We start from the raw sequence: 72,089 nt of genomic DNA, 5'->3' as shown, positions 1-72,089 counted from the left end.
TACAGGGAGATATCTAAGTCGTAATGCATGAAGGTCAGAGTAGTCGAACCCTGAAACAGGGGAGACTTTAACTAATAAACTGTACTAATTGACCAGACCAAAAATTCTAGAAAAATATTTGTAGATGTATATATGAGTCTAGTTTTAGGGAAAATTTATGGAATCAGTTTTCGAGTTTTGGAACTCGAGATATGATTTTTAAAGTGACTGTGATGCAGTTAACCAGCTTGTCTAGAAATTTTAAAATGAACTGTGTAAATAAATGAATTAAGTCTGTTAACACCTCGTGTTCGACTCCAGCAACGGGCTCGGGTACGGGGCGTTACACAGTGTAAGACCATGTCTGGGCCATGGCATTGGCATCCTACCCTATGTTTGAGGCTTATAGAATATCCTTTAGTATTCCGAACGGTTCAACGGAGAGATTTACAGTTAAAGCTTAATGAGAGAAGTTGTGACCATGTTGTGAGTGGTACAGGTACCTACTTGAAACATATGAGATGTAAGCTCAATACATGCTATATGAATTGTATTAGATAGTGATAAGTAAGTTGTGCTTATGTCCATTTATGTATTATGAATGAACTATGAAATGTTATGAGCACGTTGAAAAGGTACAGGTATGTACTCGAAGCTTAAATACTATTACGATCATGAAAGGAATGCATCTTTGGTAAGGATACAAATAAGTAAGCTATGCCTATCAAAATGAAATATTGATGACCTTGTGATTATGGCTCTATGCTTATGATGTAGCAATATGTATTTTTTTACCGTGATGTTTAAAAAGGTTTGTAAAGGTGTTATAAGCTTAGTTACCATTATTTTACACTAAAATAATTTTGGACAGCAGCAGCAGTCTAATTTTGAAAATACACCAAAAATAGTCGAAAGTGAGTTAGAGACTAAATAAAATATGGAATTGAAGCTTATCGAGTTTAGCTTCTTATAAGGGGAATAGTGTAAGCAAAAGAATTTCATAATATGAGATATTTTAATTTGTGTGAGACAGAGTCAAGACGATTTTGAAATCCCTTGTTCCATTTTGAGAAAATCATTAAAAATTATAAAAAAATATTTATGGGTTATAATTTATATTATTAGAATCATTAATGAGGCTAATTTTAGGAAAATTAGACGGTAACATCATCTGAGTCCTGTACTATGAGATAATGGATTTTAGTAAAGAGGGGTCAGAACTATCAGACAGTAAAATAGGGGTGAATTTAAAGAATAAAATGTACTTATTGGCTAGACCAAAAATTCTAAAAATTTTGTGGTAAGAAGATATGTGAGTCTAGTTTTATTGAAAATTAGTGGATTTTAATTACAGTTCTGTATCTCAAGATATAAATAATTTAATTACTGTAACTCGAGAAAACAGCTTGACCTGAACATAAGTAAAAGTGCAAATATGGTTGTATTACCTTGAGAAGCAAGTTGATAAATTGCTTGTTATTTTCATACGGTCTTACTAAGCTATAAAACTTACTCCCTTCCTTTCCTTTACTTTAGTGTTGTCAGGTTAGCTCAGGATTGGAGATCGTCGAAGGCAGCATCACACTATCAAGCCATCACCTTTGTAATATTGATATATGTTAAACGTTTTAAGTGAGTGGCATGTATAGGGACTTATCTCTATGTTATGTGTTATTATGATTATCCAAATGTATTGGATTATATTGAGTTATTTTTATATGGCCAAGAGGTGTGTCTCATTTTGATTATGATTTGTGAACCTATCTATCTATGCTATGTTCTAATGCTTGTGATGAGGTGGTGTGATTATGCTTGTTGGCCATATATGGTTGGCGTTAATGTTATGAATGTGTCTTAACATGAGATGCTAAATCATAAAAATGATGTCATGATATGTGTCCTTAGTGTGTATAAAGATGTGAAGGATTAAGGGTAACATAAAGGCTTGGAAAATAGCCTAAGTGTTGACCACACAAGTAGAGACACGGCCGTGTGTCTCAGCCGTATGAGCGATACGGCCTTACCACACGAGTGTGTGACCTGGCCGTGTCACTTTAAACGTTTGCTGATGTCATAATAGAGAGTTACACGGGCTAAAAACACGGGCATGTCCAAGCCACACGAGCGTGTGAAACCCATACGGACGTGTGACTCTCCAAAGTGTGAAAATTTTCTAAGTGTTGAAAAAGTTTCATATGTTTACGGTTTGGTCCTGAACCACCCCGAATGTATGTTCCGGGCCTCGTAGGCTCATATAAGTGACGGTAAGCATATGTATGAAAGTTTTTAAATAGAACAAAATTTTATGGTCGGTTTTTACATGATTGATTTTATTTAAGTCTGGTAATGTCTCGTACCCTGTGTTGGCGTAGGACACGGGTAAAGAGTGTTACAAATCATAATTACACATATTATAAAAATGAAGCCCCTATACATGCCACTCACTTGAAAATGCTTAATATATATATATATATATATATATCAATATTCAAAGGTGATGGCTTGATAATGTGGTGCTACCTCTGACGATCTCCAATGCCGAGCTAACCTGACAACATCAAAAGCATAGAACCATAATTACAAGGTCATCACAATTTCATTCTCATAGGCATAACTTACTTATTTGTATCCTTACCAAATATGCATTGTTTCATGATCGTATTAGCATTTGAGTTTCGAATACAAACCTGTACCCTTTCAACATGCTCATATACTTACCTTCTCGCTTTCATCACAAGCTTTGAACTACTCATTGAATCCCTTGGAATACCAGAGGATAATCGGGAAATCTTACACATATCAATGCCGATGCCATATCCCAAATATGGTCTTACACTGGCTCTCATAATGATGTCGATGTCATATCCCAGATATGGTCTTACACTGGCTCTCATAATAATGCCGATGCCATGTCCCGGACATGGTCTTACACTAGCTCAGATAATGATGCTGATGCCTTGTCCTAGACATGGTCTTACACTGCCTCTTATAATGATGTCGATGCCATGTCCTATACATGGTCTTACACTGGCTCACTAATGATGTCGATGTCATGTCCCATATATGGTCTTACACTGGCTCACATAATGATGCCAATGCCATATCCTAGATATAGCCTTACACTGGCTCTCGTAATAATGCTGATGCCATGTCCTAGATATGGTCTTACACTGGCTCTCGTAATAATGTCGATGCCATGCCCAGATATGGTCTTACACTGGCTCACATAATAATAGCAGTGTCTCGATGTTCGTATCCTAGGTATTTCCAAAGGTTCAACTGGGATTTCTCAAGGGTCACATAGTAGCCAAACTCGTTCGAAGAATTGATCGTACAATTCATAAGATTCATCACCATAAGAACTTTCATATTTCATTTCGTCAGTCTATAGTTTACTCTTCTCAACATGATATCATATTTCATCAAATTTCCAATATTGAATAAATACACAAAGTGTAATCGACATGTTAAGCTTTCGATTATTTCATAGGGGTATAACATTTTCTCATGCACCCTAGCACTATCACATAATTCAACAATAATACCAAGAAAATTTTCAAGTATAACAATAATAACATTAATAATATGCTTATTTAGTCACATGGACTTACCTCGAATGTAAATTTCGACCAATTATTTCATTTTAGTTCATAATCTTGTGCTTTTCGACTTAAGCCCGAATCTCGATTTTCTTGATATATAATGATAAAATCCACTGCTTTAATCATCATATTAACCAATACATTTCATAATTTATACTTTGGCAAAATGACCATTTTGCCCCTAGACTTTCACAAAATTTTTTATTTTACCCCTAGGCTTATAAATCAATTTTTATCGAATTTTCTCATTAACCAAGCTTAGCCAAATTATTTTTATACCTATAGCATCTCAAAATTTCAATTATTTCACACATTTGCAACCTATTTTATAAACTTCACAAAATGGTCCTATTAGGTGCTTTCATGAAAACCCCTTTCACAAAAGTTGTTTATTTAACAACCAAGATTCATTTTCTTCCATAAAAATTCAGCAAAAAACATGAACACTCTCATGGTAAAACCCTAGACTTTCAATCATTTTGCAAAATAGTCCCCTCATTAGCTAGATTAAGCTATAAGGGTTCCAAAAACACAAAAATCAACAAAAATGACAACCAAAATGACTTCCTAGTAAGGGTTGTAAGTTGCTGAAAATTTCAAGCTTCCATGGAGGTTTCTCCTTCAATATTTTGGCAGAGAAAGGAAATGGAGAAGGGAATTGGCCACTTGTTTTATTTTATTAGTATTTGCTTTTGTCATCAAATACCAAACCATACCAACTTTGACCCCTTTTTGACTCTTCATTTATTACATTTCATGTACAGCCATACACATATGTAATGGCCTAATTACTCATTAAGGACCTCAACTTTTAAGTTTTATAGCTATTTAACACTTTTAGCTAATGGAACACAACTTTCACATTTTACGCAATTTGGTCCTTTTTCACAAATTGAGCTATTAAACAATAGAATTAGCTCATAAAATTTTCACACATACATGTTCACATGCGATAAACACTAAAAATAATATTAAAATAATTTTACAACCTCGAATTTGTGGTCCCAAAACTACTGTTCTGACTAGGCCCAAAATCAAGATGTTACAACTCTCCCCTCTTTAGGGATTTTTATCCCCGAAAATCTTATCAGAAAAGTGGTTTTGGTATTCACATAAACTTTTCTTTTCCATAATCATTGATAAAGAACTTTCACTCGACTGTGTCTTTAATACTTATCTCTTTACTTTCTCATATCAATCTCATAAGTGATTCATTGCTATACTACACCTCGACTGAATTTCAACCTCTATCTGAGAGTTCATATACACAAAAGTCTAATCTATGTCATCATGTCACATATACACACATACTTGAATCTTTTCGAATTCGAATAGTAAAACTAGTCAGTTCATCTTGACCTTATACTCTCTAATTTCACACAGTCCGATTAATAGAGACTAGTATTCCAAGAAATCCGACAATCATAAAGACACGAAGTCTCACTAATCTGATGAGCGAGAATTCAGTACATACCAGCATGATTTACAGATCTCGTCAAACATTTAACAATACGCTGCATCACATTTTTCCTCTTTCCAAAACGGGAGTAATTCTGATATGGCCTCGAGAATAATCCTTTTTCATTTCTATTCTAATATCACTACTAGAGAAGATAGCTCAGGTAAAACCTGATGCTCGCTCTAACCTTGTTAACAACTCAAATCTTTTTATGGTATCGAATGCTCTAAGCTATCACATCAACTTATTGTCTTAAAACACATCACAATTCATACAACAATGCATCACTGAAAATTAAGAAGTCTTTGCCCAAACGCAGACTAGACCAGTTCAAATGCTTTGGTTAACAACATTCTTATCTATCCAAGCTTTGCTAACCTGGAATAAGCTATTCAACTTTCTCATGACAAAAATTTTACCAATTGACATTTGCAATTTCATCACTAATACCTTTGAAGATGTCAAATCCTTACACGAAAATTTGAGACATCCAAATACTAAAATCACCATATTACCAAGATCAAATCAGAAGCATAGTCACACTTGACATAATTATCGCAAGCTGGAGAACTCACTTTGAACATGAGTCATAATTGAAAAATAATGGAACAAAGATAACAAGAAAACCAAGTAAAGAAATCCAAGATAGAGAAATCCAGAATAAAGAAACCCAAGATAAAATACTATATCGGAAGACCGAAAACAAAACTCATAAGAAAATATGATAGACCTCGATAACCCCTCAGAGGGAAAATGTCCAGAAGAAAGCATCATTTAATCTCACTGGAATCAAATACAACAATTACAAGAAACAAAATCATAGCATCATATGCATGTTCTCATCAATTCCCAACAGACAGAATATAATAGAATACCAGAGAGAAGTAGAGCAAAGTAGATTATAAACCAGTCAAACGGGAAATGCCTTCGTCTGACATTAAGATCAGATAACCATCCCATACAACAAGAATTTCATCGAAAGATAGATAGCCACTATAACACTTCCGAGAACAGTGATCTCTTAGAATATATTAAGAGAGGCAGTCATCATCTGCTTATTGTAATTACCATACTCAGACATCTCATATTACAAATATTATTCCTCTAACTATTTCTGTCATCACAAATCCCATATTATTCTTTTCACTAAAGAAGATCAGTTCTGAGAAAATCTCAATCATTACATTTTCTCAACCTCGTACCTGAGTAATTTGATTTACCAAAGTAAATTTCTTCTCTAACTGTGCTAGTTCAATACTTAAATAATCTTTATGTCAACCTAATACTTTTCTAGCTCTGGCTTACTACTCATTCTCAATCTCTAATCATGTTTATAGTTATTCCTCCAGTGAAATCTTTGGTTTCACACTTGTGAGTTTATTCAGTACATTTCTCACAAAAATTCCATTACAAAATACCACTCTGGTAAGGGGGACGGGTGATGTCATCAGGTCCCTAACTCGTCTCTCATACACATATACATATGACACAACTTTCATCATCAAAGTGACATCGTCACAATTATATCATTCATTTCAGGCAAACTATCGTTCACATTTATATTTCACAGATTTTTCGATTATCTTATTCAATCAAGTTCACTTATGCATACATTCTATGAATTTCGAATGTCTTTTCTCTTCACATTCACTTAATCAAACATATCAAACACATAACATCAAGTGAGGGCCAACAAATATGAATAAATGTATCACAATCGAAACTTTCATGTCGCACATCATCATATACATATCATTACAATCATATAAATCAATCTAATTGATTTAACACATTTACTTAAACTACGAGTTTGCCAATTCATCATAACTGCACTTTATTTGAATACCTTAGTGTCTTTATCTATGTAATCGGGTGTAGCTCGGTTTGAGAGTACCTTGTCTACACAAGATAGTTCTCACTCGCGTCGGGAGACATCACACTATCACAAATTTGTGGCATGCATAGCTAGACTCTTACACATGCTAGGTTAGTCCGAGAATCGACTAAACAATAACTCTGATACCACTAATTGTAACACCCCTTAATCGAGTCCGAGGTCGAGACAGGGTACGACACATTACCAAACTTAAATGTACATGACTATGTAAAATCAGGCCATAAAAGAATTTCGTTCAAATTAAAAACATTCATTCATATTCATAAAGTCCCTTATATGGGCTTACAAGGCCCAAAATATACATCGGGGGTGGTTTTGGGGCTAAACTGAGAACCTACAAACTTTTTACAACACTTAGAAAATTTTCTAGTTTTAAAGAGTCACATGCCTATGTGGGTTAGGCCGTGTGGTAACACATGCCCGTGTGGCTTGGGATACGCCGATGTCCTCAGCCCATGTAACTCTCTGTTTATGACGTCAACAACGATATAGGGTCACATGGCCAAGTCACACGCCCGTGTGCTAGACCGTGTCCTCTACACGGGTGAGACGCACGACCGTGTCTCTGCCCATGTGGCCCAAAAAATGGCTCTTTACCAAGCCATTTGGCAACCTCGTTAGCACTTACTTAAACATAACTTCAATGACACTTTCTGAGGCAATTTCATATCAATTTATTCATGCAAAAGGCACCATACTTTGCCTAATTTAAACCTAACAACTTCATGACATAATTATCATTAACACATTCTTACACTTCATACTTATGCTAAGGTCTATCCATAGGCCAATTTAGTCACTTTAAAACCATCAAGTAATTTAGGGCACATTAACAATTCATACATGCGAAACACACATGACCACAATGAAACCTTTTAGCACATGCATGCATATATGGATAGGTTTACAACATAATAACCAATATGAGCCACATCACATGGCCAAATCAAATAACTCAATATAGACCAATAACTTCGACTAATCATAATTACACATATTATAAAAACCAAGCCCCTATACATGCCACTCACTTGAAAATGCTTAATATATATATATCAATATTCAAAGGTGATGGCTTGATAGTGTGGCGCTGCCTCCGACGATCTCCAATCCCAAGCTAACCTGACAACACTAAAGAAAAATAAAGGAAGGGAGTAAGCTTTATAGCTTAGTAAGACCGTATGACAATAATAAGCAATTTATCAACTTGCTTTTCAAGGTAATACAACCATATTTGCACTTTCACTTATGATCAAGTCAAACTGTTTTCTCAAGTCACAGTTATTAAATTATTTATATCTTGAGCTACGGAACTCAAAATTAAGTTCCACTAATTTTTCTTGAAAATAGACTCACATATCTCCTTACCATAAAATTTTCAGACTTTTTGGATTATCAAATAAGTATAGTTTATTCTTTAAATTCGTCTCTGTTCTGCTGTCTAACAGTTTCGCCCCTTCTTCACTAAAAATTAATTATCTCCTCATACAAAATTTGAATAATGTTCCTGTTTGTTTCTTTTAAAAATATACTCATTAAAGATTCTAAGCATATAAACTATAACCCATAATTATTTTTGTACAATTTTTAATTATTTTTCAAAATCAGAACAGGGGATTTCAAAATTGTTCTAACTCTATCTCATACAAATTCAAATATCTCATAGTATGAATTTTTTTTGCTTACATTGTTACCTTTATAGAAAACTAGACCCAATAAGCTTTAATTCCATACTTTATTCAATCTCTAACTCACTTTTCACTATTTTCGGTGTATTTTCAAGGTCTGACTGCTGCTGTCCAAAACTGTTTAGTGTAAAATAATGGTAGCTAAGCTTATAACACCTTTACAATCCATTTGAGCCATCATGGTAAAAATAATATTTGTACATTATAAGCATAGAACCATAATTACAAGGTCATCATAATTTCATTCTCATAGGTATAACTTACTTATTTATATCCTTACCAAAGATCCATTGTTTCATGATCGTATTAGCATTTGAGCATCGAATACATACCTGTACCCTTTCAACATGCTCATATACTTACCTTCTCGCTTTCATCACAAGCTTTGAACTACCCGTTGAACCACTTGGAATACCAGAAGATAATCGGGAAATCTTACACATAACGATGCTGATGCCATATCCCAGTTACGGTCTTACATTGGCTCTAATAATGATGTCGATGCCATATCCCAGATATGTTCTTACACTAGCTCTCATAATAATGCCGATGCCATGTCCCAGACATGGTCTTACACTGGCTCACATAATGATGTCGATGCCATGTCCCAAACATGGTCTTACACTGGCTCACATAATGATGTCGATGCCATGTCCCAAACATGGTCTTACACTAGCTCACATAATGATGCCGATGCCATATCCCAAATATGGTCCTACACTAGCTCTCGTAATAATGTCGATCCCATTTCCCAGACATGGTCTTACACTGGCTCACATAATAATAGTAGTGTCTCGATGTCCGTATCCTAGGTATTTCCAAAGGTTCAACCAAGATTTCTCAAGGGTCACATAGTAGCCAAACTCTTTCGAAGAATTGATCGTACAATACACAAGATTCATCACAATAAGAACTTTCATTTCATTTCATCATTCTATAGTTTACTCTTCTCAACATGATATCATATTTCATCAAATTTCCAATATTCAATAAATATACAAATTGTAATCGACATGTTAAGCTTTCGATTATTTCATAGGGGTATAACATTTTCTCATGCACCCTAGCACTATCACATAATTCAATGCAATAATACTAAGAAAATTTTCAAGTATAATAATAATAACATTAATAACATGCTTATTTAGTCGCCCGGACTTACCTTGAATCCAAATTTCAACCAATTATTTCATTTTAGTCCATAACCTCGTGTTTTTTTATTTAAGCCTGAATCTCGATTTTCTTGATCTATAATGATAAAATCCACTACTTTAATCATCATATTAACCAATACATTTCATAATATGACCATTTTGCCCCTAGACTTTCACAAAATTTTCAATTTTACCCCTCGGCTCGTAAATCAATTTTTATTGAATTTTCTCATTAACCAAACTTAGCCAATTTCTTTTTATGCCTATAACATCTCAAAATTTCAATTATTTCACACATTTGCAACCTATTTTATAAACTTTACAAAATGGTCCTATTAGGTGTTTTCATGAAAACCCCTTTCACAAAAGTTGTTTATTTAACAACCAAGATTCATTTTCTTCCACAAAAATTCAGCAAACAACATGAACACTCTCATGGAAAAACCCTAGACTTTCAACCATTTTGCAAAATAGTCCCCTCATTAGCTAGATTAAGCTATGAGGGTTCCAAAAACACAAAAATTAACAAAACTGACCATCAAAATGACTTACTAGTAAGGGTTGTAAGTTGCTGAAAATATATCTTCAATATTTTGGCAGAGAAAGGAAATGGAGAAGAGAATTGGCCACTTGTTTTATTTTATTAGTATATGCTTTCATCATCAAATACCAAACTATACCAGCTTTGACCCCTTTTTGACTCTTCATTTATTACATTTCATGTATAGCCATACACATATGTAATGGCCTAATAACTCATTAAGGACCTCAACTTTTAAATTCTATAACTATTTAACACTTTTACCTAATGGAACACAACTTTCGCATTTTACGTGATTTGGTCCTTTTTCACAAATTGAGCTATTAAACAATAAAATTAGCTCATAAAATTTTCACGCATACATGTTCTCATGTTATAAACACTAAACATAATATTAAAATAATTTTACAACCTTGGATTTATGGTCCCAAAACCACTGTTCTAACTAGGCCCAAAATCGGGATGTTACACTCACAAACTCACGCTCATATTCGGTCACTGTCATCTTACCCTGCTTTAACTCGAGGAACTCCTTTCTCTTTTGGTCCATAAACCTTTGACTGATGTACTTCTTGCGAAACTCCTCTTGGAAGAACTCCCAAGTCACTTTCTCTCTTGACACAATCGACACGAGGGTATTCCACCACTGATAGGCTGAATCTCTTTGAAGTGATACAACGCACTTCATGCACATAGTCCTAGAACCGACTAAATCGTAGCTCTGATACCAATAAATGTAACACCCTTAACCCATATCCATGTGACTAGGACACATCCATGTCCTCAACCCATGTAACTATCTATTTATGACTTCAACATTAATTAAAGGTCACACGGCTAAGTGACATGCCCGTGTGCTAGGCCGTGTGGCGAATTAAATTTTCGCATTTAAGGTGCAGACTTCACATGGCTTGGGCACATGCCCATGCCCTGAGGCCATGTCTTCCACACGGTTGAGACATAAGGTCGTGTCTCTACCCATATGTTTACTACCATGCATACTGACTTACAAAACTAGGGTGCAAGGGACACACGGTCAAACAACACGCCCATGGGGCTGACCGTCTATCACACATGGCCTAGACACATACCCATGTGTCTACCCGTGTGGACAGTTTTGAGTCTATTTTCCAAGCCCTTTGTCACCCTCATAACACATGTACACTCACATATGCCGATGGTGAATTATGGCATAAATGGTTTACTTAAACATCCATAGTTTAACTCGTGCATGACAATTACATGCCAAAGTATACATGTTTGGGTCTCCATAACTTACTAAATAGATTCCATATTTTATCATTCATTGTCAACAACCAACTCATCACACACCTCAAAGGCTTCAACACGTCTCATGCATGCATCAATATCTAGGAGTACAACCCAATAATCAATATGAGCCATGCTTCATGGCCATATACAAAATGAATTAGTATACCAATATGGGCCATCACTTTGGCCAACCAATATAACACGTATAACAAAATAATAAGTCCCCTATACATGCCATACTTAAATGTATTCAACCAAATATACCCCAAAGGATTTGTTGATAGTATGACTTAAGCTCTGACGTCCACGATCCTCGAGCTAGCTTGGCGATGCTAAGAAAAAGGGAAAAAGAGAAAGGGGGTAAGCATAAAGCTTAGTAAGTTGCATGTAACTAATAAACAATATAGATCATACAATTTCTTGAGTTAAACACGCTACTAATTACCACCACATTATCAATTGACACATAATGGACATAATAAGAATCGACAATAAATGTCATTGAACTTCACAACTTAACTTACTCTTTCTTACTCATGCTAAATTTTCCATCATGAATCAAATTCCATACTCATGAGGCTTACGTACATACCTGTACTACTCATAGCTTATTCATACTTCTCCATCTCTTAACTTTGATCTTGAATGACTCGTTGAACCACTTGGAATACGGAAGGATATTCGGGATTATCATACACCAAATAGGGTGTCAAAGCCATGTCCTAGACATGGTCTTATATGGGACCACACATCAATGCCATATCCTAGATATGGTCTTATACAAAGTCTTGAATCAGTGTCGATGCCATGCCCCAGACATGGTCTTATACGGGACCTTATACATGTCCCAGACATGGTCTTATATGAAATCACTTAACGATGCCGAAGCCATATCTTTGATATGATCTTACACGGGATCGCGTATCGATGGCGATGCCATGTCCCAGACATGGTCTTTCACAGGATTTCGTTAATCATGGTGTCGTGACATCCAAGTCCTAAGTATTCCTTAAGGTCACCCGGGATTTTCGAGATACAAAGTTATCATCAAATTGTTATTAAATCATTTGAATTCAAATTCCATAAGAGCATATACACATATTTCACATAACATCAAGCATTAAATACACGATAATGAAATTGTTGAATTACTTACACACAACTTACCTCGGTCCCAAAATATTGCTAACTTTACGTTTTAGTCCAAAACCTTGTCTTTCCCTCGGTTTAGGTCTGGATTCCGTTTTTCTTGATCTATAATAGCAAATTCCACTTATTTAATTATCACATTGCCAAATTTAGTCCATAAATCATAATTTGGAAAAAATTATAGTTTTACCCTAGACTTTCACAAAATTACAACTTAGTCCCTAGGCTCATATATTGAAATGTACTCATTTCCTTTACTACCAAAGCCTAGCTGAATATTTCTTATACTCATAGCATCCCATATTACCCATCGAAATAGATTTTTATCACTCAATTTACACTTCTTTCAGTTTAGTCCTTTTTAGGTGTTTTCATGCAAAATCATTTGACAAAAGATGTTCATCATACATCAAACTCATATATTCCCTCATAAAACATCAAAGACATGCATGTCACACATGGGTAACATTTTGAACACAAACCCAGCTCAAAATATGGGTAGAAATAGATAGATTAAGCTTCAAGGATTTCAAAATTGCAAAGAACATTAAAAACGGGGCTATGATTAACTTACTATCAAGCTTGGAAAATTTGCAAACCCTAGCTATGGATCCTCTCAATTTTTAGCACCCCTTGAAGAAGATGGAAAACATTTTCACTTGATTTTTCCCTTTTTAATTCATTTCATTACCAAATGACTAAAATGCCCTTAAAGCCTTTCTTTCAAATATTTTCAATGCATGTCCATTTTTGTCCAAACATTTAGAAATTGGTCAAATTGCTAATTAGGACCTTTTAATTAACCATCCAATGCAATTTCACGCTTAAAGCTTTTGGAACGCAAGTTTTGCATCTTTTTCATTTTGGTCCCTAAAGTTCAATTCGACATTTTATGCATAGAATTTCTTCATGAAATTTTTACACGAGCATGCATACCTATCATGGACCTCAAAAAAATCATAAAATAATTATTTATATCTCAAATTTGTGGTCTCAAAACCAATGTTTCGACTAGGCCCTAATTTGGGATGTTACACCTCATACCTTGTTCCGGCGTCGAATACTGGTAAGCGGTGTTACAAATACATTTTCTTTGGATCGTTTTAGCCTTTCAAGCCTACCATATGAATTTAACCCTTGAAACCTTAGTTTGAGCCTTTAAGCCTATTTTATTTCTATTCTCCTACATCATGAGCCATATTACCTTCTTTTTATGTTTTATCCTATTTTTGCACCTATCTTAACTATACTTATCTTGGTGATCAAAATTTGAGGAAAAATTTAGAAATATGTATATTTTCTCGATATTTTCCCATATGTTTAAAGAAGAGAGAGAAAGAAAAATCTTTGTTCAAATGTCAAAGCAGAAAGCATAAAATAAATACTCAAAATATTGAGAAGTATTGTTGGGCATAAAGCTCGAAATTAAGTTTGGGGGTGGTAAAACCAGTTAGTAATTAGGATATACATCAAAAAGATTCATGGCAAAGTTAGCGTTGAGATTACTGAACCTAAAAATTCACTTCTCTTTATCCCTACCTTGAGCTTAGCCCCATTATAACGTTAAAAAAGACCTATTAATTTTGATACTTATGCTGTTTACATTAGTGGAGAGAAATTGCTAAGTTCAACATATGAGGACCACTAATTAAACCTTGTGACTGTTTGTCTAATTGATAATAAAATTTTGATTGAATGGCGAATGTTATGTATGATCTTGAAAAGCATGCACTCTATGACTTATGTTAGGATTTTTCTGCATTTAGTATAAAATTCTGAAATAATGTTTGCTTATGAGTGACTTATAAACAAAAAAAGTTTGTGAGCATGACTTTATTGATCTGTGTTTATGTGCAACAGTTGATTCTACTTAATGATTCTACTTAAATTTGTTGTAAGATTGCCATATCTAAATTTTTGCTTTGCATTGCTCAAGACGAGAAATAGATTAAGTTTGAAGCTATGTAAACTCTAAATTATATAGATTTTTTCTAGTAATGTAACAACCCATTTTTGGTGAGATCGGAACAGTGGTTTCTGGACCACAAATCTAAGCTAAAATTAAAATTTTATTTTATTTTATTTTATAGTTGCCATCATGATAGGAAGGTGACATGAAAATTTTGGTACAAAAATATTACCGATTGTGTGTTCAATTAGGGAAAGGACTAAATTGCATAAAATATAAAAGTTGAGTTCTAGTAGCTATATGTATCAAATAGCTATGGAATTCAAATCTTAAGGTCCTTATATGGCAATTAAACCATTGAAGAGTAGTTAGTAGATATTTTAATGACTCATCCATGGAAAAATTAGAAAAGGGTGGGGACTAAATTGGAAATAAATAAAATTATTAGATGATAATTAATTAAAAAGAAAAAAAATCATCTAATTTCATATCATCTTCCCCAATTTTTCTATGGAAACCCTAGGAGAGAGGAAGAAAACCTTTCAAGCTCAATAAGGTATGAAATCAAGTCCCGTTTTTAGTAATCTCTATATTTTTAGAATTGGGATAGCCTAATCTTTCTATTTAGGAGATTTATTTGAAAAGTTATCAAGGTATGTGTAACACCCCTTACCCGTATTTGATGCCAGAATAGGGAACAATGCGTTACCGGACGTAGATGTAATCAAACACACAAAATCGGACCATAAAATTTTGTTTCAATTAAGGTCATTCAAACATATACATAACATCCTTTATACTGGCCTACAAGGCCCAAGACATGTATCGAAAGGGATTTAGGACTAAACTAGAAACTTTCAAAACTTTTATAACACTTAGAAAATTTTTATGTGTTGGAGAGCCACACGCCCGTGTGGGTAGGTCGTGTGGTCACACACGCCCGTGTGGCTTTGGACACGCCCGCATCCTCAACCCGTGTAACTCTCTGACTATGATGTCATCAACCAAATAAGGTCACACGGCTAAGGCACACACCCGTGTCCTTAGGCCGTGTGGCGAATTAAATTCCAAAATCAGGTGCAGACTTCACACGGCTTGGGCACACGCCCATGTGCTAAGGCTTTGTCTCTCATATGGCCGAGACATACAGTCGTGTCTCTACCCGTGTATTTACTACTGGCCATTCTGTTTGGCATTAATTAGTGTGCAGGGGACACACGGCCAGACTACACGCCCATGCGAAAAGCCGTATGTCACATATGGCCTAGACACACACCTGTGTGCCTACCAGTGTGGAAAACTTTGAGGCTATTTTCCAAGCCAATTGTCACCCTTAATTGTACAAACACATATATGACTTTAATGGTACTTAAGCACTCATAAACCTAGCTCATGCATGACAACTTCTTGTCACATTATACTTGTTTAAGACACCCTATTATGACAATCCATATCTTACCATCTCATACACAATAAGCAATATTTCTTAGTCTTGCATGCATGCTTTTTTCATACCAACTTATACACCCACACAACATTTAATTAATAACAACCATAGGCCATATCATAATAGAAATAGGCACATACATACATAAATGAATAGGGTTACAACCCAATAATCACTATGAACCATATCTCATGGCCATATACAAAATGAATCAACTATCATCATAAGCCAACACATTTGGCTAGACCAATATGACACATAACAAAAAGACCAAGTCCCTATACATGCCATACTCAAAATGTTGAGACTAACCATACCCAAAAGATCCGCTTGATAGTGTGGATGAGCCTTCGACGTCCCTTGATCCTCGAGCTAGCTTGGCGATACTATAAGGAAATTGAAGAGAAAAGGGGTAACCATAAAGCTTAGTAAGCTTGCATGTAATTAACAAACAATAAAAATGTGCACTTTCATAACATACATAACATAACTTAAATCATCTTGTTTTTAACAATCATGGTAGCCATATCCTATCTCATTCAAGTCACATAAGTTTCAATAGAACATCAAGATCGTAATGCCTTCATTCTCATCTTACCGAAGCCTTATCATTTCAAAATCTCAATAACTACAAGCTTGGCATACATACCTGTACCCTTTCAACATGATTATACATCGTTATTTCTTTGACACATCCTCGAGTTACCCGTTGAACCATTGGAATACTAAGGATACTCTGGATTACCATACACAATCAGATGCCAATGTCATGTCCCAGACATGGTCTTACATGGGATCTCACATCAATGCCATATCCTATATATGGTCTTATACGAATTCTCATTTCGACGCCATGTCCCAGACGTGGTCTTACACAAAATCTCTCATCAACTCCATATCCTGGACATGGTCTTACATGATAACTCATACTGATACCGATGTCATATCCCAGATATGGTCTTATACGGGATCTCGTCAACCCAAATATCATACTTCTTGTACCCTATGTATTCCTAAGGTTTATCACCTCGAATCTTTATCGAACAACATCAATAATATTCATGAAGACAATTATACAATTCATATAAAATTAAATGCTAAATGCATAATAAAAAGTTGTATCAATCACACACAAACTTACCTCAGTACAAAATATGGACAACTAATTCGATTTAGTCCAAGATCTTGTTATTTCCCCGGTCTAGGCCCGAACTTTGTTTTTCTTGATCTATAATAGCAAATTCCACTTATTTAATTATCACATTATTCAAAATAGCCCATAAATCATATTTTGGAAAAATTACAATTTTACCCCTAAACTTTCATAAAATTACAATTTAGCCCCTAGGCTCATAAAATGATTTTCATCAAATTTCCTCACTACCCAAGCCTAGAAAAACCTTTATTAAACTTATAACAGCTCACAATTTTAGTTATTCTACACATTTACCACCTATTTTATAACTTTTACAAAAAAGGTCCTCTTTAGGTGTTTTCATGAAAATCACTTAACAAAAGTTGTTTATTTAACAGCCAAGATTCATTTCATTCCATAAAAATTTAGTAAAAAAAATTAATGCTCTCATGGAAAAACCCTAAACTTTCAACCATAGTGTAAAATAGTCCCCTTATTAGCTAGATTAAGCTAGAAGGGTTCCAAAAGCACAAAAAATAACAATCAAAATGACTTGCATGTATGGGTTTATTGTGCTGAAAATTTTCAAGCTCCCATGAGGATTTTTCACTTAAATTTTTAGTGGAAAAGATGGAGAAGAAAGATGACCCTTTGATTTTATTTTTTTATTCATTTAGCTAATGTCATCAAATACCAACCCTACCCAATTTTTTTAACTTTTTGATTTTTTTTTTCATTTATTACTCTTCATGTACAGCCATACACATATATAATGGCCTAATTACTCATTAAGGACCTCAAATTTTAAGTTTTATAACTATTTAACACCTTTAGCTAATAGAATACAACTTTCACATTTTACGCAATTAAGTCCTTTTTCTCAAATTGAGCTATTAAACGATAAAATTAGCTCACAAAAATTTTACACATAAATATTCACATGCAATAAACACTAAAATTAATATTAAAATAATTTTAGAACCTCTGATATGCAGTCCCAAAACCACTGTTCCGACTAGGCCAAAAATCAGGATGTTACAATATGAAATTTGGGTCATGGATGAATATGCTGAAAATTAGAAATTTATGGTAGAAAATGAAAATTTATTCATAGATAAACAATTTTTACAAAGCAATTTTTGATGAAAACTTGATTTAGGGACTAAAATGAAAAAGTGGTAAACCCATGGAAAATTCTAAAATTTATAAAAAATAAGTGCTGTAAATTTTAAGTTGAAATTTTGGTCAGGCTTCAAATAGGAAGTAAATTGCATGAATTTCATTTTCCGGGCCTAGGGGCGAAATTAGAATTTTGAAAAGTATAGGGGCAAAATGGTAATTTTGCCTAGGATGTAATAAAATGTAAATGTAAATGAAATGTGATAGATTAATAGTTAAATTTATCCATATAGATCCTGAAAGACCAACTACGAAACTAGATCGAAGAAAGCAAAAGGTTACAGATTAGTTGACATTCAAATACAAACCATTTTCAAGGTAAGTTTGTGTAACTTAAATATGTATGTTAATATGCTTGAATTGAATTGTATGATTGTGTTGATATGTGTGAGATGATACACACAATGAAATAGTCATAAGTCGTGAAAAACTAGACAAATTGTCATGTTCTGGTTGAATGTTGAATTTCGATGGGTTAAGAATAATAGTGCATATGTTGCGGATAGAATTTAGCTCGAACGGGTAGTTCTAATGTAAGCCCTCTTGAGCTTAGTTTATAAATTGGATTTAGCCAAGACAGGTAATCCATATTAAGCTCTCCAGAGCATATGCTACGGACAGGTAATCCTACTATAAAATGTACAGCTCAAGAGTGTGTCTTTCTAGTATGTACCATAATGGGTACTTTTGCACATGTGTACATTACTCGAACATCTATCGAGATTTTAATAGTTCAACAGAAAAGACCCTTGAAGTGTGGAAAGGTGAAATTAATGGAAACTTGCAATGTGATGAGCTCATCCATGTCTACTTGTTATTCATATGTGATTATGTGACTAACCCGTTGAATAAGTGTATGTGTTTAGGTAACTTACTTAAATCGATGGAATGTAAATTTATGTATGCTTGAATTAGTAAATATGATCGATAAGTTTATTTTCCGTTATACGAACTTACTAAGCATAAAATGCTTACTCCGTTTAAGGTTAGAAGCCAGTCGGAGCAATCATCACACTATCCACTATTTTATTTTGGTACAAATAGAAATCTCGTTTTGGTACAATGACATGTATAAGCTTATTTGGCCAATGATAGCTTGTAATTGTTGCTTTGTAATCTAGCCATTGGAGTGGCTAGTGGTGGCCTAAGTTTGGCTATTTTGAAGTAATATTTTGGTAATCACATAAGTGTTTATTGTGTGTTAGTTTTTTGGAATTATGTTAGCATATAAGTTTATGTTAAGAGTAAGTTTATATCCTTTGATGCATGAGATAATACCACATGATTGATGGTAAATTCTATATGAATATGATGTTGGATTGGTGGATATATACTTTTAAGTTTTGGTGCAGGAAAATGGTAAGTTTTGGGTGACAAATGAAGCTAGGAAATGGCTTTATTTTGTTCACCTGGGCAGACACACGGGCATGTGTCTTGGCTGTGTGTGACATACGGCTTGCCCCATGGGCATGTGGTCCGGTCGTATGTCCCCTGCATGTTAAAAATGAGAAACAGAATGCTCAAAATTGGGCATACGGGCAGAGACACAAGAGTGTGTCTCAGCCGTGTGGTTGACACGGGCGTGTTACTTGGCCGTGGGAAAACTACACCTAAAATTTGAAAATAAAATTCGCCACACGGCCTAGCACACGGACATGTGACTTGGCCGTGTGATTTGAATTTCTTCATGCCTTAAAAGTCAGAGAGTTACATGTGTTAGGGACACGGCTGTGTGTAGTACACAGCCTGACCACACAAGCGTGTCCCCGCAACCTTGGAAAATTTTTGAAATGCCGTGAAAAATTTTATGAGTTTCTAATTAAGTCCCGACTTGATTCTTTGCTCGTATTGGGCCTCGAGGGTCCAATTAAGGGACGTTTTGAATGATCTCGGTAATTGAATAATAATTTATATAAATAAATTGTAAAGTGTTCTGAATGTTTCAGTAATGCTTCGAAACCCTGTTCTGACAATGGATGCAGGTTATAGGTGTTACAAGTAATTTATGACAACTTTTTACTTCAGAAAAATGTTAATCTCGAGTATCTGATAGTTAATTGGGTAAATCTTGTTCATATTACGATAATGGGCATGATTTAATAAAGTATGCAATTTTATACTTTGATGTATTACTTTTGAGCATAATTTAATTAATTCATGCTACAAATTAATTTCCTCTATTTAAATACTTTGAAGCTTATTTTAGTTTTGCTTTGGCATGAGACTTATTCTACCTAGTTGGACGACAAAGGCATGTAATTTGGGTCATGAAAAGGTCACTTTGATCCAGTTAAAGATGATTAAATTGAAGGGCAAGTCTGACAAATAAATTAGTCACAAAACCATCCAAACCAAGGGGGAAGAAGCCCAATTCGGCAAGGGCATTTCAATAGCCCAAAGTTAGCTTTTGGAGGAATTTTTTCAGCGGTCCTTATACTTGCAAAATAATTAAAAATCAGCTGTTAACAATCACCCAAGAAATTTTCCACCACCTTGCTCGATTCAAGCATGATTTCATGCATGAATCAAGCAACCAACAACATCCCCTCTCCATAATTCATGGCTAGCCAAGAAAGGGAGCATATCAAGGGATCACTCAAGCTATTTTTAACAAACACTCAAGTCACCCCTCTACTATAGATACCAACCTTCACTTCTCCTTCCATTATCCCTCATTCTTCACTTCACGCCCTCTTCTCTCATTTCATTTTCCTCTCCTTTTCACGCACAGTCATCCTAATTTTCCCTTTCCCTTATCTAGCAATCCCTTGAGAAAATACTCTTTTGGCCAACTACCTTGAGAAGCACTTTGCGAAAGAGCAAACACGAGGATTAGAGGATCAAAATTGGATTGTGAATTGAAGCTCAAATTTGAAAGATATTGCCATTTCGATTTTAGGGACTAAATCGAATAAAATTTAAAACTTTAGGGAGAATTCAATATATGAAATTGAACTAATACATGCTCATAATAGGATGATATAAGATGTGCAGAATTGGTAAATTGAATGGAATAATTGTATAGATCGAAAATTGGACCAAATAAGAAATAATTGGGGAAAAGAAAAAATTGTCGAATAGTCCTTAAAGTTTCAATTTGTCTATTGATTTAACTAGATAAGTTTATAGGGTATAGTTATATGTATTTGCAATATATTCTCGAATTTTGGATTTGTTTTTGTTTGATTGTAATTTGAAATCTTTACAATTTGGCACAAAAAGGTGTGATAGGGACTAAAACGTAAAGAGATGATAAATTGATTGATAAATTGAATATGATGAATTAAAATTTGAGATATTTAATGAACTGATATTTAATTATAATTGATCAAATAATATTGGTATGAATTTGATTGATCATGAGATATAGGATTAAATCGAATACTTCGCAAAATATGTAGGACCTTGTAATTGAATGTGATTTTTATAGAATTTGATGTGATACCATTACTGAATTATTATTTGTAGCTAAAAATGGTGCAGGATCATCGAAAGGAAAAGGAAAGGTGAAAGTCAACAACGAGTGACGCGAGCTTTCAGTTTGTATTTCTATAACTCAACTCATTTTAATTGTCACATATTTTTGTTGTGCTATTTGGTAAGGTATAGAGGTAAGATGTGAGAAATTAATTTTATTGATTTGGTGTGGATGTCTTAGTATTGAGGTAAAGGACTAAATCAAATTAAACTGGAAATAATATAATTTGATGAAAGTATGAAATTAACTTGAAATTAGGCTGAATTATGTTATATTACATGATGACTTAATGTATTGATGATGAATGGAAAATGATGGGATATGAATTGTGATAGTATGTAATAGAACATGTGTATTGTGGAGTCACTTGTATTTGGTTATGTTTAGTTAGTTTGATTTAGAAGCTAATAATGCTTATAGTTATGTTTTGCAAAGTTTTATGATTTGATTATATGCGTTAATGTTGATAGATGATATGCTAGAATTATATAAGTTAGAATGGAAATGTGGCATGTACCTAGGGAAGTGTTTGATGTTTTGGTTATGGTTGGGAATGTTGATTTGGAAGATGTTATACATATAAAGTAGTTATCTGCAAGCTAATATGTAAATGTGGTATGAATGGTTAAAGCATAATTGAAAATGGTAAGTTTTGATATAGGTGAGTTGATGAGATGTGATAGAATGTTAAGTAAAGTTGTAGGAATTTGTGTTAAAGTGGTTATGTTTTGATCATGGTATAGATAATGGTTGATTGTATGAATAATGTGTATATATATTTGTAACTTAATGGTTGGATATGATAGGTCCTATTGATATGCAATTAGGAATGGTATGTGTATTAAGCATTGGTATATTTATAGTCTTTCTATCGTTTAAAGCTTGGTTTTGTGGCATGTAAATAAGTTTCAATACGGTTAAGTATTTTGTAAGTTTATGAATTGGTCCATATATATAATGCTTGTTTTGAATGTGTGTATAATATGTATATAATGCTTGAAGTGTACGCATGTGTAATTGAGAGTTTTCATGTGTTTGAACTATGTATGTGGTTGGATTTTAGATGCCTTAGTAAAGTGCTCAAAATGTGAAAAATGGTATTGTGGTTTACAAATGGTTGGAACTTTCAAATGGTCACCTTTGATTGTGAAAAGAGTTGGATTAGTGTTATATACATGGTATAAAATTATATCAGTTGACTTGAATGATTGATAATGCTTATATAACATTGTTTTGGAATGGTGTCATTACGGTATATAGGTTAGTTGATTAGGGGTTGATATATGATATGTTTTGGTATGTTTTGGAAAAGTCTAAAAGTTTATAAATGTATATGTTTGGCTTATTTGGAAATTTGGTTTTGGAAACTTACACCAAATGAGACATTTTTGCACCACACGAGCTGACACACAACTATGTGTATCATACGGACAAGTGGCACAACCATTTACTCGTTGGTAGTTAGGAAGTATTTGTATCACACGGTTTCAGTTTGTTACACAGACTAGCCACACTGTCGTGTGACTTTTGAGGAAATATTACATTTTGGTCCATGCAGTTTCAAAGAGTTACACAGCCTAGAAACACGACCGTGTGACCCCTATTTTACATGATTATCTTTAACTTCTTAAAAATGTTACCATTTAGTCCTTGTCGTGCACGAGTTTACAAAAGAGCTTTCGTAAGCACAACTAAGACTCAAATCTAATTCCATGTCATAATACTTGAGTGTTTATGACACGAATGATTATTTGAAGGGTTTATTTATGATATAATTGTTCTGTAAAGTTTGGAAATGTTGTAAATTAGTCCTAGTTAAATTCTGTGTGATACTAGAGTATACATAAGCTCATATAAGGCTTGAGAAATGTTGTATTTAGTGATTATTAATTAATTTGAGTATTAATTTTGTATTTATGAAGTATTTCATGTTTATTTGAAATAATCAATGTAAATTGAAATGTTTATTAATATAAGTATAGCGATATGTCTATATAAATTGTATTGAATTGGGATGAATTGTTGTTAGACTTATGCACTTAACATGTTATATTGAATATGTAAAGCTTAGTAAATCCAAGTACTAATATGTGGCAGATATATATACATATAGATATACATGTTTTACTTAGGATAGAATCGTTAATACTAATATTGCATACTTGAATTATGAAAATACCACTGAGTGTCTTACTCAGAGTATTGTTTGTTCTCCCCGTGCACATGTTAGATTTAATTCGAGATTTCCTTTTCTTCGACATTATCATCCTATCTACAATCCCGGTCTCAACAAAACCTTATGTATATTTGGCATGTACCTAATAGGTTAGATTTTTCGATAGTTGAATGATGTTTTAATAAAATGTTGTATGGTATATTCTTGTAGTAATGTATATATATATGGTTGATGTGTGTAACACCCCATACCCGTAACCTACGACAGAGCAAAATACGAGGCATTACCTAACTCGATCTCATGCACACAAATGTTCCCCAAGTCACCAAGACTTGGTCCCATTCTAGAACTTTTTCAATTTCTACTACAAACTTCTTATTATGGGTCTACGAGCCCCAAATCGACCATTGAAAACTATTCGGGATCAGCCCGGGTCCTTAAACCTTCAATAGAAAGTTTGACTTTGAAACAGGGCACACGCCCCTGTAGAAGGGCAACATGCCCGTGTGGAATTAATTCTAAATGCACACCTACAAGGGTTTTCAAATGGCCTGGTACATGCCCAGGTTCCTGGCCCGTGTCCTTTACACGGCCTTGACACACCCATGTCCTAGCCCCTGTGAAAAAACATGGACATTCTAGGCACACGTTCGTGTTCTAGGCCTTGTCCATCACATGGCTGAGACACACGGCCGTGTCTCTACCCGTGTGTTTACTACCATGTATACTGACTTGAAATTTTTACGTGCAGGGGACACACGGCCAGACAGCACCCCCAAAGGGCAGACCGTGTGTCGCACAGGGCCTAGACACAGGCCCGTGTGTCTACCCGTGTGGACAATATAAGACTATTTATCAAGCCTCTTTGCCACCCTTACTTAAACAACCTACACAAAAGCAACCAAAACCATTGTAAGACTATATCATGCAACCAAATCAGCCATAATAGACAACATTCCATTTGTGCATTTCACTCATTTATGAAAATAACATTTTTTGTATATAAATCAAAACAAATGTTGGCCATCATTCAAGGCTTAATACAAAATAAGGGATTCATCCCAAGCCAACACATTTGGCCAAATTAATAATAACCCAAAACACAAGCCGAATTCCCTATACATGTCATATTCAAAAATATAAATCAAACTATATCGAATGCTTCAATTGATAGTGTGATCGATATCTCTGACTTCTGTTGATCCCTAAGCTAGATAGGTGGCACTATAAGAAAATGGAAAAAGAGAGGGAGTAAGCATAAAGCTTAGTAAGTTGCACATACATATATATACAACATAAGTTTACCATTCATCATCAAGCATCAGAATACACAAATGGGCATGAGCAAAACTTACTCATTAATAATCACTACACGTCATATAGCATATATTGAGCTCACATTTCCTACATACCAAATAGGTACATGTACCACTCACAACACTGTTATATTTTTCTCATTAACTTTAAATCATAACTTTCACCGTTGAACCATTTGGAACATTATCAGATATTCTATAAGCCTCATGCAAGGGGTAAGTTGTCGATGCAATGTCTCAGACATGGTCTTACACTGACACATTTCATAGCCGATGCATGTCCCCGACATGTCATACACTGGCTTACATCTCGAGGCCGATGCATGTCCTAGACATGTCTTACACTAGCGCTCGTCTCAATACTGATGCCATGTCCCAAACATGGTCTTACACTAGCTCTCATAATGTGGCCGATGCATGCTCCAGACATGTCTTACACTAGCTCACACAAGTGACCCAAACGTCATGGCATGAATATCCGATTTATTTCCTAAGGTTCATTCGGGAATCCTACTATCTCTATTCTCATCACATTCTCTCATTTCCACAATCAAGCAATTCGCGCTATAATAATTTCAATACAATTCAAACACATATATTATCATTGTAGTTGTATTATTTACATACAACTTATCTCAGATTACAAAATATGGCGACTAGTCGATTTAGTTGATTTGCTTGGCTTTCCCCCGGTCTAGGTTCAGATTCGGTGTTTCTTGATCTATAATAACAAAATGCACTTATTTAGTCACTTTATCAATCTAGGCACTCTACAATTCATAATTGGGCAAAATGACCAATTTGCCCCTAAACTTTTACAAAATGACTATTTTACCCTTAAGCCCGGAAATTAATTTTTATAGAATTTCTTCACATCTTAAGCCTAGCCGAACCCTTTCTACTCTTATAGCAACTCCAAATTTTCACTATTTCACACACTTTTCATCTATTTTACAACTTATGCAAAATAGTCCTTTTAGGTGTTTTTAAGCTAATACCTGTCACAAAAGTTGTTTATAAGACACCCAAGACTCATTTTCTTCCATAAAAACTCAGCAAACATTTCAAATCCTTTCATATAAAAACCCTAAACTCTTAATCATTTTTCAAAATAGTACCCTCATTTGAAAGTTTATACTTCAAGGGTCTTAAAAATGCAAAAATCATAAAAAAAGGGTATGGAAATCACTTACTTGTGAGTCAACTAAGTAGCTGAAATTTCAAGCTCCCAAAGCCCTATTTTTTCTAGTAAAATTGGTGAAGAAGGAGAGGTGAAAGAGATGGTATAATCCTTTGATTATTTTATTTCTACTTTAGTCAAAAAGTTAAAAATCAATTACCTAACATTGAAAATTTTCAATTCATTGTCCCCTATGGCCGGCCACCCTATTTCTAAGGGTTTAATTGCCCTTTAAAGGCCCTCAATATTTATTCCCTAGCTATTTGACACCTTTAGTTATCAATTCAGGACTTTTGCACTTTATGCGATTTAGTCCTTTTTCGTAATTGGGTTAACAAACGTTAAAATTACTTCACCAAATATTCCATGCATTCATATAATCAAGCTATAACATCAAAATAATAATGGAATAATTTATTCGACTCTGGATTTGTGGTCCTGAGACCACTATTCCGAGTAGGCCCAAAATTGGGTTATTACAATTCTCCCCCTTAGGGATTTTCGTCCCCGAAAATCTTACCGATGAATAGGTTCGGGTATTGATCTTTCATGGTCTCTTCGAATTACCATGTAGCTTCCTAGACTCCATGTCTATGCCACAAAACTTTCACAAGTGCAATACTCTTATTTCTTAATTGTTTGACTTCCCGAGCCAATATCTTGACCGGCTCTTCACCATAAGTCATGTCCGGAAAAATCTCAACCTCTGTTGGCTCAATCACATCCGAAGGGTCTGATCTATATCAGTGTAGCATGGACACATGAAATACGTCATGAGTCTTTTCCAACTCTGGTGGCAAAGCCAATCGATAGGCAACTGGTCCTACTCTCTCGATAACCTCATAAGGTCCTATGAAACGAGAACTCAACTTGCCTTTTCTACCAAATCTGAGGACTTTCCTCCACGAGGACACTTTCAAAAATACCTTATCGCCGACTTGAAACTCAGTTTCCTTTCGTTTCAAATCTGAATAGGATTTCTGTCTATCAGAGGCAGCTTTCAAGCAGTCACAAATCACTTTAACTTTCTCTTCAGTCTCTTTGATTAAATCGACCCCGTGAATCTAATTTTCTCTCAACTCAATCCAATATAAGGGCGTTCTACACTTTCATCCATACAAAGCCTCATAAGGTGCCATCTTCAAACTTGACGATAACTATTGTTGTAGGCGAATTCAATCAATGGTAAGTACCTTTCCCAACTACTTTGAAATTCAAGAACACAACACCGCAACATGTCGTCTAAAATCTGAATCACTCTTTCTGACTGGCCGTCAGTTTACAGGTGAAATGTCGTGCTAAAACTCAACTTTGTTCCTAATGCCTCTTGTAACTTTTTCCAAAACCTAGAGGTAAATCTTGGGTCCCTATCCGAAACAATCGACAAGGGTACCTTGTGTAGTCTCACAATCTCAGAAATGTACAATTCAGTCAATCTCTCAAGGGAGTAGTCGGTACGCACTGGTATAAAATGTGCCTACTTTGTTAGCCTATCCACAACAACCCAAACAACATCCTTTTTCTTCAGGGTTACCAGCAAACCCATCACAAAATCCATGGTGATCTGATCCCACTTCCACTTGGGGACCATGATAGACTAAAGTAGATCTGAAGGTACTGGGTGTTCAACCTTCACTTGCTGACACACAAGACACTTGGAAACAAACTCTGAAATATCTCTTTTCATCCCCGACCACCAATACATTTTCTTCAGATCGTTGTAAATTTTTACACTGCCTGGGTGAACGGACAAACAACCATAATGTGCCTCTCACAGAATCTTCTGAATAAGCTCATTGCCCTTGGGTACACAAACTCTATTTTTGAACATTAAACATCCATCAAAACCAATACGAAACTTAGATTCATATTCTGTCTCACACTGAGTCATCTTAGCTTGCAACTCCTTATCATCTTTCTAAGCTTCACGGATCTCTTATAGAAATGTCGGTCTAGCTCTCAACTTTGCTAGGACCGAACCATCATCCAATAAAGTCAGTCGAGCATCCATTGCTTTCAATGCAAATAACCAATTTGTAATCCTTTATCAGCTCTAGCCACCTTCGTTGCCACAGATTCAACTCATTTTGCATCATTAAATACTTGAGACTTTTGTGGTCAGTGAATACTCGGCATTTTTCTCCATACAAATGGTGCCTCCAAATCTTCAATGTGAACACGATGGTGGCCAACTCTAGATCATGCGTCGGGTAATTTTTCTCATGTGGCTTTAGTTGTCTTGAGGCATAGGCTATAACCTTGTCTTCTTGCATAAGCACACACCCCAAACCATTTAAGGAGGCATTGCTATATATCACAAATTCCTTACCCGACTCCGGTTGTACTAACACTGGGGCTTCGGTCAACAAAGCCTTTAATTGCTCGAAACTCTATTGGCACTTTTCTGTCCATTCAAACTTGACATCTTTTTGTAGCAGTCTTGTCAGCAGGGTAGCTATCATAGAGAATCCGTTTACAAACCGCCTATAGTATCCGGCCAAACCCAAAAAGCTTCTAACCTCTGTCATATTCCTTGGTGGTTTCCACTCAACAATGGTTGAAATTTTAATCGGATCAACTCGGATCCCATCACCTGATATAATATGCCCCAAAAATCTAACTTTTCTAAGTCAAAATTCACTCTTACTAAACTTGTTTGTCTCTCAGGGTTTGTAATACAGTCCTCAAATGCTTTCCGTGCTCACTCTCATCACGCGAGTAAATCAGTATGTCATTGATAAAGACCACCACAAACTTATCCAAAAACGGCTGAAAAATGCGGTTCATCAAATCCATAAACACCGCCAGGGCATTAGTCAAACCAAAGGGCATGACGAGGAACTTATAATGCCCATATCTCGTTGAAACGCGGTCTTCAGTACATTTTGCTCTTTCACTCTTAACTGGTAGTATCCTAACCTCAGGTCAATCTTGGAAAACATAGTGGCTCCCTTTAACTAATCAAACAGGTCATCGATCCTTGGCAAAGGATACTTGTTCTTTACTTTTACCTTATTGAGCTATCTATAGTCGATACATAACCTCATCGACCCATCTTTCTTTTTTTACAAAGAGCACCGAAGCACCCCACGGGGAAAAGCTCGGTCTCGCAAAGCCCTTGTCAGTTAACTCTTGTAGTTAAGCTTTCAACTCTTTTAACTCCGTAGGAGCCATCCTATACAGAGCAATGAAGATGGGTGTCGTACCGAGGACCAACTCGGCTCCAAACTCAACTTCCTTCACTGGAGGTAATCTGGGTAATTTATCCGGAAACACGTCTATAAACTCACAAACCACTGGTACCAATTCAATCTTCAACTCAGACACTTGAGTATTCAGCACCAAAGCTAGGTAAGCTTCATATCCTTTTCTCAAATATTTCTCAGCAGTCAAAGACGATACTATTACAAGCAATTTATCCGACTCATCTGGTCCAACCCGAAGAACAATTTCGTCTTCACATTTCAACTCAATAACTTTTCTCCTACAGTCCACTACAACACTATTAGAAGTCAACCAATCCATCCCAAGGATTACATCAAATTCATTAAACAATAATAACATCAAGTTAGCTAGAAAACAATGATCTCTAATTGTCAAAAGACAATTTCTACATACTTAGTCCACTAGCACATGTCTGCCTAAAGGGTTAGACACTTTTACCACAAACTCAGTGGACTCTACTATCATGTTCATACGAGGTATCAATTTCATACAAATATAAGAGTGGGTAGACCCTGGATCAATTAAAGTAATAACAAATATATCATGGATAGAAAAGGTACCTGTGATCACACTGGGAGACTCTGCCTCTTCACGGGCACGAATAGCGTAAGTCCTTGCAGGCGCTCTACCTTTGGACCTTACTACAGCATCTCTTGGTGCACCTCTGTTGGTAACCCCTCTTCTAGGGTTTTTTTGTGGTCTACCCCTCAATAGAGCACTACTTGCCTTCACTTCTTACTTTTTCTCTCTCTTCTATTTCGGGACAGTCTCGGATGAAATGGTCTAGTGACCCACATTTGAAGCACCCTTTTTCTTTACCTCGGCACTCGCCGAAATGGCATCTACCACATTACGAACATTCTGGCCTATTTGGATGAGCACTTCTGACACTCGCGATAGAGGTGGCCTAGGCTCTAGAGGCCGTGTTCTGCTGGTTCTTGTTCCTATTCGAGAATCCCACCAAAGCATTTGATCGGGTAGAGAATTCCTTAGATTTTTTAGATGAGGACTGATGTGATTTCCCCATCTGTCTTTTTCTTGAATCCCGCGACTCAAAAACTGTCTTTCTCCTCTCTTTAACCAATTCTTCTGCCTTGCATGCTCTTTCAACGAACGCCACAAATTCTCTTAGATCTAAAATGCCAACAAATACTTGGATATCCTCATTTAGACCAACCTTAAACCTTTTACACACGGTGGCTGCTGAGGACAAGCACTCCCACACGTATTTGCTGAGCTTCACAAACTCTCGTTCATACTCCATCACTGTCCTACTGCCTTGCTTTAACTCTAGAAATTCCTTCCTCTTTTGGTCTATAAACCTCTGGCTAATATAATTCTTTCGAAACTCTTCCTGGAAGAATTCCTAAGTTACTCTCTCTCTCGGTACCACAGATACGAAAGTGTTCCATCACTGGTAGGCTGAATCTCTCAAGAGCGATACTGCACACTTTATGCACTCCTCAGGTGTGCATGACGGTTTATCAAATACCTTGATGGTATTTTCTAGCCAAAACTCTACTTTCTCTGGGTCATTATCTATGTTAGCCTGAAATTCCTCAACCCGTTGCTTCCAAATCTTGTCTACCGGGGGCTTCTCTCTCCTAATTAAGTCTGTGCCTTACGGAGCTACCGGGGCATACTGAGGAATCGGAGGAGGTGGGGGAGCTGGAGTGTTTGGATTTGCATGAACGAACTCCATATACCAAGCATCCATCCTTCAGAGATAGGCTTCTCTAGCCCCTCCGCCTTGGCCTATAGTCATGGGCTCATTTTCAATTGGCGCGGTCCTTTCGGTAGGAGCCGGCGCGTTACTCTCCACGTCATCTATCGTGGCTCTATTAGGATCCATTTACTATATAAAAAAATATAGTTTATAATCGTCAGAAGTCGTCACTCTATCAATATCTAGTTATGGCATTTATAGCTAGACTCGTACTCTTGATAGGGTAGTCCAAAACTGACAAAACCATAGCTCTGATACCACTAAAAGTAACACCCCATACCCGTAACCCACGATGGAGTGAAATATGAGGCATTACCTAACTTGATCTCATGCACAGAAACGTTCCCCAAGTCACCAAGACTTGGTCTCAATTTAGAACTTTTTCAATTCCTACTTTAAACTTCTTATTATGGTCCTACGAGTCCCAAATCGATCATTGAAAACTATTCGGGATCAGCCCGGGTCCATAAACCTTTTATAAAAATTTGACTTTGAAATAGGGCACACGCCAGTGTAGAAGGGCAACATGCCCGTGTGGAATTAATTCTAAATGCACATCTATGGGGGTTTTCACACGGCCTGGCACACACCAATGTCCTTCACACGGCCATGATACGCCCGTATCCTAGCCCATGTGCAAAAACATGGACATTCTGTTTCTGACGTCTGCATCCCCAAAATGTCACACAGCCAAGGCACACACCCGTGTGCTAGGCCATTTCCATCACACGGTTGAGACACACGGTCGTGTCTCTGCCCGTGTGTTTACTACCCTGTATACTGACTTGAATTTTTTACGTGCAGGGGACACACGACCAGACAACAAGCCCCAAAGGGCAGACCGTGTGTCATACACGGCCTAGACACATGGGACAATATAAGGCTATTTATCAAGCCTCTTTGCCACCCTTACTTACAAAACCTACACAAAAGCAACCAAAACCATTGTAAGACTATCTCATGCAACCAAATCAGCCACAATAAATAATATTCCATTTGTGCATTTCACTCATTTATGAAAATAACATCTTTGTATATAAATCAAAATGAATGTTGGCCATCATTCAAGGCTTAATACAAAATGAGGGATTCATCCCAAGCCAACACATTTGGCCAAATTAATAATAACCCAAAACACAAGCCCAATTCCCTATACATGCCATATTCAAAAATATAAATCAAACTATACTGAATGCTTCAATTGATAGTGTGATCAATATCTCTGACTTCCGTTGATCCTTGAGCTAGATAGGCTGCACTATAAGAAAATGGAAAAATGAGAGGGAGTAAGCATAAAGCTTAGTAAGTTGCACATAAATAAATATACAACATAATTTTACCATTCATCATCAAGCATCAGAATACACAAATGGGCATTAGCAAAACTTACTCATTAATATTCACTACACATCATATAGCATATATTGAGCTCACATTTCCTACATACCAAATAGATACATGTACCACTCACAACACTGATATACTTTTCCCATTAACTTTAAATCATAACTTTCACCGTTGAACCCTTTGGAACATTATCAAATATTCTATAAGCCTCATGCAAAGGGTAAGTTGCCAATGCCATGTCCCAAACATGGTCTTACACTGACACATTTCATAGCCAATGCATGTCTCAGACATATCTTACATTGACTTACATCTCGATACCAATGTATGTCCTAGACATGTCTTACACTAGCGCTCATCTCAATGCCGATGCCATGTCCCAAACATGGTCTTACACTGGCTCTCATAATGTGGGCGATGCATGTCCCAGACATGTCTTACACTAGCTCACACAAGTGACCCAAACGTTATGGCATGAATATCCGATTTATTTCCTAAGGTTCATTCGGGAATTCTACTATCTTTATTCTCATCACATTCTCTCATTTCCACAATCAAGCAATTCGTGCTATAATAATTTCAATACAATTCAAACACATATATTATCAATGTAGTTGTATTATTTACATACAATTTATCTCGGATTACAAAATGTGGCGACTAGTCGATTTAGTCGATTTGCTTGGCTTTCCCCCAGTCTAGTTTTGGATTCGGTATTTCTTGATCTATAATAACAAAATGCACTTATTTAGTCACTTTATCAATCTAGGCACTCTACAATTCATAATTTGGAAAAATGACCAATTCGCCCCTAAACTTTTACAAAATGACTATTTTACCCTTAAGCCCGAAAATTAAATTTTATAGAATTTCTTCACATCTTAAGCTAGCTGAACCCTTTCTACTCTTATAGAAACTCCAAATTTCCACTATTTCACACACTTATCATCTATTTTACAACTTATGTAAAATAGTCCTTTTAGGTGTTTTTAAGTTAAATAAGACACCCAAGACTCATTTTCTTCCATAAAAACTCAATAAACATTTCAAATCCTTTCATATAAAAACCTAAACTCTTAATCATTTTGCAAAATAGTACCCTCATTTGAAAGTTTATGCTTCAAGGGTCTTAAAAATGCAAAAATCATCAAAAAAAGGTATGGAAATCACTTACTTGTGAGTCAACTAAGTAGCTGAAATTTCAAGCTCCCAAAGCCCTATTTTTGCTGGTAAAATCGGTGAAGAAAGAGAGGTGAAAGAGATGATATCATCATTTGATTATTTTATTTCTACTTTAGTCAAAAAGTTAAAAATCAATTACCTAACATTGAAAATTTTCAATTCATTGTCGCCTATGGCCGGCCACCCTATTTCTAAGGGTCTAATTGCCCTTTAAAGGCCCCAAATATTTATTCCCTAGCTATTTGACACCTTTAGCTATCAATTCAGGACTTTTGCACTTTATGCGATTTAGTCCTTTTTTGCAATTGGGCTCACAAACGTTAAAATTACTTCACCAAATATGTCATGCATTCATATAATCATGTTATAACATCAAAATAATAATGGAGTAATTTATTCGACTTCATATTTATGGTCCCGAGACCACATCGGGCTATTACAATGTGCATATGTATAAAAGTATATGCAAATTATAATTCTTATAGTTGACAAATATGTGAGATATGTGATGGCACATTCATTGCAATGTTTTATATTACCCTAATAGAAGGTTGAATTGTTGTATGTTTTAAATGTGTATTTGTTTGTTTTTATCATATAAATTGTTTAATTTAATTGTGGTTTGTTCGTAATTGCTTCAGAAGCAAATGTGACACACTGTAGCTTAGACCTGACGATCAAGTCAGGTATAGGGTGTTACACCATTCTTCTGAAAGTACTTATCTATTCTAGTGTTCCTTGCTCTCGGAGCTTGCTCCAGTGTATATAAAGCTTTCTTCAAGTGATAGACTTTGTCTTCCTATCCTTGTTTGTTATATCCAGATGGTTGCTTAATGTAGACTTCTTCTTCTAGGTAGTCATTAAAGAATGTTGGCTTTACATCCATTTGATAAATCTTCCAATTATTTTGTGTTGCAATTGTTATGAGAAGCCTTATAGTTCTGATTCTAACTACTAGAGCAAATACTTCATTATAATTCACTCAATGTCTTTGCTTGTAGCATTTAGTAACTAGTCTTGCCTTTTATTTCTCCATTTTTCCTTTTTTGTTGGTCTTTGTCTTGTACACACATTTGACTCTAATTGGACTATGTCCTTCTAGTAGGGTTGTTAACTCCCACGTGTCATTTCTTCTTGTTGTTGCAATTTCTTCATCCATTTCCTTCTTTCATTTGACATCTTCAATCACTTCTTCATATGTTATTGAATCACATTTTGTCATTAAACAGAATAAGGAATAATCAAGTATTGTTTCTATGGGTTCTGTATCAGCATAAATGTCATGTCAACTGTGCATTCTTATAAGTGCTTCCTCTAAGCTGCTTCTACTACTGAAGCTACTTGGTGATAACGATGTTGTAGAAGTTGTTACAACAAGACTTGGTGGAGGCCTTTATCATCTTTATCATTACTAAGAAATAATCCTTCAATTTTCTTCTATTATTCTCTCCATCTCTTAAAATAATAACTTTCTTGGTAAGAGGGTTGTATAGTCTATATGCTTTGCTTCTTTTTGCATATCCAATGCAAATGCATTTCATGCCTTTGTCATTGAGCTTTACGACGAGCTAATTTGGAGGATTAGTTTCTGGCAATTCATTCACCCTTTTTTCTTTCGACAATAGCTTCAGATCATAAAATCCAGGATGCTCGAGCCTTAAGTGCCACAACCATAAATCATTTTTGATATAATTCTTCACACACTTCACTTTTCCTGATTCAATATCAATAGTGAACAAATGATGTCACATCATATCAACTTGGGTAATTAATTCACATACTCTTATTTTTTAGGGCAAGCATGCGATCCTTCATACACATTTCATATCATTTTCTAGAAGTTGACCAAGGTTGATGGTATTCTTTTCAAAGCTAGTACATAATAAACATATAATATATACTCATTCTCTCTATTCTTTTGTGTAATAATGACTATACCTTTACCTTTGACTGTGGTGTGTGATTCATCTCCAAAGGTTACCTGTCCATGAATGGTCTCATTTCAACTGTGAGAATAGATATTTTAAACCACACATGTGATGATTGGCACAATTATCAAGATACCAAATATTTTTCTTTGATTTTTCACTTTCTTTATAAGTGAGGAATACACTAGATTCTACATTTTCTTCTTCTTTAGCTGATACAACATTATTTCTTTCCTCTACCTTAGGAGTTGATCTATACTCATAACTAAAATGACCATATTTATTGTAATTATAACATTTTACCTACGATTTATTTCCTTATTGAAATCTGTCTCTACCTTGACCTTGGCCTCAAACTCCTTGTCCCCGACTTAACATATCATACTCTTCAATTGTTTTGCCTCTACCATATGATTGATAGCCTCATCCACTTTTTTTTTCACCTACCTCTATTGCCACCTTATATCCTTCATAGTATCCACCACAATTATTTGTACCTTGTCCAGAGCTACTTTTAACTCCACATTCACTGAAGGACAGCTTACTTTGCAAGATTTGCTCCAAATTTCTAGTATCATCATTTTGCTTCAGTTTATGTTCGTTGGCTTAGCGAGAACCCACAAGTTCATCTAAAGAAATTAGTAACAAATCTTTTGATTTTTCAATAGCATCAACCATGTAATCAAATTTGCGTGTTAATGATTACAAAATCTTTTCCATTACTTTCACGTTATCAAGATTTTCTCCATTTCTTTCCATTTCATTTACCATCGCTTTTACTCAGGTGACATAATCATCAAAATTTCTAAAACTTTCATTTTCAATGTCTCAAATTCGGCTCTAAATGTTTGTAAATGTGCCTTTATGGCCTTTTTGATTCTTGAAGGGATTTTTGCAAAATACCCCATGCTTCCTTTGATATCTTTGCATATGATATTTTTTCAAAGGTTGATTCATCAACTCCTTGAAAAATAAAGAACAATACCTTCTTATCATTTTTTTCGAGCTTTCTTCAATGCTCTTTTCTCTTCGTTTGTCTAAACCGCTTCGAATGTTGTATTTTTAGGCTTGACATATCCTTCTTCAATAATATCCGAACAATCTTGAAAACTGAGCAAAGCCTTCATTTGGGTGCTCCAATTACCATAACTTGTCTTCTTTAATTTTGAAATTTGCGATTGAATCATATTCGCTATTGTGACGTCAACACGAAACTAACTTTGATATTAGGTGTTGAAAAAGTAATGGACACTTGAAACCAAAATAATTTTATTACTCACACAATATATAAACATTTGGAGCAATTACAATTATATATATTTCAATTAGTAGCTACTAGTAATTTCTTTTCACTCTCACTCATCCTACTTTCTATACCCAAAATAATTTTTTCTTTTATTTTCTTTCACTTGCTTATATATGACTATTTATAGGCTAGTTAAACAACCTAAGTGAAGCTAATCCATTGATTTCATATTTATCTATTATTATAATTATTAAGGATAATCCTTAGAATCATGCCACATTACTTTTATTAACAACTTGCATCCTCGCTTCTTGCGACGTTGCTATCCATCATGCAAATTTATCTCTCAAGCACTTTCAACCATGCTTATCCATTTGCTTAGTCAACTTAAAAGTAATTATTTATTATAATCATTTCAATACCAAAGGTAAGTGTCAAATTGCCATTTGCATACTAATTTCTTGCCAACTCATCAACGTTTCATATGATTTGCCGTTATGTCTTGGTATTTTTGACTTTTTAAAGTTGGTTGTTTAGAGGCTTAGGTGGGAGAATTGGCTAGTGAAATGAATGTGCCCTCAAGAAAATGTTGAACTAAATCCTAAAATAGAAAACAAAGAGGCATGTAAAGAAATCACCTTGAGGAACGATAAACAAATTTTAAGTGGTAGCAAAAAAGGCAAAGGAAGTTGAAATTAAAAACATTGCAACATAAGATAAAATTACAAATACATCAAACAAGATAGTTCAAGTGAGTAAAACATGCCAGTATACCTTCCTCCAGCATTTTTACAAAGGCAACTGTGAAAAATAAAATAAAATAAAAAATAAAATAAAGAACACACAAATTTTACGTGGAAACCCTTTCAAGAAAAACCACGGGCAGAGGAGAAGAAAATTCACTATGTCAAAAAATTTGAATTCAATACAAGAAGAATAGACTATGTTTAGTTATACACTTGTAAAGTCATATTCTAGTAGGATTGAAACACCTATCCTAATCAATATAAAATAGATGGAGTTTAATAAGGTTTAAAAAACCTTATTCTAAAATAAAATAAAAGAAGTCTAGTTCTATATGGATTTTACTTTTATTTTATTTTCCACCGTATTTTATTTAAATAAGAATTTGGGTCACTTAATTCTAACAATCTCCACCTTGAACAAATTCTCAATGAACAAGTTCTTCATCGTGAACTTTTAATGAACAAGTTCTCCACCTCGTCCATAAAACCCCTTAAGGGTTTAACTTCAACAATAAACACCAACCAAGTCTAAGCAATGCTCAAACTTGGTTATAGGAAGTGACTTAGTTATCATATCTGCAGGATTTTCATAAGTACTAATTTTGCTCACAACAATATCACCACGAGCAATAATATCACGAACAAAATGATACCGAACATCAATATGTTTTGTTCTCTCATGAAAGATTTGATCTTTTGTAAGGAAGATGGCACTCTGACTGTCACAAAAGACTGTACTGATTTGAAGGTCTTCATTGAGTTCACTAAATAGTCCCTTCAACCAAATAGCTTTTTTAGAAGCCTCAGTAATCGCCATGTACTCAGCTTCAGTAGTAGACAAAGCAACTGTAGTTTGCAAAGTGGTTTTCCAACTAATTGCACAACCTCCGATTGTAATGACGTAACCTGTGAGAGATCTTCTTCTATCAAGTCTCCAGCAAAATCAGCATCAACATACCCTATGACTCCATCTTTAGTTCTTCCAAACTGTAAGAAAACATTATTAATGCCTCGTAAGTATCTTAAAATCCACTGAACTACTTTCCAATGTTCTTTACAGAGATTTGCCATGTATCTGCTAACTGTACTGACTGCATATGATAAATCTGGACGTGAACAAACCATAGCATACATGAGAGATCCCACTGCACTAGATATGGAACATGTGACATGTACTCAATCTCATCATCTGATTGTGGAGACAAAGCCAATGAAAGTCTAAAATGGGCTGCTAAAGGAGTACTAACAGGCTTAACACTCTGCATATTGAACCTGCAAAGAACTTTTTCAATGTACCCCTTCTGACTTAGGTACAATTTACTTGCTTTTCTATCTCTGAGAATCTCCATACCAAGTATCTTCTTTGCTAGTCCTAAATATTTCATCTCAAATTCTTCACTTAGTTGGGCTTTGACCTTTCTTATCTCTCCTTTATCTTTTGCTGCTATCAACATGTCATCAACATAAAGAAGTAGATACACAAAAGAACCATCACTGTTTTTCTTAAAGTAAACACAACTATCTAAACTACTTCTTTTGAAATCATGAGAAGTCATAAAGGAATCAAACCTCTTGTACCACTGTCTTGGTGACTGTTTCAAACCGTAAAAGGACTTTCTCAACAAGCAAACATAGTCCTCTTTTTATGAGACTATAAAACCCTCTGGTTGTTGCATGTAAATATCCTTCTGAAGTTCTCCATGCAGAAATGTAGGTTTTACATCTAACTGCTCAAGCTTCAAATCATGCATGGCCACAATACCAAGCAAAGCTCGAATCAAACTATGCTTAACAACTAGAGAGAACACATCTGTGAAGTCCACTCCTGGAATTTGACTGTAACCCTTTGCAATAAGCCTTGCTTTATATCTGGGTTCTTCAACTCCTGGAGTCCCTTCTTTTTTTTTAAACACCCATTTACAACGAACAGCCTTTTTACCTTTAAGCAGTTTCACAAGGTCTCATGTTCTGTTTTTGTGGACTGATTCAATCTCTTCTTGCATAGCAAACATCCACTTTTCTGAGTCTTCACAGCTAACCGCCTCAGAATAATTAGATGGCTCTTGATTCGCATCTATATCTTCAACCACATTTAAAGCATAAGCAACTAGATCAGCCTTGGCATACTTCTTTGGAGGTTTAATTTCTCTTCTAGTTCTATTTTTGGCGATAGAGTATTGTGGTGAAGAAGCAACTCTATTCTCAATTTTTGTTCTGGCTTGAGGAGTTGACTCTGTATTAATCTAATGCTCCACCTGCTTTTGATTTTCTTTATTGGAAGAGTCTTTAAGAGATAATTTAGGTAGCATAGCAGTTTCATCAAAAACAACATCTCTGCTAATCACAACTTTTCTATTTTCAGGACACCATAACTTATACCCTTTTACACCAACTTTATAACTAATAAAAACGCATTTAATGGATCTCGGTTCCAATTTTCCATTATCAACATGAGCATACATAGGACACCCAAAAATCTTTAAATTAGAATAATTAGCAGGATTACAGACCATACCTCTTGTATAGTCTTTTTCTCAATGGCAACGGATGGAGATTGGTTGATCAAAAAACATGCAATAGAGGCTGCTTCTGCCCAAAATGACTTCAGTAAGTTGGCATTTGAAAACATACATCGAACCTTCTCCATGATAGTTCTGTTCATTCGTTCTGCAATGTCGTTTTGCTGTGGAGTATGACGAACTATCAAGTGCCTCATGATCCCTTCTGACTTGCACAATCTATTAAACTCATCAGAATAGAACTCTAAGCCATTATTTGTGTGGAGGTATTTTATCTGTTTTCCCGTCTGTTTTTCAATCATAATTTTCCAAGACTTAAATGCAGAAAACGCATCGCTTTTCTGCTTCAAGAAAAACGCCCAAACTTTTCTGGAAAAATCATCAACAAAGGTTAGCATATAATTAGCTCCACCTCTCGAAGGCACTCTGGATGGCCCCCACAGATCAGAATGAATATACTCCAACGTTCCCTTCGTGTTATGGATTCCTCTAGTGAATCGAACTCTCTTTTTCTTCCCAAAAACACAGTGCTCACAGAAATTCAGTTTGCAAATTCCTTGCTGATCAAGAAGTCCTCTTTTGCTCAATTCTGCCATGCCATTCTCACTCATATACCCTAGGCGCATATGCCAAAGTTTAGTAATATCATAATCTAACAAGGAAGAGGAAGCGATAGCTACATCACCAGTAATAATAGAACCCTGCAAAACATATAACTTGGCAATCTTTCTCTGCCCTTTCATCACAACAAGGGACCCTTTGGAAATCTTTAAAACCCAACTTTCAGCTGTGTATCTGTACCCTTTTGAATCAAGAGTACTCAATGAAATTAAATTTCTTTTTGATTCTGGAACATGTCGTACGTCACTAAGTGTTCTAACAACTCCATCAAACATCTTAACTTTAATTGTTCCAACACCTGCAATTTTACATGAAGCATTGTTTCCCATCAAAACAACACCTTCAGACACTGTTTCGTAAGTTGTAAACAAATCGTGATTGGGACTCATGTGGAAGGTGCAGTCTGAATCAAGTATCCACGCCTCGCTTCCTTTAGAATCATTGACAGAAGCGACTAGAAGTTCACCATCGCTGTAATCTTCTACAACATTAGCTTCACCGGAATTTTCTGGTTGTTTTCCCTTTTGATTCGCAGCCTCCCTTTTAATCTTATTTTGTAGCTTATAGCACTCAGATTTAATGCGGCCTTTCTTCTTGCAGAAGTTACAAGTTTTACCTCTGTTTGAAGACTTCAATCTACCCTTAGATTTACCACGAGGATTCCGTTCCTGTGTCCTACCATGATTATCATCAGCATTCCAATCTTGTCTCCCACGAATAATGAGACCCTCTCCTTGAGAGTCGGGTTTAACCACAAGATGCTTCATCTTATCATACGAGGTTAAAGAATCATAAACCTCATCAACTGTGAGAGACTCGCGGCTATATAAAATCGTGTCTCTAAAGGTTGAATAAACGGGGGCAACGAACAAAGTAGAATCAACCCTAGATCTTCCTTATCATACTGAACCTCCATGGCCTCCAAGTTTGAGAAAATTTCTTTAAACACTGTTAAGTGTTCGTGTACAGACGCACCTTCCTCCAAACGATGAGCATAAAGACGCTGCTTCATATGCAACTTACTTGTTAGAGTTTTCGACATACTTATTGGTTCTAGCCTCTTCCATAATGCAGCGGCAGTCTTCTCTTTCATCACATCCTGCAAAATTTCGTTTGACAAATGCATATATAATTGTTTTAACGCCTTTCTATCCTTACGCTTCTTCTCTTCATCTGTTAATATTGAAAGCATCTTATTTATCCCTAGTAGGGCATCCTCCAGATCCATCTGCGCAAGAATTGCTTGCATCTTAATCTGCTACAATGAAAATCTAGTGTTGCGATCCAACAGCGAAATTTCATACTTCAAAGACGTCATTACTGTGATTGAGATGAACAACCCAGAAGCTCTGCTACCAATTTGTGAAAAATAAAATAAAATAAAAATAAAATAAAGAACACACAAATTTTACGTGCAAACCCTTTCAGGAAAAAACGACGGGCAGAGGAGAAGAAAATTCACTATATCAAAAAATTTGAATTCAATACAAGAAGAATAGACTATGTCTAGTTATACGCTTGTAAAGCCATATTCTAGTAGGATTGAAACACCTTATTCTAGTCAATATAAAATAGATGGAGTATAATAAGGTTTAAAAAAACTTATTCTAAAATAAAATAAAAGAAGCCTAGTTCTATATGGATTTTACTTTTATTTTATTTTTCATCGTATTTTATTTAAATAAAAATTCGGGTCACTTAATTCTAACAGCTACAAAAGAAGAAGTAAGAGAAACACTTTCAAAAATTCTTGAATGTTTTCAAGAAGGTCCTTAAATATAAATTTTGCCGAAGCTGTAGAACAGATGCCAAGTTATGTTAAGATCATAAAAGATACTCTATCAAGGAAAAGGTGTTTTGAAAATTTAAAGTTGTGGCTTTGATAGAAGAATCTAGTGCTATCTTGCAAAAGAAGTTGCCACCAAAGCTTTGTGATCCAGGGAGCTTCACCTTTCCATGTACAATTGGTGCTCAATTTTCCGGCAAGGTTCTATGTGATATAGGGAGGAGCATCAAGTTAATGCCATTGTCTATCTATAATAAGCTAGGAATTAAAGACATAAAACCGTAGTTAGCTGATCGAACTTATGGATTCCTACAAGGAATGGTTGAAGATGTTCTAGGTGAAGGTTGATTTATTTTTCCTGCGGAGCAGGATTTTGTCGTTTTGGACATGGAAGACACTACGGGAAAATAAGGCTTTAGCGGCGTTTTATCAAAAAACACCGCAAAAATTATAAAACACGGAGCAATAGCGGCGTTTTACCAAAAATGCCACTAAAAACAGAGCAATAGCGGCATTTTTTGTTAAAACGCCGCTAAAAACAGAGCATTAGCGGCCCTTTTGGTAAAACGCCGCTAAAAACCAGAGCATTAGCGGCGCTTTTGGAAAAACGCCGCCAAAAACCAGAACATAAACGCCGCTAAAAACCAGATAGCGGCGCTTTTGGCAAAACGCCGCTAAAAACCAGAGCATTAGCGGCGCTTTTGATAAAACGCTGCTAAAAGTCATATAATCCTTAAAACCCAAAACCCCAAAAAATAATAAACACTAATCTATAACCCCTAAAACACTAAACCTCTAAATCCTAAAAACCCCTAAACACTAAACTATAACCCCTAAAACCCTAAACTCCAAAAAACATCATATGGATGTTGATGTGTATATACATAGATATTAATGTAAAAGCTTATGTTCATAATAAATTATGGAATTAAAACTGAATGGGGTTTGAAACGATATCACATACAATTAAAGAATTTCAATTTGAAAGAGTGTAGCTTAAAAGCCGAATGGGGTTTGAAAGGGAAGAAAAGGTCTAAACCTTTGAAACATGAACTACAATTGAACAACATTGGTGTGTTGGCATACAAATTAGACAACATGTTTGATGGTATTGGGATGTCACCCAACTGTTGGTGAGTCTTAGCAATTAACATTCAACGCCAATTGTGAATTGTGAATTTATTTAAATTTTCATTTATGGATGTAATTTAATTATGATTTTAGGGTTGTTTTAGCAAAATTAATAACTAATATTATTATCTAAACATGAATTATCATCAAATTAACTCTAAAACTCGAATTAAATACTAAAAATATCAAACTCGGTACCAAATTATACATTAAACCAAAAGAAAATATAAATTATTATTTTGGTTTTATCTTTTCAAATAAGTAAAAGGAAATTAATAGCTTCGACTTCAATACTATATTCAAATCGAGCAAAAGTGACAAAAAAAGTCAACATTTTTTTATAAAATCTAACACTAAAAACAAAAATTTAAATTAGTATTTTAGGCTTTGTCTACAGAGAAAATTCATATAATCGGCATTACATCATCAAATAAATTTTACTAATTCAATAAATTAGTATTTTAAGTTTTGTCTAAAAAGGAAATTCATATATTCAAACATTTTTTTATTCAATGAAAAACTCAAAAAAAAGTAAGCAGTGAGTGGCGTTTTATATGAAAACGCCAAAAAATATTTTCCTTCAAACATCACGCGTTTTATCCCCAAAATTTTCCCCGTTAAACCCTTAATTTTTCCCCCGTTGGTGCCTCTTATTCTTTCTTCCATTTCAGGTGCCTTAAGAACCGCTCCCTCCCTCCTACCACATCCACTCACTCTCCCCTACTATGTTGTTCGTCTCTCTAATTACAGCCATTTAATAAAAATTTTAGTCTTTTTTTATAAAAATCCAAATTATAAAAATAGTAATAATAAATATTTTATAAAATCATTTGACTAATAATTTTCACCAGACAAAATAAGGGATTTTAAGCAAAATAAATAAAATGATTTTTTGTGGCGTTTTTTTGAAAAACGCCGCAAAAGATAAGCAATAGTGGCGTTTTTCATAAAAACGCCACAAAAAATCATTTTACTTAGAACAAAAATATGCCGTTTTACTCTACTAAAAACCTATTTTGTTTCTCCTAAACCACAACCCCGAAATCCCTTATTAATTTTATCCCCAAATTTTACCTATTGGAACGTCTAAAATTTCCCCCTAAAATCGGTATCCCCAAAACATATTTAATTTTTCCCCCAAATCAAAATCCCCAAATCAAAATCCTTCCACCATTTCCGTGTCGCCATACTGATCCCTAATCCTCAGCATCTCTCTCACCGCATTTCTTGCTTCTCTAAATTTCTATCTCTAAATCTCCATCCCTTTGATTTTCGCCAAAATCTAGTAAGTCTAAGTTCAAATCTTGTATGGGTAAGCTAATCTTTTTCCTTTTTTGGGTATTTGTGGAGATTTATCTTCAATACATTCAAACTTTGACCTTTTATTTAATCTATTTCATTATGGATATTGCATTTTCTCCTCATTTTGTAATCTTTTACCTTTGGTTTTTGTTATCATTCTCTTCTCGAGATAGTTTCATGATTGCGATTTTAAGAAATTTAAAGGATGCTTTCGGCCATTTCAACGTGGTACTGGCGATAGTTTATTCTTAACGGCAAACAAATCTTTGCTAATGTATAGATAAATTTAATGGCTTTGAAGATAGGTATTTTATCTATATTTCAATTCAATCTATATTTAGATGTTATTTTGGTGTTCTAGGTTATGATTTCACATTTATTTCATGCAGTGGGTATCGGCTTGCATCTGCAAAGGCTGCTCAACATAGGCTAGATCGGGATGTCTGGACCAGTGTTCATTTTGGGGATATGAGGCGTGCTTTATCTGGTATGATTAGATGGTGTTGCATGAGTAAATACTTTTTTATTTTAGGTATCACATATCAAGATCATTAAATGTAAAGATAATTGAAACTTATTATTGTGCGTTCCTTCTCTCGTTCTCATTCCTTGCAACAGAAAGGGTTCAGAAAATTATTTGCACTATTTCCAGTTTTAGCATTCGATCTTTCTTCCTTTTCTTGTCAGTTCAAAGCTTTTGGTTTCAGTTATTAAGTTCATTATCCTTTTTCTCCGCTTTTGAATTTCCTTTCTCAAACCTGCTTTAGGTAAAATTTCGTCTTCTTTTTGCTCATGAAGTTGTATGGCTCAATGCTTTTCTGATGTAATGTCAAGGTTTATGTACTTCTATTATGATGAAATTGTTACCATATTTCCAGCATGTGAATGCTTTATTCTTCTAAGAACCAATCCGAAGGAAATGAGAGATTATAGCATTCTCCTCTATCATTGTGGATTGTACGAAGCGTGCTCAAAATTTCTCAAATTGTATCAAGACATGAAGGTAAGTTTCATGGTACACCTTAATATGCAACTTCGAACTCTGTTTTGAAGAATTGGGACAAACATGTTTAGTGAACTATTTTGAGTTCTTCCGCACAAAATCCGTCAATGAGATCCAGTTAGCAACCCGGAAGAAGATGCTGTGAAGAAATTGATTGTACATCTCAATCTCATTGCAATGGAGGAAGGTTGGACCCGGCCATGGTATGTCAGAAATTATCTTGGCAATAACTCTGAGCCATGGTAAGAGCTTCATACATTTTCCTGTGGCGTTTTAAATTTCAACATTACCTTCTCCGAGTTGGATGGTCAACTTAAGAGTGAATTTACAGAAAATGAGTTCACATGTCCGTTAACTGTGCAGTTTAGGATCATAACACGAACCTGCACGTAGCATAAGACGGATTGATCCGTACTTAGGATTCGACCTAGGCATATTGCAAAATGATGAAATAAGGTAATAGATAATTGCATTTGGCCTTGGGTTCTAACATATGGTTAATTTAGTATACGAGTTTTTTAGGCTGCCTTAGTAGTATTATCTTATCCATGTACAAAGAACAAAGATTTTGTTTTGGCTTACCTTAAATGGTTGTAAATGATTGTTATTTGGACTGTTGTGTATTTAACGATGTATGAAAATAGAAAATATGAATACACCACAAGCTATTAATATCAAACCTATACAATAACCACTATCAAAAAATTGAATAATAAAATTCACGATTTCATGGCAAATATGAGCGAATAGCTCCTTGGGTCCGATTGTGTTTTTGAGCCTTAGAGTCGATTTTTCTCCATTATATTAATTGAAGTTCCTATTTAGACTTTCGGTTGGATTCTTGTTTTCTTTTATAATAAAAATATTTTACTTAAAAGGAAAATTGTTTTATAAGTCGTGGAATTTTTAACTTCATTAGAGAGTTGACAAACATCTACAAAATTTTGTTTATGGACATGATCACTCATTTATCGTTTTCCAGCTTTGGTCATAGTTGATGAGATTGACATGTTTGACACAGCAGAGGTATCAAATTTCCATCTAGATCTTTATTCTTTCACTTTGTTTTTGAATGATATTTTTGAAACAGTTAAAGCTACGCTGGTATGGTTCGAAATCCGTGTTGTTGCTGTAGAATACAAGGCCTTATTCAGAGGTAATTCCTTTTAGAGTAGTATTATATTTGTTTGCATGTCCTTGTTGTGTAGTTGTCTATGTTTTGTTCAATGCTGCCAACCAAATTTAGTATTGTTAGATATGGCACATAAAAGTATTAGTTTCAAGGTTGTATCTTTGGCTTGGAGAGAAATGATAAGTTTGATGTGCATCCCCTGAACAAGTATGTTGTTCCCCTGAACAAGTATGTTGTTCAGGGGAACTAATAGCTAAGTGATATCTTTCATGTGTATTTGGATGTGATTAAATGATTAGAGAAATCATTTTTTTTATACAGTATCAAAACCCTTGACAACATAACCGCTATCATTTTGATGTTTAAATTACATTTTAAGCTATTAATATGCTTAAATTACATTTTGATGTTTTTAAAATTAGCTAATAATTTATGAAACGTGGCAATTTTAAATTAATTTAATTTAATTTAATTTAACTAATAAAATCAAATTTAATAAAATTAAGTTTTCATTGTTTTACTCTCTCTCTTTAGCATGATGATCCTTTTTTTATGCATTTTTTAACTGTTAGATAATTTTTATTTGTAATTCTTTTACTGTTTTTACTCATTTTTTCAAGTATTTGAATTTAATGTGTTATCCAATTTTTTTGTTATAGATGTTTATCTAATATTAATTATCTTATACAAAGTATATAGAAAAGAATAAAAATTTTATTTTTAAAAAAATTAATAAATGAATTTTGAATTTGGATGAAAAATGAGTCGAAATTGAGATTTAAAAACTAAAAAAAAGCTTGCCAAAGTTTAGGTTTTGTTATTGAAAAGTAGGTTTGGATGAACTTGAATTTTCTATAGCTAAGTTGTTGGGTGGAGAAAAAAAAGAAATGTATATATTTATAAGTTTTTTTTTTAGAAAGAAGTTTAAGGAAATAAAATTATTTTTTAGTTAAATATTATCATCTATCACAAAATGATTAAATAAGTGATTTTTTTTAACAGATTGGGTAATTTGAGTAACATAATGTAGTTTATATGTTACTTTGAGTAATGAAGTTTAGCTTAGGTATCAATTATGACCAAAAAAAATTTCAATTATTTTTTTGTGGTTTAAGCCAAAGGATTTCAATTTTCATTTTAATAAAAAAATTTCTAATTTCCAAATTACAAAATAAAAGTAAAATTTTATTAATAAGAGTTAGTGTATTTGCTTTTTGATTGGTCCTATACAGTAAGTTGACTTTCTAACTCTCAGGGTACCAAAGTTGGTTGACTAATGGGCTAAATGTTTATCTTCTTTCTATGATTATATGTGCTTGTCAACTACTAGTTTGAGTGAAAAACAAAGACATTTTGTGAGCAAAGTGTCCTTTCCTTCTAAGATGTATTTTGGTGGAGCTATTAAACTTACACTACAGGAAATAGGGCTTTAGCGGCGTTTTTAGCGGCGTTTTATCAAAAAACGACGCAAAAATTGTAAAACACAGAGCAATAGCGGCGTTTTTGTTAAAACGCCGCTAAAAACTGAGCAATAGCGGCTTTTTTTTGTTAAAACGCCGCTAAAATCAGAGCACTAGCGGCGCTTCTGGTAAAACGCCGCTAAAGACCAGAGCATTAGCGGCGCTTTTCGTAAAACGCCGCTAAAGACCAGAGCATTAGCGGCGCTTTTAGTAAAACGCCACTAAAAGTTATATAACACCTAAAATCCTAAACCCCAAAGAAAAAATAAAACATTAATCTATAACCCTAAAATAGATATTATTTAACTCAGATATTTGTTAAAAGTTTATATAAAAATTAATTGTTATTTTGGTTATAATCATAAAGTTAATTGTGTTTCAATTTTTATTATAATATATAAATAAATACATTCTTATAACTTAATTTATATGTGAGAGGGTAAATTAATAATTTCACAACCTAATTAATATACTTGATTAACCCATAACACCAACTTAATAAAAAATAACTATAATTATAAATTTTTCTTTCTATTTATATGATTCAACTAAAAATATTTTTAATATTTAATTTATATAGACAAACAATTATTGCACTCAAATTGATATAAATTATAAAATTACAATTAATTTTATTTAAAAGTCGATTCAAACAATGGATGTTTTGAATTAGTAAAGTAAAATAATCATAATAGAATATGGCACACTCATTGAATTTTTATGTAACAAAATTAATAAAATTTGATATAATAACCAAGATGCCATTTATATAAAAATCTAAACAACTAATGCGGACCATACTTAAAATAATAATGCTTGTACTAATAAAATTTTCATAATATTTAATTATTTTAGTATATACGCATAATTTCCATGATTAACTTTATATCACATAATGTTATTAATGATAAAAAGATCTTTTTTATTTTTTATCAAAATAATATTTTTATATGAAAATAATAAATATGATTTTATAAAATTATATAAACTAATTTTGTTATTATATATGTAATGTGCAACAGTAATTTATTAATAAAATTTTATTTTAATTTGAATGGGTCTAATTGATTTTTACAATAATTCTAAGAAGTTAGCGGCGCTAGCATATAAACGCCGCAATAGATCACATTTAGCGGCCTTTTTTTAAAAACGCCACAACTGTCAAATTTTTTTAACCAAAACTCCGTCGTTTTAGTTTCATCCAATTTATTCGCTCCCGATAGCTGTTCTTTTTCCCCTTTTAACAAAATTTCCCTCATTCCATCTCTTCTCCTTTAATCCCTAAATTTTCATCCCCAAGTTCTCAACCCATTTGCCACCGAAGACGCCGACCGGACCACCTGCTGCATCGCCCTCGACTAACCTCTCTGCAGCGTCGCCGTCGCCTGCTCATCCTGCTCAGAAACGAGATTATATTTTTCACAACGGTAAATTAAATGGGAAGCGCCATGTACGACCTTACTACTTTGAGTTCGTCTCTCATGTTAGTTTTCTTTCTTTTTCCTGATTTCAGTTGTTAGCAAGTTTTTTAAAACCCCTAATTAAACTCTAATTCTGCTTATCTAATAAAAAATTGCGATTTTAATTGTTGATTTGGCACAGGTTAATAAACGATGGGAAGGTAAAACAATAGTGGATTTGTTCGCTCAAGAGTTCAGAGGTCGATCTAGAGATTACTGTGTAAGTCATCAGTCTTTCCCCTTTTTTTCTTCTGGGCTAAATCTTTGTTTAACTGGAAATATGTAAAATAGAGAGCAGTGGAAGAATGGTTAATAATAATATATTTCCTGTTGGAATTTTGTGTTGATTTGTATTTTGGACCTAATAGGGGACACATATTGGGTGCTATTCATGATTTTGCATATGCTATTTTACTAGAATCATGATTAACAAATGTATATGTGATGTATTGCTTAATGATATAATAAATTAAGCCAGAATGAAATATATCTAGTTTTGATTTTCTAATACGTTTATCTTTGCTTTTGATTGTAGATTATTTTTCTAGAAACAATATGCAACGATGAAAAGATTATTGAAAGAAATATTCGCCTTAAAATTCAACAAAGTCCTGACTATGCAGAAGAGTAAGGCTATTATCAATAACCTTTTACTTCTTGCTCAGATGAAAAGTTTTAGACTTGCTTATCAATCTAGTTTTGCGGGCCAGATTTCGAAGCTGGATTACAAGACTTTACAACCCGGTTAGCTAATTACGAAAAGGTAGTTCCTGAATTGACTTTGTAGTTCTTCGTTAACATGTTTGCTTCGGATGCAGATTACCATTCTAAGGTGTACCTTTGTGCTTATTGTTACTAGGTTTATAAACCAGTTGATGAAGGGTCTTACATCAAAATGATTGATATGGCTAGTGGGCATGGTGGACAAATACAAGTTAAGTTCAAATCTCCTTCTTTTATATGGCTTTTGTGCTTCATGCATATGCATGTGGGATCAATGTTCATTGTGGCCATAACATGGTGTAACTAGTCTGTATTGTTGTACTTTTAGTTAAAAGTAGTTTCTGCAATATATGGAGAAAGTTGTCATTATAATGGCTTTGTTGTTCTTAAAGCTTTTTCTATCATATCTTTTGTTTCTTATTTCCTTAAAGTATTAATTCTTAAATGTTTACCCCTTCTCTTTCTCAACTTCTTAGATGATTTAATGGCTTTGCAATATGATCTAAGATTTTGCATGTTTTAACTGGATTCAGGTTAACAACATCAGTGGCTATCTTCCTGGACGAAACGTCTTCTTCTTGGTATGGTGTACAATAAGAAATGAGCTTCAATTATATCACATTATAAAGTCTACTTATTAAGTCCCTTTTCTCAGTTCCTTGTGTTTGTTATATTGGATGCAAAACTTTTTTTGGTTGAAGGAACGACAACTCTTTTTATAAATTGGAGCTTTTAAAAATTTGGAGTCTCTTAAGTATTCTTTTTTCTTCTTGATATGGCTTAAATCATGATTAACATATCAAGTCTGGGTGAAATTATATCTGACGACATTAGGAACTGCACTTTTGTCTGCGTTATGTTGCAAGATATGGAAGGAAGCTTAAGACTTGTAACATTCAGATTCGACACCTGTTACATTAATTATTCTATATGTATCTTTTGTGACGATTACTCATCTCAGAAGTGCCTTTTTTTTTCTCTAGGAAGGCATCTGAACCTTCAATGAAATCTTAGCATCTACCATTTCTGGAGTGATATTTGATTTAAATGTTTACATTTACAATTTTCATATTATGATATACTTTTTTTTTTCTATTATTTTGATGGCATTATATAACAGGTGGTTGCAATTTGTTTTCATCTTTCTTTTCTTCATGATATACTTTTATCAGAAGACTTATGTAATCAATATTTGTTTAATTTCCTGTCAGGAGAGAGATCCTCTTATATTTGATATTATTGTTCTGATTTCATTATGCTTGCTAGATTAGCATATGCCAGTATCCAGTTTTAACTTACCAAGAAATTTCTTTTCTTGTTGCAACAGTGATACCGGAGAAATTTATATGAAGAAACTCGCAAACTTTGTTGAGAAGCGACTGAAATCTGAAAGGACTGCTTCTGTAAGCTTCACCTTGGTCAATACTTATTTGTTTACATTTATACCAAGCAAAGTTAATCACTTCTTTCAGAATTCAATTGCATCAATTTTACATTCCTTCCCCGTTCCATGTCCTGGTCCTTCTTTACATTTGGAAGCCTGCTTTATGTACTTGAAAAGTGGAGTTATCCCCTGTTGGCTATTATTTCTTTTGCTTGAGATAGTGTCATTTTGGTAGTTTATTAATCTAAATTCAAAAAAGAAAAAAAAAGAAAAAGAAAATGCATGCAAAGTGTAGATCAGTTGAGTATATGTCAAAGATCTACATTTTGGTATCATCTGTTTTTTTTTTTATCAATTGGCATCCTGGTTTGAGTAAATCAAATTGTATAGATGTTATGGGATACTATTTCTTTAGATGTTATATATTTTGCAGCCTCCGTACTTGAAATAGGCATACATTACTGAAACTTTATCAAGCTTTACGGTGCAGAATATGTAGACGCATTATTTTTTTTTTGTGATTTTGTTGTTATCTGGATATGGACCAGCACCCTACAGAGAACAATTCTGACAGCAAGTCCAATTGATGGATTTCCAAAGGTTAGTGGGAAACCACAAGAAAGTAACTTATAAATCCTTTCTTTCACATTCTAGCCCATTCTGGCTGCTGAATGAAGTATATATTGATATGTTAACAGAGGTATAATTCTTCACACTTTTGATAGATACATCACATGTACATTTGTTAATCATGATTCTAGTAAAACAGCATAGGCAAAATCATGAATAGCTCTTTTATGTTTTGACTGGTGGCAAATGGAACAGGAAAAACCAACTACACTAGATTGCGGTCCAAGAACAATTTGCAGGAGGCAGATAATGACTAGCTCCAACCTCTACGAATGCTTGTGGGAGGCATTGCACAGCGAATAAGGATGATAACATGCAGTTGACACCGTATGTGCAATGAATCCGAATTCAGGTGTGACTTTTAGATATTTTATGTGCAAAAAAATATTAGAGTGTCTTATATTTGTATGTTAGTTAAGCAGATTATAGATAGAACCTGCAGTAGGATCAACTAATTAGTTGATCAAAAGCTACACCCTATTTTGTAATCGTCTACTTGCATATTTGCATATACTTAATAATAATCTCGTGTCAACTAATTATTCTAATTTTTTATTTAATTGTTTTGTTTCAACATTTTATTTTTATTTGAGTTGAAAGAAGAAAAACACAAATTGCAATTTTGACTTAGTTAATCAATTTAAATAATCAATGTTGATATTTCACATGGGAATTAAGCCCTTATTTCTTTTAAGGAACTTTATTATAATATCTTATTTTATTGATATCTTTATATTTAATCTAATTTTAATTTTGATTCTAAATTTTTATTTTATTTTAATATTTAAGATAACTTGAGTTCTAACTTTTGGATTTTAATTGTGTTATTAATTTATTATTTTAAATTTTAAATTTAAATTCATTAATTTTGTATTTAGTTTTAAAGTTAAAGCTTTAATAGAAAATTTAATTTGATAATGAATTTTAAATTTTTATATTTTCATGACCTTTATAATATTTTGTAATATTTTTCTTTTGAATTTCATGACTTTTAGCGGCGTTTGTGGAAAAGCGCCGCTAAAGGTCTTGATCTTTAGCGCCGTTTGTGGAAAAAGCGTCGCTAAAGGTCATGATCTTTAGCGGCGTTTGTGGAAAAAGCGCGCTAAAGGTCATGATCTTTAGTGGCGTTTATTTGAAAAAACGCCGCAAACTTTAGTGGCGCCATCTATAGCGGCCTTTTTTACGGCACTTCTACAAGCGCCGCTAATAGTTTTAGCGGCGTTTAAAAGCGCCGCTAAAGACCTTAAAAAATGTTGCTAAAAGTCAATTTTGTTGCAGTCTTAGTTTGACATAGTGTTTTTAATTGCAAAATTTTGATAAACTTTTTAGTGTTTTGTTTTAGTCTCTGATCTTGTATTTGATGGCATGGCAGAACACATTTATCCAGGATGGGAAGGAGATGGCATTAGTGCTTTATACTTATCGCAGCTATGTCAAAGCACTTCCTCAAGTATTTTAGCCTTAGCTGATTCTAATTTATACATATTTTTAAGGTAAACAATGTTCTAATATAATCTGCTAGTTTTAGTGTAAAGCAATGTTCTTTTTTATGTGGTGTAGGGGGTATGTTGGAATTCACAGTTCGGGATTCAGAAACTTGCTGCTGAAATCGGAGCTGCTTCGATCTATTGTGGATTCTGGTTTTGAACATCCTTCCGAAGGCAAAGTTTTAAACTCATGTCTGATGTTAACATTTGTGAATTCCATGAATTAAGTGATTTTGTTTTTCTTGCTTTTAGTGACTTATAATGGTGGGCAGTATATAAGTTTGGTGCTTTATTATTTTGATTCTATATTTATATTTAATCTAATTTTTAATATTTATTTTAGTTTTGATTCTATATTTTTATTTTTATTTTAATTTGATAATGAATTTTAATAGAAAATTTTATATTTAAATCATGGACAATATTCTTCTCAATATTTTGATAATGAATTTTAATTTTTTTATATATATATATATTTTTTTTAAATTTCATGACCTATAGCGGCGTTTGTTGGAAAAGCGCCGCCAAAGGTCCTGACCTTTGGCGGCGTTTGGGGGAAAAGCGCCGCCAAAGGTCCTGACCTTTAGCGACGTGTTTTCAAATAAACGCCGCAAAATTTTGCAGCGCCGTCTATAGCGGCGTGTTTTGCAGCGCTTACAAAAACACCGTTAAAGGCCTAAAAAAACGCCGCTAAAAGTCAGTTTTGCTGTAGTGAGAAGAGCAATAATAACAGATTGTCCTAAGATGATTACAACTTTCACTATGGATTTAGACTTTACGGTGCATGCCAAAGCTAACCCACTTTAGTTGGATTTTCATATTATTCTTACTGTTGTCAATAAGAAACAGCAGTATAGCATTAGAGTTACATTGCTTACTATATTATTTTTTGTTAGATTAACTCTTAAAACACAAAAATTAAACATATAAACCTTATACGATGAGCAAGAATTTGACCAATGTTATCTATCTTTAACATAAATAGTATCTGATACATTAATTGATTGTAATTTATGAAGAAATTTATTGCTACAAGGGCCACCAGCATGATATTATTGATCGGCATCGTCACAGTAGTCCTACTGCACTACCTCCATTCATTGACAACCATAGAATTCGAGTAACATAGTTTGTATTTATAGGTACTTGCTATTTGATATCTCTTTTGTAAAAATTCTTGATCTGCATTTGCTTTTTAAACGTTTTAACAGTATGTCCAAGCAAATACTGTTGCTCTCATGAAAGAAGCCATTCAACTCAGGCTTTGCCACTATGTTCTGAACTTTTAAATGATCAGCCAAGAGGAGGCATCTCATCTTCCACGTTCCACCTTGGCATTGCTTCAGCCCTAAAATCAACTCTGGAAGGAGGTAAAGGTGCAAACAACACTTCCGTTATATTACCTATTATTCCTTTGTCATATGGTTTGGGAGAGCCCTCATAGCTATTCCGGAAATTCTCGTATGCTGTCTGCATAAGATTGAAGGAAAGATATGATGCATTAAACTTCACAAATCACCACAGCTGCAAGCAAGTAATCTGAATTAAAGTGGTCATTTGCATATATTTCGATGTAGTCTTGGTCCAGTATTTAAATTGTTGTAGCTAATTTATGGCAGTCAATTGTAGTAAAAACAGTCATTAAACCAACTCTTCACCTGATTTATTGCAGTTAAATAGGAGTGGAAGATAGCAAGGCCACCTAGGAACCAAATGGCAGCAAAGCTAAACAATGTCAATGCCAAGGTTTCAGGGCAGTTCATCAGCATTCCAAACAACCCGATACCACTTTCCAACACTCTTTGGTGAATCCTCCAACAAGAGAAAGCAAATATGTAGATAAAGAACATTAATGCTGTTATCAAGAATGCCAAACAGAACCGATAGTTTCTCTGCATTAAATAACGAAGTTTCAGTCAAATATTTGGAAATGAAATGTATGTGAAAGCATGCCGACCATACCAGTGCAATACACTGACCAATCCATGGACAGTGGTGATCAAATTTTTCAACACAGTTGTCACAGATGGCGCAATGGCAACTCCTTGGAGGTCTAAAAATCCTATAAATCCGACAAAATTTTAGTTTCAGTTGAACCCCATTAATAGTTACCTTCTTCCTCCTACTCCCATTACTGCTATCAGTATCTTCAATAGATGATTGTTGAGTGCTTCGGGGAGTGATTCCAGGGTCAATGGCTGTAACCAGAATCAAGTTGACAATAATCTGCAATGAAAGGATCATCATTTTCTAACTGCTGTAATAAGTTTTAAAATATACATGGAGTATGCGGAACAGACCACTATAGTTAGAATCAAACATATAGTGATAACAAGAGTGGGGTTAGTATTTTGCAAATCATTTGCAATGTAAATGGTGAAAATCCAAGTTGAAATCAGGATAGAAACAGATGTCAGGAACAACCCTCTTTGATCTGGACCGCATACAAGTCGGCCATGACAAAAAAATACCTGCACATAATATTATAATTAGCGAGCAAGAAAACGAAGTATATATATATATTCACAAGAGGATAAGGTTACATTGTTCCCTGGCCAAACTTGGTATGTTCTAGTTCCCTTTGCAGCATTTATTTCCATGGCAACCATACTGTTGGAATCATAGATCTTTTGCTTAGATTTGATATTACGCTTAAAAGGGGAGACTGAAAAACGAAGCAACTTTTGAAGGGGGAAGTAATAAAATAAACTGGAAAAGCGGTTTTCCCTTAACTATATGGGCCGACAAACTCCCAGGCCCAAGGATGGGGATCGAAACGCAGCGTTTAAAGGTGTGTCGGTGCCGCTTAATATTTTTATAATTATAAACACAACATGAAATTTTATACAAATATATCTGAAAAAATAATGTTATCCAATACTGATTTCAATTGGTGGGATTAAAAATCAGTGGAAATATTAATTTAAAGAAAGATAAAAAATTAATTTTAATTATTTTATTTATTTTGAATAGGAGAAAATCAATTTCATCGCAACTGATATTATCAGTTTCCCATTATTTATCTCTCTACACTGAGATGTCATGTGCTTTGAAGTTTAAATACAGACCATTTTGCACCATCACCTTCATCTAATTGCAACCACATTTTATTTTTAAAATTAGTTAAATCATTTGTATTTAGGTGTTAAATTGTTACAAAATTTTATATATATAATGAAATATTAAACATAGCTTAGGCTCAAATCTCGGTTTAAGTTTATTTTTATAAATTTTGTATAAAAATATAAAAGAAAAAAACAGATTTTACATATATGAATTAGAAACATTTATTATGTCAACCCTTCCTACTAACTCATCTATGCTACTATTACATCAATAATTATTTTCCAACTTAAATTAAACCAAAAAAAAAAAACTTTCTCCGCGTCAAATTTTGGGTTCATGATTAACCCACAACTCAGCCCCTCTTCATGTGGATTTGGCTTTCTTTTTTCTTTTTTACTTTGTTCTCCATTATCTTTTTCTATCAATTATTTTATTTTATTGTAAATATAAAAAGAAATTAACTTTTCCTTACCAGAGTGTTGATTTAATTTTGATATTGAAAATTAGGCTTTCATTTCTTGAATCTTGAACAAGTTTTCTTTTTAAAAAATATATATATAAACTACTCGCATTTTCAGAAATTTCATGACAGAAAAAATAAAGTAGTTGAGTACTAAGAAAAATTAGTTACCTATTTTCTTAATACGAAACTTAACCGGATTTGAAAGAGTTAATAACATTGCACTTATCGTCTTTTAACCGATTGAGAACCTTGGAAGTCCACTATTATACACAGCGTTTGAGGGAGTAGCCAACGATTATTCCACGGACGAAGCAAATTCGACGTAGTTCTGAACATTTCTCAACATTTCTTGATGGGTGAAGAAATTATTAAATAAAAATTCCTATGACAAAAGTAGTAGGGTCAAATCTATATAGATTAATTATCCAATTTCGCCTTTCCTTATGATCAGAATTACTGTCGTGATAATAGTCGCATCCACGACTCATGACAAACTTGCTAAAAAAATAAATAAATAAATAAATAAATAAGGGGAGATGAAGATGTTTAGAAAGTAAATAAAGTGAAATAGCAGCAATAAACAATTATATTAATCGGAAAAAAATAAGAAAATAGAATTGAATTCAGTAAGCAGTAATATAAAGTCTTAGCCTTACACTCGATGAATTCCAGTACAGAATTAATCCTTGAAAAAAGGTTTTTTCCTCCAAACCATAAGCTGGCTATAGTGACCAAGAACTTCCCAACCGTCAATTCTTCATTTTGTAGTCAATTCTAGTACGACCTGTAAATCAACTCTTACCGATTGTCTAACCGCGATATACACGTTCGTAATTCAAGACCCCGACAGCCTTGCATTTTGAAGAACCCAACTCGGATCAATGATCTCAACCGCATGGGTCGTTTAAATCCGATTACTATCTCCCTTGACAAAAATATCACTAGTATAAGCCCGCCAGAATACGCCAAATTGTTCGCAAAAATTCGAATACAGCATGGCCCACTCGACTTCCCAACTGTACGCCAAAACAACTCCAACCCAATGTACACTTTGTGTTGAAATTGAATTAACTTTAAATGATGAATTTGCACTATCCCATATTCTGAAAAGATGATGAATACTGTTATGAAAGTTTTTTAATGCGAATTCATTTTCTCATGATTTTTGACCAAAAAGAATACTGACCTAAAGCTAAGTAGAAATTTAGTGAAACATGAGATTAATCATGCTAGTTGGTGTATGTAAATGGATTTAGTGGAAACAGTAGAAGGTGGAAAGGGAAGGGACTTAGGAAGCAATTGAATAAATTTGTAAAGAAACAAGGAAAAGGAAATAAAATGATAGAATGCTACTGACACATGAAATAGAAAGGAATAAAAATAATTTCATTCAATTTCCCGTGTATTCAAGTGTGTTTTTCAAATGCCACCAAATACCCTATTTATATACATATCATATACTAAAATTAGTCTAACTCACCTAATAGCTAATTACATGAAATCAAATTCATATCAAATTTTTTTCTAAATATGGCTTTTATAAAGTCAAAAATCTGATCAGCCTTTAAATGTCTCAAAATTTTCGATTCGACCCCTGTTTTATTGCTTGTGCTCCAATTTAGTCATTTTCTCCTTGTTTTTTGTTTAAAGCATCCGAATTGCATTCCCGACAGAATTTAAACATAAAATCACCAAATTAGTAGGCTTTAATTTAAGAATTAATCTATTTAAACATGTAAAACATGCTATCAAATACCCCTACTTAGCCTATGCTTGTTTTCAAGCATATTGTATGTTCCTACATTAAAAACTATATAATAAATTATCAAAATTAAGCTTTTATTCTGCAATCATGATCAATGCAGACAATTTCAGTGAAAAATGAATAAGTATTCAAATATTCAGTTTAATCAACAAGTGTCTATAAAATTCAAACATATAGATTCAATCATTTCACTAAATTGAAATTGAACAACATTTGCAAGGTATTTATGCTCAATTAATTATACAGTAGATTTGGGACATAGTCAAACCTTTTTATGCGAAGTGAGATGACAACCCAGGCACCTTACCTTGGTTACTCAATTTGACACGTCTCCAAATGGACTATTTTTCCCTACGCATGGTAGCTCGGTTAGCAGAGTGTTGTAAGTTTTCAATTCGCCACTCGAAACTTTTTATGCAAAACAAGATGACAACCCAAACACCTCATCTCGATTACTAAATTTGGTCACATTCTCGAAATCTTCACTCATAATTTAAGCCATCAGTGGAGTAGTTTTTTTTGTTTTTATTTTTTATTTTTTATTCCATTAGAAAATACATTTAAAATTAAACAACTAAGAATGATATACTTACCAAACAAATTTATAAACAATCAATTTTCATCAAACAATATAATTACAATATTTCAACTTCATTACACACACGTCGATTAAACTAGATAATGAACACTTTAATACAAGAACCGCCCAACTATCTAAATTGACTAAGCATTGGAATTAGAGGCTCAATGTCAAACAAATTAACGAATAATCTCAGCATAAGAATTAACACATGTGAAAGAGAAACAATCATGCATACTTACTAATCTAACACCCTTTACTTAGCTCACATTGCGCTCAATGTGTAATAATAAAATAATAAATAAGAAAGAAAAGGGTCAAGTGCACTCCTTGTGTATGTTTAATTCGACAGAGAATGGTTTGGGCAGTTCGGGTTCATTCTGGTCGGTTCGGTCCTGGGTGTATGTTTTAATAAATGGTAGCACTGAAATTTCACAATGCGTGCCCATGCCACAAAAGAAATCCATTTTTGATTTTTTGGATGAAAATGGACAGCCTCCACCATTGTTCCTGGAAAACGACACATTAAAATAAATTAAATAATAATCTTATTTTTTTATTTTCAACATAAATTAAACTAAATTCAAAATTAAATAAATTAAAATAAATAAATATGTGTTGCATCCCCAAAAACGCTTTTATTTAACGTTATTAGCTCGACGACCTGAGTGTTATTTGTTTAGTTCCTTTAGAATTAATTCTTCCATTATGTGCACTTGGAAGTTCTCGAAGAAAGGTTTCAACCTTTTCCAATTGTCCTTGAAGTACTTCCTGGATTCCTCCATCATGGGTGGATTGAGGAGTCATTGAGCTTTTCCGTTCAGGTTTGTCTTTTCCTCTATCAGAATCCTTAAATGTTTAGGTAATGGTTTGAGCTTTAATTTTGGGGCCTCCATGTGAATGACAGATTCACAAATTGGTTCTTCCAACATCATTAATTCCTCCAGTTTATCCATAGTATCGAGGTTTAAACTCCTACAAAGCACAATTTGTAACCCATCCTCTTCATGATATTCAATATGTAACTTTGTTAGTGGCTCAATAATATCAACACTAGAGACATTCGTAATCGTGTTGGAACGACTCATGGCCCCATAAATATTAAGTTTCACCACTTCTCCATCGAACTTTATAGTGAGTGTTGCACTCTGCACATCGATCTTTGTTTGTGCAGTACTCAAAAATGGTCTCCCAAGTAGTATATCAAAAGAATTGATCAAGCTGTCATCCTCCATGTCGATAATGTAAAAATCTACGGGAAAAATTAATTCATTTGCCTTGACAAGAACATTTTCTAACACTCCTTCCAGATACACTACAGACCTATCTACAAATTAAACAATTACACCTATTTCTTTCAAATGACCCGTTTTTAGTAGTTTATAAATAGACAAAAGCATAACGTTAATAGATGCACCTAAGTCACACATGTCTTTTTTAATTCCAACACTACCTATTTTGTAAGATATAGAAAACATACATTGGTCCTTACACTTAAGTGGGATTTTTTTTTTTGTAAAACAACAAAGATATTTTGTCTGAAACTCTCATTTTTATTGCCCAAGAGCTTATTCTTACTTGTGTATAATTCTTTTGAGAATTTTGCATATTGTGGAATTTGCTTAATTGCATCAAGAAGAGGAATGCTTATTTCTACCTTTCGAAAAGTGTTAAGGATCTCCTTCTGTTCTTACTCCTTTTTTGCATTGGATGAGTCTTCTAGGAAATGGAATCGGTACTGCAAACAACTTTTGAAGAGTCGAATCCGTAGCCGACACTGGATCGGGCTCTCGTTTTTCTCATTCTGGGTTGTGGGTATGATTTGTGTCAAGAGCTGACTCCAAAACTATTTCACTTCTCAATGTCATAGCACTTGCATTATGTCGAGGATTAGGTTCAATTTGAGATGAAAACTTACCTTGGGACTCCAAACGACTTACCGTAAATACAAGCTTGCTTATTTGCTTATTTATTTCCTACAAATGCATGTCAGTTTTTTGTTGAAATTTTTCAGTGCTGTTGGCTAACCTTTCCACTATGGCTTCCAAAGATGATTTTGGAGGTAGTAATTATTGATTCAGAAGTGACCTTTATTGGTATGGTTGATTGAATCGAGATTCATGATAAATGCCAAAAGTAACATGTCTTAGCCCCATTCTTAATGCGTTTTTGGATGATTATTCGATGTAAAATGGTGAATTTTATGCTCCTGATTCTCTAAATTCATGTTTCTATACTTAAGAGAGCATTTTGGAGCAAAATAAGTGAAAAAGAACAAAAATTGAGAAATCAAAACAAGTTTTAAGAGCCACACGGGTTGGGCCATTCCACACGGGTTGCCACATAACCATGTTTCAGACCGTGTGGATTTTGTGAATTGCCTTTAAAAGCACAAAAAAAATATAATTTTTAAGTTTTTCGGGCATTCTAAGACTAATATATATACCAAATATAAAAAGTGAGGAGTAAGCTATCAGCGAATATTGAAGAAGACAACTCAAAAAACACTATTGAAGTCGACTCTGAAGCAGATTTATATCAAGATTAAAGATTTCCTTTTGATTTCTTTACAGTTTATTATGAGTTTTTTTTTATTTCTTGTGGTTATACTATCTTTGAGATGTTTTTATTTACGATTATGAACGATTTTTCTAAATACCTAGAGAGATGAATGGATTCTGTCTTTTGATTTCTGTTTTACACAATAAATACTTGGATCTTAGTCTCAATTTTGTGTGCTTAATTCTTGGTTTAATATTTCTGAACTATCAATCCATGTTTGATGTGCTTGAATAGAGGAGGAAAAGTCATTGTTTAAGAGTAGATCTAGCATAATTGAGTGAAGTTGCATGCAATCCTAGAAATAGGACTACATAAATCTACTGGATTAGATTCAAATCTAATAGGTGGATCCATAGATCGAGTTAATGTGACAATATGGGTTTTAATTAGAAAGAAATTTCAATTAATCAACCTAGAGTTGCTCTTACTCTCGAAAGAGATATTAACATAATTTAAGGATTTCTCTGGATCAAGATACTAAGTGAAGAAATTGTTCAATTCAGATTGATAATGACAGATGAAATCTAAGGGATTCTTTCTTGAGTATTGTTTTGCTTCTTGGTTGTTAATCATTTGTTTTCCTGATTTATTCTTTATCGTGTTCTTTAGTTAATTAATTTAGTTAATTTTACTTTTAATCAATCACTCCAATTTGTCGGTTAAATAATAGAAAGACGGTAATTACTAGTACTTTTAGTCTTCGTGGGAACGATATCTATGCTCACCATAACTATACAATTAATTGATAGGTGCACTTGCCTTTGTCGAATTTTTAGTTGGTTTACGACTGCATCAATTTGACCCATAACTCATATTTGGATGATCTTTCCACCCCATATTATAGGTGTTCAAATAAGGATCATATCACCTTCGGGTTGGCCCTAGAAAGTTTTCGACAACATTCGCTTGTTCTGTCGAACCCTCATGTAAAATAGGACATTAGTCCATCGGATGAACAAACATAGCACAAATTCTACACAACCGTGCTGGGCTTGATTTATCTATAAGAAAATTTTGAACAACATTAGTAAGCTTATCAATTTTATCTTCTAAATATAGAGAACTTAACTCATGAACCTGTCTTATGGGTTCTGTAGCCAGTCGAAATTGTTGAGAATTCACATTCATGGTCGAAATCAACTCTCTTGCTCTTTGAGGCGTCATATTTACAAGTGGCCCTCCACTAGCAACATCTATCACCTTCATTTTCGTTGGGAGTAACCCATCGTAGAAATACTACAAAAATTGTTCAGTCAAACCATGTTGTGGATAACTTGCACACAACTTTTTGTACCGCTCCTAGTAATCATAGAGCGATTCAGTCTCCTTTTTTCGAATTCTTACAATGTCTCGTCTGAATTTGATTGCCCAAGCTGCTGGTAGAGTCGGCTAATGAGAAAGGAAAATCACAAAGTTTAATTTGATCTTCAGTCACTCCCTGAGGTTTCATGCTTGTGCAAACCATGTGAAATTCTTTAAAATGGGTATGCAGATTTTCATTTTGTAATCTGCAGAAGGTGGACAATAGATTAATTAAGCCCGATTTCAACTCGAACGACATTCCTCTCGCTGAATAATTTTGATCTACCATTTCGGCTAGTTCATCGAATCAGAAAATGTCCTCGGTATAAGATCATGTTTCGAACTGGGGTTGTGATTTTTTACCGCGCCAAATAGCTTCTCTTCGCAGTGTTCAAGCCAACTTCTCTATTTTCATTTCAAATCCTAGAGTCCCTGATTCGAGCCTGGTCATAAGAAAAACAAACAAAAATTAGAAAAAAAATATTTTCAACCCTCGACAACAGCACCAAATTTTGATGGGCGTCGAAACCACCAAATAAAAATTCCTAGGACAAAATAATACAAAACAGTAGTATAGAGTAGTAAGGTTGAATCCACAGGGATCGGTTATCCAATTTTGTATTTTTTTGTGACCAAATATATTATTGCAGCAATAGCCATGCCCACGACTTGTGACGAACTTGCTGAAAAAAGATAAATAAATAAGGGGAGATGAAAAATGTTTAGAAAGTAAATAAAGTGAAATAGCAGCAATAAAAAATTATATTAATCGAAAATAAAATAAGAAAATTGAATCAACTTTAATAGTAGTAATATAAAGTCTTAGCCTTAGACTTGGTGAATTCTAGTACTGAATCGATCCTTCAAAATAGGTTTTCTCTTCGAAACCATAAGCTAGCTATAGCAACCAAAAATGACCCAACCACCAGTTCTTCCTTTTGTAGTCGATTTTGGTAAGACTTGCAAACCAACCCTTACCAATTGTCTAACCGCGATACAAGCATTCGCAATTCAAGACCTCGAGAACCTTATATTCTGAAGAAACCAACTCGAATCAATGACCTTAATCGTATGAGTCGTTTAAATCTGATCACTATCTCCATTGACGAAAATCTCATTAGTATGACCCTACCAAGATAAGTTAATTTGTTCATGAAAATCCAAATACAACATAGCCAACTCGACTTGCCAACCGTACGCCAAAAAGACTCCAACCCAACGTGCACTTTGTGTTGAAATTGAATTAACTTTAAGGGACGAATTTACACTGTCCCATATTCCGGAAAGATGGTAAATACTATTATGAAATATTTTTAGTGAGGATTCATTTTCTCACGATTCTTGATCGGAAATAATACCAGCCTAAACCTAGGTAGAATTTTAGTAAAACATGAGATTAATTAATCATGGTTGTTGGTGTATGTAAATGGATTTAGTGGAAATGGAAACGTTGGAAAGGGAAGGGACTTAGGAAGCAATTGAATAAATTTGTAAAGAAATAAGGAAAAGGAAATAAAATGACAAAATGCTACTGAGGCATGAAATAAAAAGGACTAAAAATAATTTCATTCAATTTCCAGTGTATTCAAGTGTGTTTTTCAAAAGCCACCACACACCTTATTTATATACATATTATATATTAAAATTAGTCTAACTCACCTAACAACCAGTTACATGAAATCAAATTCATATCAATTTTTTTCTAAATATGACTTTTACAAAGTAAAAAAATTTTATTAGCCCTTAAATGTCTCAAAATTTTCGATTTAATCTTTTTTTTATTGCTTGTGCCCCAATTTAGTTATTTTTTACTTGTTTTTTATTTAAAGCATCCGAATTACATTCCAAATAGAATTTAAACATAAAATCACCAAATTAGCAAGATTTAATTCAAGAATTAATCGATTTAAACATGTCAAATATGTTATCACCTCCACAGTGAAACAATTTGCTTGGGTACTATTGACAAACACAGACGGTATCGACAGAAGAATCGTCGACACTGCTCCACCGTCGTTGCCATCGCGAGACTGTAGAAGATTTTTGACAAGAAAGAAGGGGATACTAATTTTGCATCTTTTGAAAAGGAACAGACCAGATTCTGTAATCCCTCAAATTTTTTTTTTGCTCAGCCTATAATTCTTGCATTGCTGATGTTAAATTGCTTAAAACCCAAAATCTTTTTTTTCTAAGTTGTTAACTTGAAGATGGTTAATTTTTAATTTTTGGTAATTTTTAAACTTCTTTCTCGCTTCATCTCATTGAAATATAGAAATAAACGATGAGAAAAGGTAAAAAAAGAATCAAACCTCCATAAGAGGGTTGAGTAATCCAAAATCTGACGCGGATAATTTTTTTTTTTGTTTAATTTAAGTTGAAAAGAATTATTAATATAACATAAAATAATTAGATAAGATCATATATGAGATAATAGGAAAGATTCATGTAATAATTTCCGTGGTTAAAGTTATTGTGAAACATCGTGAATCCAATAGAAAAAACGCAAAACTGACACAATTATGCAGACATGGTGAATGGTTTTCATTAAATTCAACTAAGGATCCTACATAAAACTTGGTCCAAAACCTGATCAGCCACCTAAAAAAAATGCAGCAAACGACATTCAGAACAGCAATCTCTATTCTCACAATAAACTACAATAAAATGTTTTCTTTTTTGCAATAAACAGATAGATCAGTTAATGAGGAGACAAAACTAATTATAAGTCACAGTTATGCTTTGTTTTTTTTTTTTTTTTGTTAATATTCCTCTGGAATAGTCTCCAATGCCGGTCTCCAAGCTCCATTGAAGCCATCATCGCAAACCTCATTCTCTCTCAATTTCATAGCTCTTACCAGTTCCTCCATTGAAGAATACTTGTTTAAATCTTTCCCACTACTTAAAATTTGCTTCAACTCTTTCCGTGTCACCACAAATCTTATCCTCACGACCCCATCTTTGGGTTTTCCACTATCAACGTTGTTTTCTTCGTTTACTTTGAAGCTAACCACTTTCTTCTTCTTTTCCTTCTTAGTCTCAAGGACCCCAGCAGCTGGAATAACGTTTCTTGTGTCTTTGATGTCTTCTGTCTCGTCCTGGTCGTCTTGAGCTACAACTTTGGTGCTTGTGAAGCAATTCCCCATTTTTTTTTTTTCAGTTGTAACAACAACAATGCAGAATTAAGAATGGGAGAGATGAGTGAAACATAAATATATAGAAAAATATGGAAGATAAGGGGGCACATGCAAATGCGGTTTTCACGCCAATGGGAGCGACGTTAACAGTTATATATTTTGAAAAATATAATTCCAGCTCTTTTAACTCACCTGCTTATTCAGATAACTGTTGATTAAATATTTTATATAGCTGTCTATAACCTTAGACTCAATGTAATTTATCAGATACATGAACCCAAAGAAAAGGATTTTCTTTTTAAAGAAAAAACACAACCAGTTTTTTTTTTTATTTGAAATATCATATTACAATCACCGCGTATACACTACCAAGGTTTTTTTAAAAAATTGTGTAGCTGCATGAAACACAAATTTGCTTGAGCTTGGACGTTACTTTTTTAGATAAAACATCTATTTTATTGTATGTTGGTACTAAATAGCATTTAATTAGGAAAAATACATCAATTCAATAAAATGTCCAACAATAATAAACTGTATCATACCTAATGTTTTTTTGTGTCCTTTATTTCATGGGAAAATAAATGAGAAGCAAAGAGAGAGTTTTGAATTTTGTTTTCCAATCAACCAAACCAACTGCCAAACAAATTTTCTTTATTTATAATTTAGAGAAACAATTAGTCAAAATTTTGATTAGAACACGCAATAGCAGAGGATGGTGGTGGCGGTGGGTTGGTTCAGTGAATATGAGATGTCCTTCTAAGTTTAGGGCACCAATTTGATAATATGTTCGCAATCTTTTAGCATTACAGAAACATAAACAGTCGTTGAATATTTATTGTAAAGGAATTGAAAAGGGTCAAGGCCACGTGGGTAGTTAGGTCACCTTTGCCCTCTCTTCCCCTCCCATTTGTTTTCGGGAAAATGGTGGAGCCTTGTTTTTTCTCTTTTATAGCTTGTGGATGCGCCCCACTTTCTCAATTTTATTTTCCTTTTGCTTTTCTGCATCTCTATTACCTTTTGAAGATACTCATTTTCTTATCTTTAACAAAATTATGAAAATGGAATCAACAATGAATGAATGTGGAGGATTGAAGAGATCATATCAACAAAACCCAACAAAATTCGCTTTGAAGTGACACTTCTATGAATATGAAATCAATAATGGAAACCAACAAAACCCAGACTGTTTGGTTTTTGTTTTTCTTTTTTCTTTCTTCACCTCAAATGGAGCAGCTTGAAAATCTCAGCATTTACTGAACAACCCAGTTTTAGTCTCTGTCGTTAGGTCAAAATTCAACCAGATTGAATTGTTTGGGAGTTAAACTGGTGAATTTCTGGTGGATTTTGTTTTTGCTTGCAATCACAGAATTTTCAAGGGGAAGCTTTAAGCTTGCCTGAGAATAGCTTTTTCACTGGACATCTGAATAAGGTCATCAATGCTAATCCCTTTTGAGCTTTTCAGTTATGGGTATGGTTAGTGGTATAGCTATCTTGCTGAGGATTTAAGTGGTAATTATCTAACATAGATAGAAGATGAATAAGATCTTCAACACTAATCCCTTTTTAGCTTTCTGCACTTCTTTAATTACTATAAAACCAAGTCAAGGTCTTACTTTTTGGTGTCCATAAATTCGTATAGTGTTCATAATTTTAGGACTGATGCATTAATCTAATGTCTAGAAGAGGGTCACAATCAAGAGAGTGAAAGGAACAGGTTTCAAGAGATTAAGGATTTCAGTTTGGCAACCCTAACCATTATTGAAGAGGGATGAGTGAAAGAAAAAGATTTAGGAATTGTAAAAAAGGGCTAAATTAGCCGAATATACCAGTTTCTTTATTTTGGCTTATAATTCATTGCTGGACGCAGCTTCCTGCTAACTATACAAAAATTGCACCCATTTAGACGATAAAAAATTCAATAATTTTTTAAGTTGTCTAGCTATCATCTTATTTCAAGTTGAGTATGTCCGCCTATTACTAATTTTATTGTAAGTTAATTGTATTGGTTTTGAGAATACAAGTTAAATTCACTTATGCTTCTTTTGGGAATTTGGATTTGAATTATTAGGTAAATATTAAGAATGAAATGCATATATTATAGTTAAATTAGTTGAGATTCAATCTAATATATATTAGAAAAATAGAAAAAGATAAGACTTGTCAAATTTAAAAATATTTTAAAGATTTCACACTATTTTTTAAATCTAAATTCAAATTTTGAAATTCTAGTTTTCAAATGCTACCTTAAAAATTACAATAAAGAATATCCAAATATATTAACAGAAAGAAAGTTTTATATTATCTTAATTGAAGCCATTCCTTATGGTTATATATTGGTTTAAGGTAACATATGATCGTGTTTCATGTCTCTGTCTTAGGGTCTGCTATATTTTCTAACTTGGAAATTCCTCACTCTTCAAAGAATGAAGGATAACTTGAATTCCATGTTGTGGGTAAAGTATAAAATGAACAACCGGGGAATGAACATAAGCTGGGGAGAGGGTGAATCTGTAACGTTGCAATATCATTATCAGAACAATCTTTGCTCCCATGGTTGCAGAGTTGAAACCCACGCAGGTTCGAGGTCCAAATCCGAAGGGAAAATATGCCGCCACATTGTTGCTTGTAGCTTTAGCCACTCCTCCTGAAAATCTCTCCGGATTAAACAAATGAGCATCGTCACCCCAAATTCTAGGGTCGTGATGAGCTACCAAATTTGAAATGAATAAGTGAATGTTAGCAGGCAAAATGAATTTCCCCAATCTAACTTCACTGTCGCATTTCCTAGGAAAGCCAACTGCAGGAGGATACAGTCTTAAGGCCTCATTGATTATCATGGTTACCTGCAATGTTGGGTAAAAAAGTATTAAGTCATTTGGATATATATATATAATGAACGCTTAGTGACTTAATTTCTTACAATGTTTAGTTTAGATAAGTCATCTGGAAGCGGGTTTTGGCGACCGAACAATTCAATCACTTCTTCTCTTGCTTTTTCTTGCCAATCTGTGTGGATTGCTAACAACAAGACGGTCCATGAAAGTAAGGAATTGATAGGTTCTTGTCCAACAATGTAAAATGTCTTGCACTCGTCAATCAGATCTTCTACTAGGATTCTCCTATTTTCATCAACATCATGATATGCTTGTAAAAGTAATCCAAGAAAATCAGTACCATAGTTGTCTATTTCTCCAAGTTTCACTTTTTCTTCTCTTTTCTTGATGATGTCCATCACAGACTTATGTATTATACTTAGAAGCTTGTCTGCTTCAATCTCATCTGAAGTTTTCCAAATTTTACTGCAAAAAAAAAAATAATAAAGAACAAATCTATGAAATTAATGTGGATAGGTTGACGATTTGATTAATGTGGAAAGTACCTGATGCTTGGAAACCTTGATTTAAAAATATTCATTCGTGTAATGTTGGAATACTTCACCTTCATATCGAAAATGTTTTTCCCTTCTAAGTAATTGCTCCCAAAAGCTGTCCTTGATATAATGTCCGCAGACAATAACCTAAATTCTTCAAACACCTCAATCTCTTTTTCTAGGTGGTTTTTCCAAGATTGTAACATCACTTCAACACTAACAACCATTTCAGGAATCATTTTCTGTCAAAAATACCCTTCCATAAGTTTTAAGAATGTATCGTGAGATTAATTTTGATGAAATTAAAATGACAATAAAATTAATTATTGTAATGATGAAGATGAGATATTATAATAGTGAGACTAAAATAATGAAGAAATATATATTTAGATTTAAATGGATGTGAGTAGGGGTGTAAATGAGACACTGGTACTCGTAAACTACTTGAGTTTAATTCAAAAAAATTCAATAATTCGATTCGGTAAGTATCGAGATGAGCTCAAGCTATTGATTGAGCCAAATTTGAGCTTAGTAATTATTGACTTGAACAATTCACGAGTCTTATTGATCAATATTTCATACTTTTTATATTATAAAATTATGTTATTGTCATTAATATATATTATTAACGTTAAGCATAATTATTGAGTCAGGGTCTAGTTCCAGTTCGAGTATAAAAATTAGTAAGCGAGTTTAATCGAGCTTGAACTAATTGATTATATCTCGAAACGAGCTAAAGTTTAAAAGGAGATCTTCGATCTAGCCTCTTCTCCATTTTATTAAAATATTTGATTAAAATATTCGAGGAGACAAGCGAAAAATTGATGATAAAATTTATGGTTGGAACTAGGAAACATACTTTAAGGCTTTCCCCTTGAAAAGCATTGTTTATTAAATTGCGGTGTTGTACCCAGCGTTCACCGTTAGATGTCACCAGTCCATTGCCCATCAGCTTCATGGAATCGAACGGCGGCGACGGTTTTAGGTAAGCTCTATCTCTGTTAATCAGCACCTCTTTGATTAGCTCTGGTTCTGTAATCATTAGTTCTGGTTGAGCACCTTTCCAACTAAGGTAATTCTTCCCTATTCCAGAAAAAGATTAAAGGATTTAAATCATGTTTTGGAAGTGGAAATGAGGTGAAAAAGAAGATGAAAGCAAGTCATACCGTATTTGCTCAACCATGTATAAACGTGAGGGAGCACCCTGGGAAATATATCATCTAATAAACCCAAGGGTTTGCTTACGGC

At 34.0% G+C, this 72,089-nt stretch overlaps 3 protein-coding genes and 1 long non-coding RNA gene across 6 annotated transcripts in view; 1 reads left to right on the top strand and 3 right to left on the bottom strand.

Moving 5' to 3' along the window:
* Window positions 1–50,043: 50,043 nt before the first annotated feature.
* Window positions 50,044–54,936, top strand: LOC128279238 (uncharacterized). 3 transcript variants are annotated; one of them, XR_008277404.1, is made up of 11 exons: window positions 50,044–50,398; window positions 50,518–50,595; window positions 50,911–51,002; window positions 51,086–51,138; window positions 51,235–51,309; window positions 51,632–51,679; window positions 52,426–52,501; window positions 53,031–53,182; window positions 53,308–53,464; window positions 54,485–54,562; window positions 54,673–54,936. It is a non-coding gene; the product is annotated as an uncharacterized LOC128279238 (long non-coding RNA). The 3 variants fall into 3 exon arrangements; XR_008277403.1 differs by having other exon boundaries at window positions 50,046–50,398; window positions 53,031–53,082; XR_008277402.1 differs by lacking the exon at window positions 53,031–53,182 and having other exon boundaries at window positions 50,048–50,398.
* Window positions 54,937–55,561: 625 nt separating this feature from the next.
* LOC108462022 (probable protein S-acyltransferase 6) lies at window positions 55,562–57,256 on the bottom strand. The gene is made up of 5 exons (XM_017762028.2): window positions 57,143–57,256; window positions 56,900–57,070; window positions 56,562–56,825; window positions 56,258–56,491; window positions 55,562–56,069 (listed from the first exon to the last, which is right to left on the bottom strand). The coding sequence occupies exons 1-5, from the start codon at window positions 57,206–57,208 to the stop codon at window positions 55,893–55,895; spliced, it is 912 nt and encodes a 303-aa protein (XP_017617517.1). The 5' UTR covers window positions 57,209–57,256; the 3' UTR covers window positions 55,562–55,892.
* Window positions 57,257–67,096: 9,840 nt separating this feature from the next.
* Window positions 67,097–67,480, bottom strand: LOC108462023 (uncharacterized). Its single transcript, XM_017762029.2, has one exon. It carries the CDS (start codon window positions 67,478–67,480, stop codon window positions 67,097–67,099), a length of 384 nt encoding a protein of 127 aa, XP_017617518.1.
* A 2,380-nt stretch (window positions 67,481–69,860) lies between these two features.
* The window catches only part of LOC108463511 (cytochrome P450 CYP749A22-like), a 2,553-nt gene continuing 324 nt past the window's right edge, over window positions 69,861–72,089 (bottom strand). The window contains exons 1-5 of the mRNA XM_017763439.2: window positions 72,008–72,089; window positions 71,701–71,924; window positions 70,851–71,083; window positions 70,392–70,770; window positions 69,861–70,314 (exon numbers count right to left, since the gene is read on the bottom strand). The exon at window positions 72,008–72,089 is cut by the window's right edge and continues 324 nt beyond it. Of these exons, the coding sequence (XP_017618928.2) occupies window positions 69,865–70,314; window positions 70,392–70,770; window positions 70,851–71,083; window positions 71,701–71,924; window positions 72,008–72,089 (1,368 nt within the window). The 3' untranslated portion in view covers window positions 69,861–69,864. The remainder of the gene's footprint in view (window positions 70,315–70,391; window positions 70,771–70,850; window positions 71,084–71,700; window positions 71,925–72,007) is intronic.

The sequence above is a fragment of the Gossypium arboreum genome, chromosome 13 (genome assembly GCF_025698485.1).
Source record: "Gossypium arboreum isolate Shixiya-1 chromosome 13, ASM2569848v2, whole genome shotgun sequence".
NCBI classification, from domain to species: domain Eukaryota; kingdom Viridiplantae; phylum Streptophyta; class Magnoliopsida; order Malvales; family Malvaceae; genus Gossypium; species Gossypium arboreum.
Note: the sequence above shows the minus strand (reverse complement) of the source record. Positions and strands in the feature narration are given on the sequence as shown.

Excerpts from the sequence above, each read along its gene's own strand:
- LOC108462022 (XM_017762028.2), bottom strand. The coding sequence starts at position 57,208 with ATGGTTGCCATGGAAATAAATGCTGCAAAGGGAACTAGAACATACCAA. Across the intron at positions 57,071-57,142 it reads AAGTTTGGCCAGGGAACAAT|GTATTTTTTTGTCATGGCCG; the intron begins GTAACCTTATCC and ends TATTATGTGCAG. Across the intron at positions 56,826-56,899 it reads GTTTGATTCTAACTATAGTG|ATTATTGTCAACTTGATTCT; the intron begins GTCTGTTCCGCA and ends CTTTCATTGCAG.
- LOC108462023 (XM_017762029.2), bottom strand. The coding sequence starts at position 67,480 with ATGGGGAATTGCTTCACAAGCACCAAAGTTGTAGCTCAAGACGACCAG.